This window comes from Oncorhynchus clarkii, chromosome 29 (assembly GCF_045791955.1).
Source record: "Oncorhynchus clarkii lewisi isolate Uvic-CL-2024 chromosome 29, UVic_Ocla_1.0, whole genome shotgun sequence".
Classification (NCBI taxonomy): domain Eukaryota; kingdom Metazoa; phylum Chordata; class Actinopteri; order Salmoniformes; family Salmonidae; genus Oncorhynchus; species Oncorhynchus clarkii.
Window position 1 is genome coordinate 25116448 of NC_092175.1, and position 72089 is coordinate 25188536.

Sequence of the window (72089 nt, forward strand, 5' to 3'; positions counted from 1 at the left end):
TTACAGGGTGGTGGCCAGCTCTCTGTGTCGTTTCCTAGTGAAACACAACACTCCATATCTCAACAGGATTTTACTGATATTATCTAAAGAAAAAAGGGAGATGGAGGAGGATGTACATATAATGAACAAAAATATAAATGTATAATGCTACAATTTCAAGATTTTACTGAGTTACAGTTCATATAAGGGAATCAGTCAATTTAAATGAATTAGGCCCTAATCAAATTAATTAGGCCCTAATCTATAGATTTCACATGACTGGGCAGGGGCGCAGCCATGGGTTGGCCTGGGAGCATAGGCCCACCCACTGGGAGCCAGGTCCAGCAAATCAGAGTTTTTCCCCACAAAAGGTCTTTATTACAGACAGAAATACTCCTCAGTTTCTTCAGCTGTCCAGGTGGCTGGTCTCGAATGATCCCGTAGGTGAAACAGCCGGATGTCTGGCGTGGTTACACGTGGTCTACGGTTTTTAGTTCGTTTGGACGTACAGCAAAAGCCTCTAGAACGATATTGGAGGCAGCTTATGGTAGATAAATTAACATTCAACTCTCTGGCAACAGCTCTGGTGGAGATTCCTGCAGTCAGCATACCAATTGCACGGTCCTTCAAAACTTGAGACATCTGTGCCATTGTGTTGTGTGACAAAACTGCACATTTTAGAGTGGCCTTTTATTGTCCCCAGCACAAGGTGCACCTGTGAAATTATCATGCTGTTTAATCTGCTTCTTGATATGTCAAACCTGACAGGAGGATGGATTATATTTGCAAATGAGAAACAGGGACATAACCTAATTTGTGCACAACTGTCACGCCCTGACCTTAGATCCTTTTAATTCTCTATTTTGGTTAGGTCAGGATGTGACTAGGGTGGGCAATCTAGTTTTCATATTTCTTTGTTTGGCCTGGTATGGTTCCCAATCAGAGGCAGCTGTCTATCGTTGTCTCTGATTGGGGATCATACTTAGGCAGCATTTTTCCCACCTTAGTTTGTGGGATCTTGATTTTGTATTGTTGCTGTGTAGCCTGCAGAACTGTACTGTCGTTTTGTATTTTGTTGTTCATTTTAATAAAAGGAAGATGTTCGCCTACAACGCTGCACCTTGGCCTCCTCATTCTAACGAACGTAACAACAACATTTGAGAGAAATAACCTTTTTGTGAGTTTGGAATATTTTGGGGATCTTTTATTTCAGCTCATGAAACATGGGACCAACACTTTACATGTTGTGATTATATTTTTGTTCAGTGTATTATGAAGGTGGAATGATGTCTAGGCATGCCATCCCACTTGTATGCATACATTATTACAAAGGAAGTAGAACTGAATTCTAGGATAATTCCTATTTGTATCCCCCCCTTCATTGATTACCATTAATTACTGTTCTGCCTCATGTCCCACTTGTTAGAGAAGAATTGGAGTGAGGGTGAATTTTTCTTGGATGCTGCTCAACAGCCACTGACTCAGCCGATTCAGGAAGCCGTACTGACTGTTTATCCGAGTCAACCACTTCGCCACATACCAGGCTGAGTATCAAAAGGTTCAGTGCAATTGTGTTACGATCAAGTTACACTTCACTTTAGAGTCTGACTCTCAGTATCTGTGTCATTTGTATTGTCAGAGTGTACGAGTATTGCATAACTTCACCATATTGACACACATATCAGTAATTTCTACTGAACATGAACTTCATATAGGCTACAAACAAACAGAGACACACAGGTCCCCAGCCTTCCCGAACACACAAAGCAGAGCCTCGCCTCATACTCATTTTCACCACTAGAGGACAGTATTCTTCATTAGGCACTGAACCAGAAAATACACTGAGTACACCAAACATTAGGAATTCTTGATACCAGTCACGGTTGGTGCCATTGAAGATGATGGAAGATGATAAAAAATGAGCAGGTCCTTATTTCTATTACAGCATATTGGATGACTGTCATTCATATTCCATTCAACCAAATCAATCTAACATCAAGAGGTTTAGGCTACTACATGATACTTTAATTTTCCCTATACCCATCATGAGGTTGCTACAAACTAGCCTATTAATGAAAGGTTACAACGTAGGTGCAAAGGTCGAGAGAAATTTGAGTAATCAAGGTGACAGACATTGACACATTCAATATTGTCTTGCACGCTCTTGCATGCGTCTAGCTGAATTAGGGTGTAATCTTTACTCCAACAGTTACAAACGAGAGTTTCTATTAGACAATATCAGGTATGTTTATTCCTGTTTCATTCCATTTGCTTCCATTTAAGAATTGTTTTTCAACAGAATCGACGGAATGAATACACCCCTGATCACATGCAAACACAGTTCACTTTCCTAGCAGCCACATAAAAAAAGCATGATTCCTTTGATCATTGTATTCCTTCTCGCATCTACGCGCTCACCTTCGCTCACCTTTTCCCTTCGCTAGTGGACAACACATCAGCTTTCTGTGACCAGTCAAAAAAAACTTTCCAAGCCAAACCTTCATATCATAACTGCTTACTGCTTACACACCGCCTACATCGTTGTCACCGTGTTAATATCATAGTGAACATAGCTACTAGAATTAGCGTGTTAGTAAACCCACTACAATCATGCAGTACCGCAAGCAGTTCAGCAGTTACACCGGCAGGCCCGATGACAATACATTTAAAAAACAAAAGCTTATCTTGACTTGAAAGTGTTCCAATGTTGGATAGACATAACCAGCTACCTAACATACAAGCCCTCTCTGTTTGACCCTGGTTTTTGAGTTGGCTAAACTAGCTAGCTGCATTCACTAGCTAAGTAAGTGAAAGTGAAAGTGAAAAAGAATACAACAAAATATCTCTCTCTCTCTTGCTTCTCCTTTATTTGGGAAGAAATTCATTTGTTCAAAGCTGTTGAACTACTGCCTTTCTCTTTGAGTCAACTTCTCACCATATTTTATACACTGCAGTGCTAGCTAGTTGTACCTTATGCTTTCAGTGTTAGATTCATTCTCTGATCTTTTGATTGGGTGGACAACATGGCAGTTCATGCTGCAAGAGCTCTGATAGGTTGGAGGATGTCCTCTGGAAGTTGTCATAACTATTGTGTAAGTCTATGGAAGGGTGTGAGAACCATGAGCCTCCTAGGTTTTGTATTGAAGTCAATGTACGCAGAGGAGGACAGAAACTAGCTGTCTTCTGGCTACACCATGGTGCTACCCTATAGAATTCTGTTGAGGATACTGTAGACCTACATTGCAAAACAATGTGTATTTGGTGACGTGAATATGTTTAGTATAGTTTATATAAAATGGATAACTTTAAGTGTTTCCCTATTTTATTTTTATGAAATTCACTGAAGAGAATGGTCCACCCCTTCCTCCTCTGAGGAGCCTCCACTGCTTCATACACATGGGAAACTGTTGAGCATGAAAAACCCAACAGTGTTGCAGTTCTTGACACTCAAAGCGCTGTGCCTGGCACCTACTACCATAACCTGTTCAAAGGCACTTCAATATTTTGTCTTACCCATTCACCCTCTGAATGGCACACATACACATTCCACATACAAAATCCAGCTCCGACCGCAAGGCACTACAGAGGGTAGTGCGTATGGCCCAGTACATCACTGGGGCTTAGCTGCCTGCCATTCAGGACCTTTACACCAGACGGTGTCAGAGGAAGGCCCTAAAAATGTTCAAAGACCCCAGCCACTCTCTACTACCTCATGGCAAGCGGTACCAGAGTGCCAAGTCTAGGACAAAAAGGCTTCTCAACAGTTTTTACCCCCAAGCCATAAGACTCCTGAACAGGTAATCAAATGGCTGTCTGGACTATTTGCTTTGTGTGCCACCCCCAACCTCTCTTTTACGCTACTGCTACTCCCTGTTTATCTTATATGCATAGTCACTTTAATTATACATTCATGTACATATGTACATACTACCTCAATTGGGCCGACCAACCAGTGCTCCCGCACATTGGCTAACCAGGCTATCCACCCACCAACCATCACCCGCCAACCCCTCTTTATGCTACTGCTACTCTCTGTCCATCATATATGCATAGTCACTTTAACCATATCTACATGTACATACTACCTCAATCAACCTGACTAACCGGTGTCTGTACGTAGGCTCGCTACTTTTATAGCCTCGCTACTGTTTATAGCCTCGCTACTTTTATAGCCTCGCTACTGTTTATAGCCTTGCTACTGTTTTTCACTGTCTTTTTACTGTTGTTTTTATTTCTTTACCTACCTATTGTTCACCTAACACCTTTTTTTGCACTATTGGTTAGAGCCTGTAAGTAAGCATTTCACTGTAAGGTGATTTGATTTGATGTCTCAATTGTCTCAAGGTGTCAAAATCCTTCTTTAACCGGTCTCCTCCCTTTCATCTGCACTGATTTAAGTGGATTTATCAGTCTACATGAATAAGGGATCTTAGCTTTCACCTGGTCAGTCTATGGGGTGGCAGGTAGCCTAGTGGTTTGAATCCCTGAGCTGACAAAGTAAAAAATGTTGTTCTGCCCCTGAGAAAGGCAGTTAACCCACTGTTCCCCAGGCGCTGAAGACGTGGATGTCGATTAAGGCAGCCCCCCGCACCTCTCTGATTCAGAGGGGTTGGGTTAAATGCGGAATACACATTTCAGTTGAATACATTCAGTTGGACAACTGACTTTCTATGTCATAGAAAGAGCAGGTGTTGTTCACCAGTGGTTGGTGAGACCTCTACAGTATATCTGTGCTGTGCCTACAGAAAGCCAGAGGCCACTAAAAGGGGTTTCACTGATTGATAATTTGAACCTAATCAATTTAGTAACAGGATGTGTGTGAGTGTGCGTGCGTGCGTGCGAAAGAGAGAGGGGGGTGGTTACTTTCCAGTTGAGGAGCTTAAAAAGATATCCAAAATCATGTTAGAAGCAACAACACAGTGTTGTCAGTGTTGACTCCATGCACTTACATAAAGACAGCGATATGAGAAACAACAAGAGAGGGACAATGTCCAGGAAGAGAAAGAGGTTCCAGTCAGCAGAACCAGGCCTGTGGCCTCTCTAGGGACATTCAGGGAGAGACATGAGGAGCTCCATTGCAGGTGCACACTCTGCTAAACATTTGGTGTTGTGTATGCCTGACCAGTTCCAAATGAAGGCTCTGGAATATGACAACTGACTGAGTGTTATAGGCTGAGGTATGAGGACTGGCTAGCAGCCATATCACCCTGCCTCTACCTGTTGGCTTTTATCTGAAGCAAAGCAGGAATGGGCTCTGGCTGGTACCTGGGTAGGAGCTGAAAGGGGTGTCTCTCCAATGCATTCCCCAAATTTCCTTCTGACCACAATAGTTGTTTAGGAAAATACCAAAACTATGACAATAGTGAGATGATGCATTTAAGTTTGTGTGTGTTTCTAAACTGAACAAAAACTATAAACGCTACAACTGTTGATCCAATGTTTCATGAGCTGAAATAAAAGATCCCAAACATTTTCCATATGCACACAACGTTTATTTCTCTCAAATGCTGTGCACAAATTGGTTTACATCCCTGTTAGTGAACATTTCTCCTTTGCCAAGATAATCCATCCACCTGACAGGTGTGGCATATCAAAAAGTTGATTAAACAGCATGATCATTACACAGGTTCACCTTGTGCTGGGGACAATAAAAGACCACTCAAAAAGGTGCAGTTTTGTCACACAACGCCACAATGCCAAAGATGTCTCAAGTTTTGAGGGAGCATGCAATTGGCATGCTGACTGCAGGAATTGAAGGAAATGAACCACATATCATTGAGTGGTTCATTTCTCTACCATAAGCCGCCTCCTACATAATTGTAGAGAATTTGGCAGTATGTCCAACCGGCCTCACAACCGCAGACCACGTGTAACCACGCCAGCCTAGGACCTCCACATGCAGCTTTTTCACCTGCAGGATTGTATGAGACCAGCCACCTGATGAAACTGAGGAGTATTTCTGTCTGAAATAAAGCCCTTTTGTGGGGAAAAACTAATTCTGATTGGTTGGGCCTGGCTCCCAAGTTGGTGGGCCTATGCCCTTCCAGACTCACCCATGGCCACACCCCTGCAGCTTCATGTGAAATCCATTGATTATTGGCCATTGAATTTAATTCAATTGACAGATTTTCTTATATGAACTGTAACTCTGTAAAATCGTTGAAATTGTCGCATGTTGCGTTTATATTTTTGTTCAGTGTAGTTGATCAATCACAAAAAGAATCCTTAGCAACAATTCAGCTTGATTCAGGGAATTTTATTGACAAATTATTTTTTACATTTTCCAATGAGGGGAAAAAACATCAAATGAAATCAAAAGGATGTGTATGACAATAACTATTGTTACCATAGCAGTCTGAGGGGAACCATTTCTACACATTCCTTTTCCTTTTCACATTGGGCCTTGCAAGGTGTCTTTCTAACATAATCTTCATTAAATCCCTGTAGTTCCATCTCATCATAGCTACACCTCATTCTCTGTCTGTTCAGACTCCAATGTCACAACAATACAGACAATAAAACTAATTGAGAAAAAAAACACCCCAAAAACATGCCATGGACTAGCCTCTCAATGTCTGATCACAGGCAGACAGTGAGACCAAAATAACCACAATGGAGGCTTGGGAACAGAGGTGAGGCACGTGGTTACTCAGAACAGTTGAGTTTCAAGGTGGACCTCAGTTCCTTTTGGCAGTTGTGTAGAGGGAGATACAAATAAGATACTGTATACAAGAGGTTGATCTCAGCAAGGTCCAATGGTGGAGCTGGTACAAACAGCACATTGCGTCAACTTTGAAATACTGCTGTCCATCTTGGAGCACTGTGACATAGGTCGCCGTGACAGTCAGAGCATGCTTAAGTTTGGACATGGGGTTGTGCCTCTCAAACAATTCTGCATCTGGACTCCCTTCCAGCTCCTGCTATCAGTGGGGTGAAACATCAGGGTTTATCTCTCTCCAGCTGGACTAACAACCCACATGAGCTTGTTCTTAAGTGTATGCATGTATGTTGTACAGGTGTGTAAAGGTGGGAAGTTGACCTGTCACAGTTGTGCAGGCATATCAGAGGTCTACCCAGTGAACCAGGCCTAAATAACTAGGCCCATGATATGTTGTAGAGAACTCAAAACAGACAAACAAGAGAATGACACGCAACAGAACAAACACACCACCCCAGTGTGGCTACCCAACTTCCACCCACAAAACAACTGTGTGTCAGTTTACATTTAATAGGAGGAATATATCCATAATTTCCCAGTCATTCATGTCAGTTTTGAAAATGGTTTAAAATGCATTTGAAATGACAGACATTTTTATAATGATTAACAACTGGATACATGTGTAATATGATATTTTCCATCAAGGTGTAGATATATTCCTGATACCATAGGTCTTGTAGACATCTCATCTGGCAGGCCAAGCAGATTCCCTCCAGTGCACAGCGTCAGGTGGTTGTGGGTTTGAGATGGCCACTATGGTAACACCCTTCATAATCAAAACCCAGGCTTCATTATCAATACACCACTGGTGGTAAAATACATTTATAGGAAATTACCATAACTATAGTCAAATGTGTTTCTACTTCTGAACAAAATGATTACTTTCAAAGGCATGCTCACATCTTCAGGTTAGCTTCTTTCTTTCTGAATTTGGTTGGACCTGTTCAGGGTTTGAGAGTTTCACCCAACCACCGTTGTAGGTGGCACGATCTTGGGCTACTTCTATCTTCAAAATCTGTAGGGCAGACAGCTCTCTCTCGTACAACCAGGCAATTACAGAGTGCTGGAGCTAGTGTGTAGAAGAGTTAGGTTTGGTTTTACGCTTTGCCGCTTCCCAAAATACCCACCCAAACAGGAGCAAAGGGGAATATGGCCTTACTCTGGAAGCAGTCAGAAAATGACTGATAGAAAGGGGGGCAGGGGGTAAAATAAGAGAAAGGGCAACGCATCTGTCCTGAGAACAGCACATCTCAGGTCTGCGCAGGATACAGGAAGAGGAAATGCTTTGACAGGTGGGAAAAAGCACAGAGAGAGAGAGAGAAAGAGGGGTAAGGGAGAGAAGGAAAGTTTGAGGAGAGATGGGCATTCTTTGCAAAACAGCAACATTTCCCCCCCAAAAAAATTACAGCCATTCCTCAGGCACTTCTTCAGTTTCCCGCTCAGAAAGAGCTTGTAGGGGGCGTGGTCAACCTCTTCCCAATGTACACCCTGAAGGGGGAGAGAGGGAGAGGGCAGTTACACCCTGAGTCATTAACTAGTAGGTTGATAAGTGACAGATGGAGTGTGTCCCTGTCATGTAATTTATAATGTATGCTGTCATAAAGTGTTTGTTAAGGGTGTGGTGCAGGTGTATATCCATGTCAGCAGCAGCTGTTTTACCAGCCAGACACAGACATAAACAGGGTTGGAGCATTGCAGCTTCCCACTGTCTGCTGCCGCCACACACCCTCTGCTGGTCTATACAGAAAACTGCATGGAAGTGTTTGTGTGTGTGTGTGTGTGTGTGTGTGTGTGTGTGTGTGTGAGCAGGTATGAGTTCATAATATATTGTTTCATAGTTTTCTGTACATGCAGTTCTGTTCTATGGGTATCTGATTTCCAGTAAACAAAACAGTCCTCTCAATTTTCCTAACCACATTCTATATTGGATCGGATTGGGGTTTTCTAATTTTATGTTAACTGTAACAAAAGGAAATGAAAAGCTGTTCATGAGATTATATTTGGGAATTGCTGTGTTTGTCTACATTCATCTATGAATAGAGTGTTTACTTGGCCAGTTAACGGCTAAATAATGGAAAATGTTATTCTGCAGGCAGACCCATTGATGGGTTGAAACAAACATTCCATAAATGTCATCACTCGGCTTTTTCACTACCATAAAAAAAAGTGACATCACATTTATCACAGAAATGATTGCCTAGCTGAGGTTGATGGCCAAATAGTGTCCTATGTTTTCTCTTACCCCAGCCCCAGAACCAGGATGTGTGACAGTAACAGCGAGGGGATGAATACTTTGAGGAACTCTGAAGAGAAGACGCCTCCTTTCTTCATCGCCCTTGTATTTCTCATGCTGAGTGTATCTGAACGCCGGGGGTGGCGGAAATGGAACTCCCTACAGGCAACAACACATTATAGTTACCATACAGTAACGTCAACATCAAGTTTACCATTCACTCTTCAACGAAAAACCAAAGTTGTCCATAACAGTATAATTCATCTTCTCTTCATCATGTCAAAATGTTCAGTCTAAGTAGTATAATGCAAACACACTAGGATTTACCAAGGAGTCCAGATACACTAAGACTTGTATGTTTTAGGAGCAATGGGCTGTGTACATCACTCACTTAGGGGGAATGTTCTCGGGCCGACTGGACCAGTCTGCTACCCAGTCGGAGTCCTTCATGAGGATATCCATGTCCCTCTCCTTCTCCAGGGCATCCTCCTCTGACTGCACAGGAACACACGCAGAGCATTAGGACACTGATTTAAGTCAAATCAACAAGCCCATCCAACTCATCCTAGGTTGAGCCACTAAGACTATATGGCTGATCACCCATACAATACAGACCTTACAATAAACCCTGTGTGTGAGGCTGCCATGGTTACAGGCACATAGAGTCAAGTCTCCATTCATCAACAGACAAGAGTGTGGCTTTTCCATGTCAGCCACTGACAGTGTGTGTGTGTGTGTGTGTGTGTGTGTAACTGCAATGGAACCTGAAGCTGTGGCTACTGCCATGCCCATGGAGTCAAACCCACCGGGTCGGGGTTTCATGCCGCCATCACCATAGTAACAAATGCTATAGTTGTCATTCACATGGATACAGAGAGTGAGGGAAGCAGCAGGTTATATTGCCATGGAAACAGACAAGTGACGTAGGCAGCTCAGGCAGACTGAGCAATAACTCTTACTTGGCTGTCTCTCCTGCTGCTCACGTCCACATCAAATATGATCTGTCCATCATGATCATCCTCCTGGGGACTATGAGGCCGGGGAGGACTGTAGGGAGGATCAAACAACAAAATAACAAACTGTTACAGCCAATCACTGCACTCCAAGTCTTTTCTCCCTTGGTGAATGAGAATGTAGGCAATAATCAGGTCGAAGTTTTTGTTCAAATTCCCAATATATTAATAGAGAGATTTTATCTCTAATGGCTAAATGTGCATGCAGATCTTGCCTCTATTAGGATCTCACTTTGCCTCTCAGCCTGCAACCTCAAAGTGGATGGATGAGTCTGGATGAGTCTGTCTATCTGTAAGCTTCTGCAGTAAGCTGTTGTAGAAACACACCTGGTAAACATTGTCAGGTGACTCATTGACAGCTGACTGACACCGGGTGATCAGATAAGCCTGGGTTTATAGCAGGCAGCCTCATGGTTCAGAAATGGAAAGCACACAGTATGAGTGGATTTAAGTTTGGTGGGGAACATCACCCTGTGCACACACAGCTGATGAGGATGTTGTTTCCTATTGTAAATCGATTGTATTTACATCGCCATCACAGCACACTTTATACTATATGAATTCAGATATTAAATCACATTAATTTTGGGCTAGTACGTGACCTCACCAGGGAAATCAAAAGATTTTTAACCCTCCTGCTGTGTTCCGGTCGAATTGGACCGATTTACAAGTTCTCTCTGAAAAATATAGTTAATTTAATCTGATTGTCATAAGGTTCCATGACTTTGTCCACACAGGGCATCTGAATACACAAAATACTTTTGATGACTTTCATAACATTTTGAGTGTTTTATTTAACTTTTGTACACCTGTGTTGTTCCCGCACACACACACCTCATTCCCCTTCTTGGTTTCCATGGCAACCCCCAAGGGAACCTTTCCCCAATATAATCTTTCCCCCACAGGCACCACACCACACCATTGTTTCAATAATATATAGAACTTTTCTCCAGCTCTGGTATATAAAGCTTTTTTGAGGCCTTGCTCACAATTCATTCTGTGGCAGCACAATGACCAAACGATATACTGTATGTGAGGCTCTTGATCATATCTTTGATCATGACACTGGTGAGGAGAAGAGAGTCCTTGTTAAACTTTGACACAAAGTAGTCTGTGATAAATAGCACAATATGTTTCATTTGAGTATTTGTTATAGTCAAAATAATCCATACATGATGCTTTTTTTAACTCAAAAACTAGTTGTATGAGCTCAGGTCAATGAGGCCTACAGGCCATAAATAGCAAATAGAAGTTCAAAACGTGTAATGTTCACAAGAACTTAAGTTGATAAAAAGATCTAACACAACATTAGGTGATAATTTATGTATTATTATGGATTTATTAATTTTGGACCGGGAACACAGAATTAATTAACATGAAAGGACCTCAACAGGGGGGGTAATTATCTACCTAGTTTTCCAAGGCCAAGATTCAAACTGTACTCTGCCCCCTACCTGTCACAGGAAGAGTTGCTGCGGCTGGACTCATGCTGAGCGTCCAGTAGAATTCTCTCCATGTCTCCATTATGGATAGAGGATGAGGAGGGCACGTGCTCCAGTCCCCCCACCATGGACTCCACCTCCTCCTCCACCTGAGGCAGGGGGAGCAGCTCCAGAGCCTGGCCTACGGCAGAGGCAGACTGGGACAACCTCGCTGCAGTTGTGGCCGCAGCTCTGTTCATCTCCAACTCCACCCAGGACCCTGAGGACAAGCACACATGGGACACATGATGTTGGTTCCATTCCGAAGTAAGGGGAGAATAAGTAAATGTATCCCCATTGAGCTCTAGAGAGCAACTTTGGTATGTTTTTGTATCTCATTGTTGATGTTATTACTATGGTTTCTGTTAGAGCAGACCTTGGGACATTGTGCCTGTGTGCTGAACAAAAAATTATAAGAAAAACATTGGTTTTTTTCTGATAAAAAAAAAAAAACATTCAAAAGACAATGTAGACAAGGGAAGATGAAGGGGATAAAGATCAAACAACATTTTATTTGTCACGTTTTATAAACAACAGGTGAAAATGCTGACTTACTAACAATGAAATGCTTACTATCCCTTCCCAACAAGGTAGAGAGAAAAATAGAACAATTAAAATAAAAAAAACTATGACACAAAGAATAAATACACAATGAGTAACTAATAACTTGACTATATACACGGGGTACCAGTACAGAGTTGATGTGCAGGGGTACGAGGTAATTGAGGTGGATATGTACATGAAGGTAGGGGTACAGTGACTAGGCAACAGGATAGATAATAAACAGTAGCAGCAGCGTGTGTGATGGGTCAAAAGAGTTAGCGCAAAAAGGATCAATGCAGTCTGGGCAGCTATATACAGTACGCTCTACCCTCTGTAGCACCTTGCGGTCGGATGCCAAGCAGTTGCCATACCAAGCGGTGAAGCAGCCAATCAAGATGCTCTCAATTGTGCAGCTATAAAACTTTGAAGCTCTGATGGCCCATGCCAAATATTTTCAGTCTCCTGAAGGGGAAGAGGTGTTGTCGTAACTTCTTTACTATTGTGTTGGTGTGTTTGGAGCATGATAATTCCTTAGGGATGTGGACACAGAGGCATTTGAAGCACTCGACCTGCTCCACTACAGTCCTGTCGATGTGGATGGGGGTGTGCTCGGCCCTCCGTTTCCTGTAGTCCACGATCAGCTCCTTTGTCTTGCTGACATTCAGATAGAGTTTTTTGTCCTGGCACCACACCACCTCACTGACCTCCTCCTTATTGGCTGCCTCATTGTCATCGGTGATCAGCATACCACCGTCGTGTTGTCAGCAAACTTAATGATGGTGTTGGGGTCGTGTGCGGCCACTCAGTTGTGGGTAAACAGGGAGTACAGGAGGAAACTACACACACACCCGAGTTGAGGGTCAGTGTGGGGGGTGTGTTGTTGCCTACTCTCACCACCTGGGGGCGGCTGTCAGGAAGTCCAGGATCCAGTTGCCAAGAGAGGTTGGAGGGCACTGTGTTGAACGCTGAGCTAGACAGACAGAAAGTCTGGCAGAAACACACAACCAAGGAAGTTTAACTCTCCCTAAGCCGGTCTTGTGTCTATTTACTGCATGGTGAAAGGGCAGTAAATACCTCTGTGTGATGTCAGTTTTTACAGTCCCTGTTGTGATATACAAGATCATACTCCTACATGAGCACAGGCAGGGAGGGACTGGCTACAGGGGAGAGTGCCAATAACAGCTTTGATACAAACTCTTCAGAGTAACACTGACACAAGTTTTGATTTGGCAATTTGAAATACATAAAGAAGCCACATCAGGCAACCAATACATGTACCACAATTGCCGAAGATTATACACACAACAAGTCTGTCACGACTTCTGCCGAAGTCGTTGCCTCTCCTTGTTCGGGCGGTGCTCGGCGTTCGACGTCACCGGTCTTCTAGCCATCATTAATCCATTTTTCATTTTCCATTGGTTTTGTCTTGTCTTCCCACACACCTGTTTTCAATCCCATTCATTACCTGTTGTGTATTTAACCATCTGTTTCCCCTCATGTCTTTGTCAGAGATTGTTTATTGTCAGTGTAGTGTTTTTTGTATAGGTGCGCGACGGGTCTTCGAACCAATATTTGTTTATATTCATTTTTCTTATTAGTGTAATGGAGCATGTTACTTGGACATATATTAAAAGACTCCATTTTACACTTCGTTTGACTCTCCTGCGCCTGACTTCCCTGCCACCTATACACATATCTCTGACAAAGTCAAAGACTTGTTTTCATTGTGGTCCTCTATTGCAGAAGTTCGCAAACTTTTGCACCCGGGCTCCCCTTCCAGCATTGGGGAACATCCCGCGCCCCCCCTGAGCGTGCGCGCGCCACATCTATTTCTATGGGCACAGACACTATTCATGACACAAACTGGTTTTGCAGGTTTAAAGCTTATTTCCTGCAATTCTACACATTTTGCAGAGAAAATGTTGCAGTTTTAAAGATAATTTTCATGCAGTTCTATACATTTTGACATGTCTAATGTGTATTCATGTAATATTTGGATAACTCAAACATAGCAAAAAACATTAGCTGACATGAGCTAGTTGATTTGGACATTTCTGACAAGTTATAAATAGCTCTCTAAGGTCTGCATCTGACTAACATGACAAGAGGAACTGATGATGCAATACCCAATTTCAAAATTGCACCTTGTGCATCTACTATTACAACTTTCAAGAGTATGTTGAAAGCCGGACTGAGAGAATTCCAAGAGTGTACAAAGCTGTCAAAGGCAAAGGGTGGCTAATTTGATTTGTTTAAGACTTTGATTACTACATGATACTATATGGGTTATTTCATAGTTTTGATGTCTTTCCTTGTATTCTACAATGTAGATAATAGTACAAATAAAGAAAAACTCTGGAATGAGTAGGTGTGTTCAAACTTTGGCGGGAAACCACTGCTATATTGGTAGGCAGGTTGCTGCAGGGCAAGAGACATCCACATACTGTCACTGGAGAGACATCCAGTATCTCAATTGAATTCAAATGGCTTTATTGGCATGGGAAACATATGTTTACATTGCCAATGCAAGTGAAATAGATAACAAACAAAAGTGAAATAAACAATAAAAAATGAACAGTAAATATTACACACAAACGTTTAAAAGGAATAGAGACATATCAAATCTCTCATTTTCCATCACACATCCTGCCAGAAACGAGGAAGCTAGAGCTCACAAGCAGAACACATGATCTCATAGCCGAGAGAGTAAACAATCTGGTCATGTGACAGTTAGTATCACTGGGTTGTCACTAGTTACCACAGCCACAAAGTCATAAACTCCACCTATTTCTACAATTTCTCTTATTAAAATGTTATTATAAACCTAACCTTAATCACACTGCTAACCGTACACCTAATCCTAACCTTAAAACAAAACAAAAATGATCTAGACATATGATCTAGCCATTTTTTTCAACCTTGTGGCTATGGTAACTAGCACAAACTGTTTTCGCTGGCCAGGCATTGGATAATAGCAGTCCCCATCCCCCTGCCCCAAGCCCGACTCAGCACCCAGGTTCATCCCAAGGATGACACAGTGGCATGAGCCGAGCCACTATCTACAGCTATTGTCTATGCTCCATCGCCTAAACAAGGTTACCATGGCGCCGGTAGTGAGCCGAACGTTCTGGCTGCTCCTCTCTCTGTTGTGTAGCCATTATCAGCTGTTGTAGGAGGTCACAGAGAAGCTCAGGAAGCCTAGTGTTATGAGCTGACCACCATCCACAACCCCTTGTCAAGCTGGCTTGAACCCCACAGGAACAAAGCCCACCAAAACCCCATGAAGCTCCTGGAGACCTGGCTTACTTGGTGTGGGGGATCCATGAAACAGCATAAAAACTTGGTAGACACCCTGAAAAGATTCAAACAAATGAGGTAGAGAAACATAGATCCTGGTTCGTTCTAACCATAAAATATATAGCCTAACCAATGGCGCCAAAGACTCACAAAAGAAGAGTAAAGTCAACTGAATGTCTAGTGTGTGGATGGGAGTGAGATGGGCAATTCCACAGTAACAGAGTGATGCTGAGACTGATTTTTCACTTTAAAATGTGTCAAACAAAAACCAATGATTGCAAAGTTAAACAAACCATACAACTCTATGCACAAGGACTACTTTTAACAAACTACTCTTTACAAAAACACATTTACTTGAAGAACAGTGCAGATGCAGGGATAGGTACCAACGTTTTTTATCCGACAATGACACTTCAGTATACAGGAAGCTTTACTCAATTCTGAGAATTACACAGCAAAAATGAGTGTCCACTTATTTATAGGCAGAGTGAGTAAGCTGTCTCTAGCAATAATAAACCTGTTCCCCCTCTGACCCTCACAGAAGCTAGCACGTAACTGACACGAGATGTACTCTCAAACTTCAGAATGAAAAGCTTCTGATCCCCAGCCTCACCACCCCCACTTTCATACTCCACCCCTCCTGGCCCTGGTGTGTCCTGTAAAACGTTCTCCACTGTGTCCATAAATAAATCAGCGCGCCAAGTCAACGAGCCCCCCTGGTTCAGGGCTTGGTAATGCTCCACCACATCCAAACCCAGACCCATCCAAACCCAGGTTAACACAGAGCTGACTGTGTGATTACTCCAGAGGCATGGTATGTGTGACACTCTGATAAACACGTCCCTCAGTCCATTCCAGTCTGATCACATAGTCCATCAATATGTGCTAACAAGACAAATCCATATAGACACACTCATAACGACAAACACAGTTGAGTAGAAGACTCTGAGAAAGGAAGATCACAATGCAATGTTAAGATTAAATTGTGTTAAATGTATGTTTGGGGCTGATATAGTGAATACATCTGTAATAAAGCATATGGTATATGACATAGATCATTATAGACTGATCACATTGTATTATTATTTTCCATTAGGTATCAGGCTGTATACAAATTGACCAGACTCTCGAGTGCAGCAATCCCACATTGACAGGTGTGTTGAGGTAGGTGTAGCAGACACCTACCTCAGGTTTACATATAAATTCACACTCGCCGATTAACTGATCATGGCTAGAAGGGATGCAGCTAATGTCAAATTGACGTCAAAAGTCGCATGTTCCGAGTCGCGTCGGGGAGATTTTTTTCGCATTTAAACTAACCATAACCCCTTTCCTAATTAACCTAACCTGCTACGAAAAGTCACTTCTGTTTGTCATTAGCTGGATCCCATCTAGTCAAAACCAGATTAAATAGCCCAGTAGGCTATGTGTATTGATTACATCGACGACAAGTAACGTTAGCTATTACACTGTTACACAATGCAAAATTAGTTGATTATACATACAAAAAATGATGTAATATTTCAAAGTAGATTTCGTTAGGTTTTAGGAATGTTTTTTCCTCAGCCCTTGGGTATATGAACTATTACAACATTTTTAAATTCCGAACATTTGGCCAAACCCAATATTTGATTTTTCAGACTTCTTTATTCTTATTCTTCTATCGCGTCTTGTTGCATAGAGATTTATAGAAGCCTCTAGTGGCCAGAATTCTATTTTAGCATGGGCAGCGCCATTGAGGGCATCCGCCATTTGAAAGTAGTCATAGTAGTCCACCACTGGGTGGAGGTTCCTGCGGGTTGTGGCCTCAATGGCGCTGCCCATGAGGTCATAGAAATTATAACGGCATAGATAAAGAAGAGTCCTCCATTTATCTCTATGTCTTATTGCCATGAAAATCGCCCCGCCTATTCAGCACCACGTGCATCAACGATTGGTTTACTGATGGTCAATCATACAGTTTACACCGCCTCTTAAAATCCTATTGGTCCATGATACTGTCAATACAGAAATAGCACACCGTTCACGATGTTAGCCCTCCAACAACCCTTTTCCATGTCTACATAGAAAATCAACCCAAAGCTCAGTAGATTGTTTTCTCTCTCAAAAACAGATAGTAAAGTATCAAAATACACAGTTTCAAATGATCTGACAAGTTTTCTAATAAACAATTAGAATGACAATGATATATAACCAAGCATTTCGAAGACACCTACCATTTAGTCCGTTGTTCTCTGATACAGCAGCAGCTTCGGACATCTTGCCTGTGTGCATGGTGGCTTGCATAAGACTGTCAATGGAACACGTGCACTTCCTCCACACACTCGGACGTGCGCGCAATCGCGTACCAAAACTGACCCGGGTCCCCTTTAATTTATTGTAGAGTAGCCACACAGTCACAGTATTTGTGTTTTGTTAGCTGATCTGGAACCAGTAGGTGGAACAGCAATATTCTTGGAACTCTGTGATGACGCCAGATAAGCCAGTTGTTGATAACGAAGGCAGTCGAGCAGGGTAGACAAACATTATGTAACTGCTGGAAATGGTTCACCACCTTGTGAGAAAATATCGGGGAAAAATGATCAAATGGCGTTCACTACTTTCACAATTACTGGCATCTGTATATTTCTGAGAACTGAAATACCTTTTTAACTGGAGAATGTGCACATATGCATGTACCCAAGGTGCACAAAAACAAGTCCTTGTATAAGAATGTCATGTACCTGGGGAATAGTCCATATTCATATTTCCATGTGGGGGGTTATCAACAGAGGGATGTCATCCTCAGACTATGGCAGGAATACAGTCTATTCTGAAGCAGAATGTAATGACCAGGGCGTGACACATGAGTAAAAAAAAAAGAAAAAGTATTTACTTTATTCCTGTCATTGTAGATTTACAACAGTTGGATTGTATTTGTAATTATTGTCAAACATCATGATTTCAACCTTCAAATTTCACTGGTGTAGACACAGGCTTGACGAGCAAAATCATGGTAATGGATACTCAGATTCAGGATTTTCCTTGAACCTAGCCACTGTTATGGTGGCAGTTCTTCATGAAATGCCGGCTTAAAACGCTACACACATCTATAACGTTTCAATATGTCATTTGCGTTATACTAATAGAGTACAATGATACAGATCACGTATGATACCTATAGCACTTCTTTGACAACAGAAAACCGTCAACAGGAAAAAAAGAAAGAAAAAAACTCAACAAGACACAGCAAGAACTCTGGTTCCCAGACTCAGTCAATTCTCTCCCAAGCCTTAGCCTGCTAGTCCACTCACAGCAATAAGTCCTCACTGGGCCAGACAGATTGGTTGTGCATCTAGTAGTGTGTGCAGAAAGGACCAGTCACACTACATACATACAACATGCTGTCAGTACATGTTTTAAAGTGTTCCTCTGAGGTGCAGCAGTCCACCACCAGCAGCAACAGCTTTGAGAGACAGCGAGGCTCTTTAATAAGTGTGAGTTTGTTTCCTATGCATGAATTGTTTGTGCGTGCACAAGTGAAGAAATGTGATATGATGAAGGCCGAAACATTAATCTTTTAACCTTGCTTAAATAAAACAAATCATTTAACGGTGAGCAAGCATTGCGCCTTTTCCTTTCCAACTATGAAGACGAAAAAAAATAAAAACTCCAGTTCTTGCAATTGAATTAAAAACAAAAAACAAACAGCTTGGCAGTTGACTAATAAAAAAACATGACTATGGCACCAGACAATGAGAGGAGTTGAACAGGGATAGGGATGGTTCTAGGTGTGTTTTGATTTTTCTAACCATCAGCAAAAAAAAAACAAAAAAAAGTGTGCTTGTCAGACATACATATAAAATGGTGCTCTTTACCCATGTTGCCCTGGGGCTGGGCTGGGCTGGGTGGGGCGATACTTGGCGGGCGGCACACAGATTGGCACAACATCACCGAAACAATAACAAGTTGAGCGACGTGTCACTGTGCCACAGAGGCTGATGGTGGGCAAGAATGAGGTTTCAGTTTTCCACACCTGGAAACATGGCATAGTCTGTTTTGTCCAATGACAGGTTTTGTTGTTGTTGACTGCGACGTTGTTGTCACTCAATCACTGTCCTGGACTAAAATTAGAGGCTGAAGGTAGTGGATGTCATGTCTGCCTTCACGGACACATCTAGTTCACTTTGTCCTGAAATATGTAGAGGTTGTTGGTGGTTGCCACAGCGATGATGTTGTCCTGGGGGTGCCAGGCAGTGTGGAGGATTTTCTTGTTGAAGTCCAGGCTGTCTACACTGATCTCGTCCTTCTTCCGCTTCCCGCCGGCACACACCTTGCGGGGCTTCAGGACCTGCCGTGGCTTACTGCTCTCCCGGGACGCCTCCAGGGTCACATCCCGCCGCTGGCCCCGGTCAAACATCCGGAAGAAGTTGTTGTACGAGCCTGTCATCACCACACTGTAGAGGGAAATAAGGGAGAGGATTAAAACAAGAAATGAAGAACCTATGGCTTGTTATTGTCATTTATGAATACAATGAGAACTTGGCAATGCTAACCTGTCGTTTCCATTCCAGCAGCACTCAAACTTGTCAAAGATGCAGTCGTTCTCATAGAGCGAGCACAGCTTACTCCTGAGGTACTCGTGAACCTGCCATGGAGGGAGACAGACAGGTCAAAGGTCTTCAACATAGAGTCACATACCCGAACCTCAGCTCAGAGTTCACAACAGGGATCAACTCTGGGTATTTAGGAGGGTCATTTTAATTCAAATGATTGAAATGGCTTACAACACCATTAAATAAGTTCAAAGTAAAACTCATTGTTTGGGTTCTAATTTTTTCAAGGTGCAATAGTGCAGCAGTCCGGCAAGAACATAATCTTAGAGAACCCTCTAGTGGACATTGTCTGAACCGGCATAAAGAAAATGAGGTGGGTCAGTCCTTGATAAAAAAACCTACCCGCCGATAAAAATAAATAATTATTCTACCATATATAATAATATACCGGGTGTCAACCCACTCTGCCCACAGTGGGTGAAAACACGCTTTTGGTGATTAAATTTCCCTTCCTTATGTTATAAAATGCATTTTTACCAAGACAAATATGATTATTCATGTTCTGAATTGTTCAGTGGGGTCTCGCTCTAACATTTCATTAACAGTGTATCCATAGTTGGATTTTGTAACCTAATACATTCCATAAAAAGCACAGAGCTCTGCTGACAGAGCGGTGCAGATTTCTCGAAGCAACTTGAGGATTTGACATGTTTCAGTGCTCCGTTGACATTTCACAGAGATAAGCTTGTTTTTGTGAGAAATCTTCACATTAATATGAAAAGCGTATACTAACATATGAAAATGCTACATGTCACGTCTCAAAATCAATATCCATATTACCTCGATATTGTTTTATGTCATGCGGATTCGAGAACAAAGATGAGTTCAATGGGAGCCTGTCTGGTAGCTTAATTCTTGCTCAGCATCCATGCAGTGCAATTTTCCTTATTTTTGACTGGGTTATTATAGAGAGGTGAGGTTTGGACCATTGGTTTTCTTAGAGAATTATCTACACAATTAACATATTTTACCCACTGGTCAAAATATGTGTTTTTTTATTGACACCCTATAATATGCCATTTAGCAGACAGATTTATTCAAAGCGACTTACAGTCATGCATGCACACAAACTACCAAGTCTGTTGACTTTCCCCAACCTCAAACCCCCACACACACACTCCCTCTGCCAGTCCCACCTGGTACGCCCTACACTCCCTCTACCAGTCTCACCTGGAACGTCTCCACAGGCCTGGTCTCCATGTTCAGGTCCCAGATCTTGACAGACAGGTAGTCTCTGGTCATCATGTAGCGTCCGTTGTGGCTGAACTTGACATCCGAGATGGATGAAATGATCTCAGAGAAGAAGGAGCGGTTACTGGGGTCCTCTGGCTCCTCGAACACTGGAGGGGGAGATGAGGTAACATTCATTTATAAACTGCTATTAGCGATAAGTGCATGTTGCTGTGCTAGCTAGCCTTTTCCAAGATATTCCCACATCTGTCCTTAGCAGCGATGTGAATTCATTCAAGCCAGTGGTCAAATGTGTAAGCCCCTAATATAGAGGTTGATGCTGAAGCCTCTAAGTGACTGGTGATCATAGGTACTCACGTTTGGAGTGCTTGTCACATAGCGCTGATGCCCTCATGTCACAGAGGCGGATGGAGCCCTTACTGCTGCTGTAGACAAAGGTGTTGCACTGGTTAGGATGGAACTCAGCTGCTGTGATCACCTCTGTCAGCTCCTCCATGTTGACTGGCTTTATATCCACAATGTCTTGGAGGGGCTAGAGTCAAGGGGGACTAACAACTACTGAGAAGGTATTCAGGATAAACTGGTGGTACACCACACACACACACACACTATAATTAACAGCTGGTTGAGGATACTAAAGCTGCGGTCAGTGATCTCCTGGTGCCAGAGGTTGATGCGCAGGTCGTCTGCAGATAGATATGTCTCATGGTCACTGTTAATTGAGATGGAGTTGATGTGGTAGGTGTGGGCGTTGGCAAACACCCTTCGAGGGCTCGCCTCCACCATAAGGTCCATAGGTCTAAACACGGGCACCTGCAAGGGCACAGAGGGAAGAGTTAGCGGGTGAGGGCCTATGAGTTTGGGCAACACCCACACAGTGACAACAAGTGTCTCTCTATACTATAGCCCCTGGCATGTAATCAACTAGCTAAGCAGGTACCCGAAGTGCAGTGACAGTGTTGGGGTCGATGCAGCGTCCATCCTCCTCTTTCAGGTTGTAACCCTCCAGTCGCTTGTCTCGTTCACTGATCTTCCACAACTTTATAGTTTTGTCTGCCAATCAGAACAGACAAGTATATAAATATATTTAACAGCCAAACAAAGCTCGTACAAAAGTTCACCAGAGAGTGAACTGGCTGTTTGTAGGTGAAGGTAACTGACTAACCGTTAGTGGACAACAGGAACTGAGCTGCGTTCTTCTGGGGCAGCCAGCGGATTTTATTGATCTTCTCCTCAATCTCCAAACTTTTCAAGTAGTCAAACTCGGGCTCATGGCTCTGGAAAGTGCTGTAAACATTGTACTCACTGCGGCACTGTGGCTGACTCTTATTCTGTTAGGAGGAGGAAAAGAGGATATGGAGTAAGGGATGGAGAAAGGCAGAGGAAAGGCTGGAAAATGTTTGCTTTTGTCTTCCTCATCACCTCCTTTTCATTCAAACATAACTGGAATTAATAATGCAGATTTTGAATTCAAACTAAACTTCCAAACAGGCAGCCAGCCATACCTCTATTTCCTGCTGAAAGATGACGACCCTGCCGCCCTTGTCTCCTGTGGCTAGCAGCTCTCCTGAGTGGTTGAACTCCACAGTAGATATGATGTCGGCTGAACAACATCAGGAAAACAAGAAATTAGGCCACAATCATTTTCTATCCAACACTTAAGGAATTTCAGGTCATTGTATCCATGCAAGGGCAGGTAGCATGTCAGCATTACAGGCATTGGATTAGTTAGGGAGTCTGTCTGATGTCTAGGAGCTAGAGTCTTAGGCCTGGATGAGTTGAGGCAGGCCATAGTATTCTACTGAGGATGTGAACGCATCCAAAGCAAACACACAATGATCGGTAACCTAGTTTCTACAGGCCGCAGCACACATTACACCAACAGCAGTATGGAGGCTTTTTAGACAGAGGCTGACACACACGCTTTGTTGCCTATTGGAGCAGAAAGACAATGCCGAGAAAGGTTGCAGCAGGAGGCCATTGTCTGGGCTGAACACCCTGGGGCCGAGGTATGTGGGTGAGTGTTTGTATCGCGTGTAAGGATGGGGAGGCTGAATGCCACGTTGTCAATACACTGACTGACACCCCCCCCCCCCCCACCCCCCATTTACCACACATACATATGCCTAGTGCCAGTCTACAGAGTAACACACACACTAAATCCTTAAGAGATTGACCTACGACCATGAGCAGTGCACACAGTGAATCAGTTCACCTTCTGTGCAGGTTTAGACTGATCTAAGATCCAGACCTACCACTTCAGCCCAGAGGCGGACGCCATGGCGGCGGAGCGTGACACCCACACTGCTCAAATCACAGACAAATGCACCTTTATTAGCCCAATAATGTTGTTGGCAGAATACTGGCTCAGTAGGAATGGTAGACTATAGACTTACGGACACCTGGTAATCTGATGCTCTTCAGCAGCCAACCAGAAATATGTTTCATTCTACAAATCAGGGCTCTCTCTAGGATTGGGTGGTGGTGATGTAGCCCTGAGGTTGGGTACGGGGGAGGTCGAGCATTTAGCATTTTTCAAAAACACACAACTGCGACTTTCTAAAACCTAGAGTCTTATATTATATCAAACACTGTAGCCAACACCGTAGTAGAGTGTTTGATCCTAACTTAAATTAAGGTGGTCTCAATGACACATTTTTCTAGGTTAAATTTAGGGGGTATTCAAAATACAAGTAGGGCTGTGACATACCAGTACTGCAATATTTTTTCTCATGGCAAAAATGAAAACATATGGCTATATCAAGAGGTCAGATCAAGAACTGATTATTATAGGCCTACTAATCTAACAGCCTGACATGACTTTCTCTGAAGAGCGATATTAGTGTAACAGCTCTCTGCCGTGTCTGTTTTCTACCACGTAGCAACACACACACTGAACTATCACAACAACACGCACTTCCTTGCTAGTCAATGCGCTTCCTCCTACTATGGTTGCGGGGATCAAAGCATGTGCCGGCAAAAAACTAAATGCTGTAGCTAACTACCTTCGTCATAATGCTGCCTCACCTAAGGTGATGAGCACATAACTACAAAATAGTGGTTGACTAACACATACAATGTTGGAAAATGTTTATTGCTAAAAGTTCGTTGTCCATTTTCGCTACCATTTTCCTCACACATCATTGGTGTCAACGGGGACGAAGTGGAGGGCTGCCATCCAGCATGGGGGAGGAAAATAATACTATGACTACTGGGGGTGGGCCCAAGGAAGGCCAGAGCAGAGTTAAGAGTTTATTTCTCCTCGCCAAAGTCCTCTGATTGGCTCAGTTCCAACTTCAGACTGTTGTCAAAAAACAAAAATGTGCCAAGTCGAAGCCTATTATTTGCGTATTTTTCGCAATAGGACCTCAAATTACAGTCATGGTACGTAAAACATGTGCAGGTTGGCAGATCTGAGGATTTGCAGGAGATGATATAATTGCTTGGCAACTCGGCATACAGTGCACCTTTGTTGGATGTTCAGACAAACTGTCAGCATGAAAGCAGCAAGCAAGCCACTGTCAGAAATCAACTTCGCAGCCACTCTTGCACATAGTGTTAGACTGTTTGCAAGGATAGCAGTGTGATATTTAGGGAGATTAGGAGACATGGGTGACCACAAGGGAATGCAAGATAAGTAGATGAGCGTGTCTCATTGACTAGGATTTATCCAGCACAATAGTTTACAATAAATTACTAATGATTAACAACTACTAGGACTCCATGATGATTCTGCAACAAGTACTGCCATTGGTCATAGCAACAGTGGTACTGCACAATGTGAGTAAGGGCTCTTACCTTCGGCCACGTCATCATCAATGGCACCCTTCACCTGTGAGAAGCACCACTGCACGTCATTGCTCCCACCTCCAGTTCCTGAAATGGCAGAATGACAGTTACGGATCAAGATATCGCATGACGGTTTACGTTACAAATCTGACAGGAAGAGGAGTTTAGAAGAGAGGGGGGAGCCTGTATCCTGACCATTGCAGTGAGAAAATGTGTAGACAGTCTCAGAAGGTCATTCTGTGTCTGTCTTGGTCTGATCTCGTGCAATAAGCCAATTTGTCTTTAATAACATACTTCATGGACAGACAATACAGTAGAAATTAACAGCAATGGCCTAGGACTGTACTTCCACAGCCTATTGACAATACAACTCGCAGGCACTGAGGCACAGCTCAAGATCAACAGCAGTTAATGTCAAAAGGTCCAACATACACTAGGTCAAAGCAGGGGGAATACTACAGTACGATATTTCTATAATACAGCGCATTTGGAAAGTATTCAAACCCCTTGACCTTTTTCCAATTGTTACATTAGCCTTAAATCTTTTCCCCCCTCAATCTACACACAATACCCCATAATGACAAACAGACCCTTTGCTATGAGCTTTGAAATTGAGCTCAGGTGCATCCTGTTTCCATTGATCATCCTTGAGATGTTTCTACAACTTGATTGAAGTCCACCTGTGGTAAATTCAATTTATTGGACAGGATTTGGAAAGGCACACATCTGCCTAAGGTCCCAGTTGACAGTGCATGTCAGAGCAAAAACCAAGCCATGAGGTCGAAGGAATTGTCCGTAGAGCTCCGAGACAGGATTGTGTCGAGGCACAGATCTGGGGAAAGGTACCAAAACTTCTGCAGTATAGAAGGTCCCCAAGAACACAGTGGCCTCCATTTTTCTTAAATGGAAGAAGTTTGGAACCACCAACTCTTCCTAGAGCTGGCTGCTCAGCCAAACTGAGCAATCGGGGGAGAAGTGGCCAGACGGAAGCCACTCCTCAGTAACAGACACATAACAGCCCGCTTGGGAGTTTGCCAATAGGCACCTAAAAAAACTCAAGACCATGAGAAACCAGATTCTCTGGTCTGATGAAATCAAGATTGAACTCTTTGGGCTAAATGCCAAGGGTCACATTGAGAGGAAACCTGGCACCATCCCTACAGTGAAGCATGGTGGTGGCAGAATAACGCTGTGGGGATGTTTTTCAGCAGCAGGGACTGGGAGACTAGTAATGATCGAGGGAAAGATGAATGGAGCAAAAGTACTGAGAGATCCTTGATGAAAACCTGCTCCATAGTGCTCAGGACTTTAGACTGGGGCGAAGGTTTACCTTACAACAGGACAACAACCCTAAGCACACAGCCAAGACAATGCAGGAGTGACTTCGGGACAAGTCTCTGAATGTCCTTGAGTTGCCCAGTCAGTGCCAGGACTTGAACCCGATTTAACATCTCCGGAGAGACCTGAAAATAGCTGTGCAGCGACCCACCCCATCCAACCTGACAGAGCTTGAGAGGATCTGCAGAGAAGAATGGGAGTAACCCAAATACAGTGCCAAGCTTGTAGCAACATACCCAAGAAGACTCGATGCTGTAATTGCTGCCAAAGGTGTTTCAACAAAGTACTGAGTAAAGGGTCTGAATACTTATGTAAATGTGATATTGCAGTTAGTATTTAGTTGTAATATTTTTTTCTTTCTTTGAAAAACCTGTTTTTGTCATTATGGGGTATTGTGTGTAGATTGATGAGGATTTAAAAAAAAAAAATTTTAGAATACTGCTGTAACGTAACAAAATGTGGAAAAAGTCAAGGGTCTGAATACTTTCCGAATGCACTGTAGATCAGAAATATAAAACTTTCCCCAAAAAGATGTGCACAGCCAGCCTCAAATTTGTCAATATCAAAATCTCTCTCTCTTGCTGGGTTAATACAGGTACAGTATAACTAGTCCTGACAGGTACTTGATTGAAAACTGCCATTACACAATGAAACAGGTTGAGTTGTACATTTCCACGTGATCATTTATTTCATTGCACAATGAAACTTGTGAGATTTGTCCATACAAATATAAGTTTGGGGTGTAGATTGGTTAGGTGTGTGATAACTGCAGGAGGAACGGTTATGACAATGAGGTTCTCAATGCAGAGGGGGAAGCCTAATGTCCTATCGATAAAAGGCAATGGGATTGGTTTATTTTCTGAAATTAGGTTGTCATCTGCCTCTGCAGAAAATTGTGATACAAGCACCATAGAGCCATTTGGCAACAAGTAATAACTTATTCCATCTAGGGCTGGGCAAAATGGCCTAGAAATCAAATCTAGATTATTCCAAATGTATGGGCAAAAAACAAAAAAAAAGCTTTGTTGTACAATTAAAAAGGTCAAATACACTGCATTTCAAACATTCAGCAATAATCTAATGAATTGAGCTTGTGAAATTAGGGTAAATATAAACTTTTTTGCAGTAATCATTGATCTGGCACTCATGTCTGTCCATGAAAATGCCCTTTTTGTTACAAATTTATCCAGAACCATGCATTATGCATTTTCACTAATAATTACTAACCTCTTGTAGCACGCATTATTGAAAATCACAGGTTTCAAACAACTTCAAGCACAATCCAACATGCTAGTGAATAGCCAGATAATGTTTTTTCAAGTTGCCACCTACTTGCTATTTAAAAAAAGGCATAACAGTTGAATTGTTATGAACACACCCTTCTGTCCATCTGAAAAGGATGTTAGCCTTTCCACTTTGTTCCGATTTTGAAATCAAGGAGCTTACTTTATTTTGCAGAATGAGAACAAGTTGCCAATTCCTTATAAAATAGTGTTGGGTGCTCATTGCATTTATAAAACAGACTAGACAGTATAAGTCTTTGGCTAAAATGATGCTAGCGCTACATGGTAACGCAATGCAACACGCAATCAATTGAGCATTCATTTTCCAGAATCAATGTTCAATGATCCTACTAAAACAGGAGTGTCTTCTCTGAGAGCAAATTACGTAGTTAGAACATAAAAAGGTATTGGTAGAAGGGTCAACTTCCTCTAATTCAGTAAAATAATTTCTCAGTGTGCTTTGATGTTAATATGACTGATTCTGTTGGACCAAACCTCAAAAGCAAATAGCGAGTTAGAAGAAATCTCTCAACTTCGTTGGTGTGAGTGGCAGGGGCTTGGTGTCTGTGTGTGTAAACAGAGAGGAAGAGGCAAAGCGAGAGGTTTCACTATTGCCAAAATCTGCCCAAAATATTTTGGACCTAAGCTTGTCGCCAGCCTTCCAGCCTTTGGGACGACGACGACGATTGTTAGGGCAGGGACATGAGTATCTCGTCATTATATTCAGATCTCCGGTGTAAATGGGAAGGTGCACACAGCACAGATGGAGCGAAGGAGATGAGACCAAAAAGACAACAGAGGACATAATCGCTCATAAAAACAAAAAATACAAAACCTTGATTCTTGTGATACAGGTATTTTGAATATTGCGCAAAACATGAACCCGAATGAATTCGATATAAATCGACCAGTCCTAATTCCATCATTAGAGAGGCATTGCAAAGGCATATTTAGCTGGCTAACTTACAATACATGCTGGAAGGCAGACAGGCCTATATTTAGAGCGCTGCCTACTTTGTCACACTGAATAGGGAAGTCGATTGAATGGGCTGCTGCACAGTCACTATGGGGAGTTCTTTCTAGAGTGCCCAGTTAAATTGTGCATAAGAGGATTGATTTACAGTGGGGCAAAAAAAGTATTTAGTCAGCCACCAATTGTGCAAGTTCTCCCACTTAAAAATATGAGAGAGGCCTGTAATTTTCATCATAGGTACACTTCAACTATGACAGACAAAATTAGATTTTTTTTCTCTCCAGAAAATCACGTTGTAGGATTTTTAATGAATTTATTTGCAAATTATGGTGGAAAATAAGTATTTGGTCAATAACAAAAGTTTCTCAATACTTTGTTATATACCCTTTGTTGGCAATGACAGAGGTTAAAATGTTTTCTGTAAGTCTTCACAAGGATTTCACACACGGTTGCTGGTATTTTGGCCCATTCCTCCATGCAGATCTCCTCTAGAGCAGTGATGTTTTGGGGCTGTTGCTGGGCAACACAGACTTTCAACTCCCTCCAAAGATTTTCTATGGGGTTGAGATCTGGAGACTGGCTAGGCCACTCCAGGACCTTGAAATGCTTCTTACGAAGCCACTCCTTTGTTGCCCGGGCGGTGTGTTTGGGATCATTGTCATGCTGAAAGACCCAGCCACGTTTCATCTTCAATGCCCTTGCAGATGGAAGGAGGTTTTCACTCAAAATCTCACGATACATGGCCCCATTCATTCTTTCCTTTACACGGATCAGTCGTCCTGGTCCCTTTGCAGAAAAACAGCCCCAAAGCATGATGTTTCCACCCCCATGCTTCACAGTAGGTATGGTGTTCTTTGGATGCAACTCAGCATTCTTTGTCCTCCATACACGATGAGTTGAGTTTTTACCAAAAAGTTATATTTTGGTTTCATCTGACCATATGACATTCTCCCAATCTTCTTCTGGATCATCCAAATGCTCTCTAGCAAACTTCAGATGGGCCTGGGCATGTACTGGCTTAATCAGGTTGGCACTGCAGGATTTGAGTCCCTGGCGGCGTAGTGTGTTACTGATGGTAGGCTTTGTTCGTTTGGTCCCAGCTCTCTGCAGGTCATTCACTAGGTCCCCCCGTGTGGTTCTGGGATTTTTGCTCACCGTTCTTGTGATCAGTTTGACCCCACGGGGTGAGATCTTACGTGGAGCCCCAGATCGAGGGAGGTTATCAGTGGTCTTGTATGTCTTCCATTTCCTAATAATTGCTCCAACAGTTGATTTCTTCAAACCAAGCTGCTTACCTATTGCAGATTCAGTCTTCCCAGCCTGGTGCAGGTCTACAATTTTGTTTCTGGTGTCCTTTGACAGCTCTTTGGTCTTGGCCATTGTGGAATTTGGAGTGTGACTGTTTGAGGTTGTGGACAGGTGTCTTTTATACTGATAATAAGTTCAAACAGGTGCCATTAATACAGGTAACGAGTGGAGGACAGAGGAGCCTCTTAAAGAAGAAGTTACAGGTCTGTGAGAGCCAGACATCTTTCTTGTTTGTAGGTGACCAAATACTTATTTTCCACCATAATTTGCAAATAAATTCATTAAAAATCCTACAATGTGATTTTGTGGATTTTTCCCCCTCATTTTGTCTGTCATAGTTGAAGTGTACCTATGATGAAAATTACAGGCCTCATCTTTTTAAGTGGGAGACCTTGCACAATTGGTGGCTGACTAAATACTTTTTTGCCTCACTGTATTTATTTATTTTTTATTTATTTTTATTTTATTTCTAAAATGGTTAAACTAGTGAGAAATATGTGACTGCAAAAATCTGTGAATTTGCTTAATTTACCATCCTAAATTAAAACTGAATTATTGTGGCATATCTAATTAATGTACGTTGCTCTACTTTCCATGATGTGGACTGTGCGTATTACTACATCACACACGTGGATGCTTTGACCAGATCGAATTACACATCCTTTTTACCTCAGATTGGTGACGATGACAAGATCAGTTGCTTAAAACAGATCAACATATTTTGTTTTGTACTATTGATTTTGTCATAGGCTGCTGGGCCACCAGCCAATACACTGATTTGACAGTCAAACTACGACTTAAATGCAGACAACCGTTGTCATGGTTGATATCCTATGGCGGGTCGTGATTTGTTGAGGTTAACAGAAAAAGTGATTGGTTCCGTTTTCCGTGATGGCAGCCTCCCAAAATCAACATCTGCCATTTCATAATATAGAAATGAGCCTTCTACAAGTTCTCATCTAACCAACCATATATAGGTTATTCCAAGTTTCCATGTGGCCTTAGAATAGTGTTATTTTAAAACTGCACTACACCCCAAACGTTTGCTGCCGGTTCTATTGATTTCACCCTGATATCCAAGGAACCGATTAACAAAACAAATGTGTTGCGTTACAGTTACCGTGTTGGCAACACCTCAAAATGTAGCTAGCTCTCTTCTAGAAATTGTCCATCAACCAGTGATGTACACAGTATTCCCAGATTGTTTTTGTTTTTTTGTCGTGTTGATTTTAACAGGATGTGCAACCTCAATTTATTTCAACATGATAATTGAGTGATTGAAAAAAAAAAGTGTTGTGGTGATCTTTCTGTTTTGGTGAACCTGTATCATTCCAAAACGTAGCCAACTGTGTTCTGCAGGTTGTCATCAAACCAGTGAGGTAAAAATATTTTGAGTTGGTTTTTGAGTTGTGGTAGTTTCAACAGCGCATGACTGAAACATTGTTGCATTTAAACTTTAGACCACCGGTTAGTCTGAGGAACATAATAAAAATATACAGTTGAAGTCGGAAGTTCAAACACCTTAGCCAAATACATTTAAACTCAGGTTCACAATTCCTGACATTTAATCCTAGTAAAAAAAAATCAGTTTTAGGTCAGTTAGGATTACTACTTTATTTTAAGAATGCGAAATATCAGAATAATAGTGGAAAGAATCATTTATTTCAGCTTTTATATATTTCATCACATTCCAAGTGGGTAGGAAGTTTACATACACTCAATTAGTATTTGGTATTTCCACAAATTTCCCGCAATAAGTTGGTTGAATTTTGAAACCATTCCTCCTGACAGAGCTGGTGTAACTGAGTCAGATTTGTAGGGCTCCTTGCACACCCACGCCTTTTCAATTCTGCCCACACATTTTCTGTGATTGAGGTCAGGGCTTTGTGATGGCCACTCCAATAGCTTGACATTGTTGTCCTTAACTACTTGACGCACCCACCCCGTTAGCGGGATCATTTTCATCAACATCCGCTGAATTGCAGAGCGCCAAATTCAAATTACTAAAAATATAAAATTTTCATGAAATCACAAGTGCAATATAGCAAAACACACCTTAGCTTGTTGTTAATCCACCTGGGTGTCAGATTTCAATAAAGCTTCTCGGCGAAAGCTATCCAAGCGTTTATGTAAGCACATCTCTCTCAGTAGACAAAATATTACAAACAGCTAGCAGCCAAGTAGATTGGTCACGAATTTCAGAAAAGCAATAAATTAAATCGCTTACCTTTGATGATCTTCGGATGTTTGCGCTCACGAGACTCCCAGTTACACAATAAATGTTAATTTTGTTCCATAAAGATTATTTTTATATCCAAAATACCTCAATTTGTTTGACGCGTTATGTTCAGAAATCCACAGGCTCTAGCGGTCACGACATCGCAGACGAAAATTCCAAATAGTATCCGTAAAGTGCGTAGAAAGATGTCAAATGTTTTTTTATAATCAATCCTCAGGTTGTTTTTACAATATATAATCGATCATATGTCAACTGGAATGTAGCTTCTTCCAAAGGAGAGAGAGAAAATGGCCGTTGCGCATGAAAAACTCTGCTGGCACCCAGCCATCAACTGACGCGATGGGTTCTTTCTCGCTCATTTTTCAAAATAAAAGCCTGAAACTATGTCTAAAGACTGTTCACAGCTTGAGGAAGCCATAGGAAAAAGGAATCTGGTTGATATCCCTTTAAATGGAGGCAAGGCATCCAATGGAACAGAGAGCTTTCAGGAAAAACAGCACTTCCTTGTTGGATTTTCCTCAGGTTTTCACCTGCAATATCAGTTCTGTTATACTCACAGACAATATTTTGACAGTTTTGGAAACTTGAGTGTTTTCTATCCCAATTATATGCATATTCTAGTTTCTGGGCCTGAGAAATAGGCAGTTTCAAATGGGTACGGTTTTTAGCCTAAAACAAAAATACTGCCCCCTACACTCAAGAAGTTAAGCCATTTTGCCACAACTTTGGAAGTATGCTTGGGGTCATTGTCCATTTGGAAGACCCATTTGCAACCAAGCTTTAACTTCCTGACTGATGTCTTGAGATGCTTCAATATATCCACATAGTTTCCCCCTCCCTCATGATACCATCTATTTAGTGAAGTGCACCAGTCCCTCCTGCAGCAAAGCATCCCCACAACATGATGCTGCCACTCCCGTGCTTCACGGTTGGGATGGTGTACTTCGGCTTGCAAGCATCCCCTTTTTTCCTCCAAACAGAACGATTGTCATTATGGCCAAACAGTTCTATTTTTGTTTCATTAGACCAGAGGACATTTCTCCAAAAAGTACGATCTTAGTCCCCATGTTTAGTTGCAAACCATAGTCTGCCTTTTTTATGGCGGTTTTGGAGCAGTGGCTTCTTCCTTGCTGAGCGGCCTTTCAGGTTATGTCGATATAGGACTCGTTTTACTGTATAGACACTTTTGTACCTGTTTCCTCCAGCATCTTCACAAGGTCCGTTGCTGTTGTTCTGGGATTGATTTGCACTTTTCGCACCAAAGTACATTCATCTCAAGGACACAGATCGCGTCACCTTCCTGAGCGATATGACGGCTATGTGGTCCCATGGTGTTTATACTTGCGTACTATTGTTTGTACAGATGAACATGGTACTTTCAGGCGTTTGGAAATTACTCCAAAGATGAACCGGACTTATGGAGTTCTACAAAAAAAATTCTGAGGCCTTGGCTGATTTCTTTTGATTTTCCCATGATTTCAAGCAAAAAGGCACAGTTTGAAGGTAGGCCTGAAATGCATCCACAGGTACACCTCTAATTGACTCAAATCAAGTTAATTAGCCCAAAGCCATGAAATAATTTTCTGGAATTTTCCAAGCTGTTTAAAGGCACAGTCAACTTAGTGTATGTAAACTTCTGACCCACTGGAATTGTGATACAGTGAATAATAAGTGAAATAATCTGTCTGTAAACAATTGTTGGAAAAATTACTTGTCATGCACAAAGTAGATGTCCTAACAGACTTGCCAAAACTATAGTTTGTTAACAAGAAATTTGTGGAGTGGTTGAAAAACTATTTTTAATGACTCTGGACATGAAGTAGTTGTGCTTTTGTATTGTTATGACTCCATGGGGCCTACTAGAGTGAATGGGCTGCTTATTCTTTAACATTATATGATGCTGTGTGTGACTTCTGCAGCCTGTCTATCAGTCGTGTCTATGTGTTTGACCAAAATTAGCTCTCCTTCAGTGCCATAGAGTGCACAGGTATTAAGGTCACTGTTCTTTCAGGACCATTAGTCTGTCACCTTTGATGTGACATAGTTGTCCCTTTTGGTGATGGTGTTATAGTGGTGTTGGCTATCATGAGTTGTGTAAACAGTGCATTATTTTATGCTGTGTGTCACGTTGTGTCTATGCCGGTTCGGTCTTTGTGTGTGCGGCAGCCCGAAGCACGGCCAGGCCTGTTAGATTCATTCAAAAATTATTGCTCCTCCTTCAATAGAACTAGAATGGTCCAACTACAGTAGATATGTAGGGCGCATTAAGTTAAGCTATGTTTTTAGTTATTTTCTTGATTTTTTTTGTCCCTCTGAAGGCCTAGGTTCTATAGTCACAGTTCACCACTGCAGAAATCACCAAAATGGGTTTGCCCAGCCTACACTAAATCTCATGCATAATCTGAGTCATAGCTAGATGCATTCTGCATTAGATTGACTTCAGCCAGGTATTTATCATCACACCTAGCAATCCACCTGAGGGAAATGGCAGTTATATTGTGTTGATAATCTTCATTTTCAAGCACACGTAAATATTAAATCAAATCCCATATCCAGTTGAATTACATCCAGCTGTAAAACTCAACTGTGACTCATGGCTTAATCCATGATGGCGGTGGGGCATTAAAGGTGGACATCGTACAGGTATGAGCAAGCTGCTGTTCAGAAGAGGCAAGTCATCATTCACTAATCTTTCACATCATGACTCCCGCTCAACTCGCCAGTCAGTCTGCGGCGACTGGCGAACCTGCTAAATGTGTTAAGATAATAGCCTTCCATTGCAAGACATCATATAGAAATGGTGGTTCGAGAACGTGAACGTGCTATCCCACAATGCAGGACAGAGGAAACTCACAAATGCCACCGGTGTCTCTCTCAAAGTTTAGGTTAGCTTGCTGCGCACAGGCCTAGCAAGCTACCAGTAGCTAGTTAGCTAACGTGATAGTACTATCACATTATGGATAATTTAGCAAGCTAGCTAGCTTGACTAACAATAATTGGTCGCATGGCTAACTCACCTCATCTTAGACAGTTAGCTACCATAGCCACAATGGTAACGGAAAGTATAGTCTTTGGTATAACTGTGGCTAGCAACAGTATAATACTAACTGTTAGCTTGAAATGACAGCGATGCATATTAGCTAGTTATGATGTGTGAGAGGAACGTGGAGCTAGGACCCCAGTGATGATGATTGGTTCAGGGCCAGTGATATGTCATGAGTTACCTTACTTAGTTAACGTTAGTTAGCTTTAGCAGTTAGTTAAGTTAGCTAGACTTGCAGTTACCTCTAAACACAGTATTGTTTATATATAACGTCATTACCGCCGGTATATTTCCTAGCTAACGTTAGCAGCTAGCTAGATAGATATATATATATTGCAATGCTATATTTAGACTTCTCTAGCTAGCTACAGTTCCGTTATTACCACCGGTAGCTAGCTATGTGTCTTATCAGTTAGTTAGCTAGCTACCATTACCTGCCATGGCGAGTGGGATTCTAGCCGCGCGCTCGATTCCCGGGCTTGTATGTCCGGGTATGGACTCGTGCAAGCGGTATTTCTCAAATGATGGCGCTATATAGTGGGACAGACGTTGCGGGCCACCCTCCTGCTTGACTTTCTTTCCTCCCTCTCCCGGCTTGTTCAATCACTCGCGCACCCTCCCGGACAAGTCCTTCCAACACCAGCCATTCGCAGACAGTTCAAAATGGCGCTACCGCGTCTGGTCTTTTTCCACTACGGTCCATGCTATCTGGGATCCTTGGGACGTCCCAACTCTGACGTTTACTCTTCTTCTTCTTTGTACGGGGCTTTCGGGTAGACTAGACGCTATGCCGTTCACAGTTTGGAAAGTGCATAGCACATTTGTTCACGAGATAAGGAAAAGGATATTGCACCGCCATCTAACCCGATACACCACTATCCTCACCACCCCCTCCCACTACTTTGGCCCAAACATAACCTACTCCAGGCCATAGGGCTGGGAGGCTGCAACCCCTTCTCTCAAACCCCCCTGTAGTTATTCTGCACTAAAATCTCTGATAACCAAAAACTTCTCTGCGGCTGCTACTACCTGGAAACTTCAACCTGTCTCACTAGCACAGGACATTTCTGATCCCCAGCAACATGACCACCCACACAATTGAAACACTCCTCTTTTTCAACTGAAACTACACATTATTTTGTGTATGCCCTCCTCCACACTTCTCACACCTCAGAATCTACCTCCTACATACTCCTGCAACATAATAATAATTTATTACATTTCTATAGCGCTTTTCATGGAATCTCAAACTGCTTGACGAGCAAAAAAAACAAACAAGCAATATATCATGAAAGGTCAGCCAGTAGAGGCCAATCATTTGAAAGCTGCATCCTCTGCAGATATAGAGGATCAGTTCATGGCTTGAACCATCAGCGGATGGTAGACAATGGTGATGATCTTGTTGAGGGCAAGACTGGGAACCAGACCGAGTCTTATAGCCACTGGACTTCTCCTCTTCCTCTCTGTATAACACCCACTTGGGTGATGCCTCAGCAGCTCTGGGCACCAGAAGACTCACCACACCAGTCATCTTCATTATGAACCCTCTGCCTCAGCACTGCTGTATTTCTGTATCTCCCATTCCTATCACGCTTCAGACGACTCCTCAAATTATGTTCTCAAAAGATCTTGAATTGGAAGCCAGGTGAAACAAAGAAGATGGTACTGTGTCCAGATGCATTGTTCAGACAAAAGCTAGCTAGCCAAGCCAAAAAGTGTTAACCTGTCAGTCAGTCTGAAAATCTGTGGCTCAAAAAACGCCAGATATATGCAATAAATACTTGATGTTATCAAATACAAAAGAGCTGATTTAAAAAACAACAATTATAAAGTAAAAAAACAAAACATGTACACATTTACAGGAGCTCTGTGCTAAGGCTGCTACTAGGGCGCCATGGTGACTATAACGTGACCATAAACATGTTATCAGGCTACTGCTTTCGTCCTGAGTCTTGAAACGAGCAGCTGAGCAGCATACACACAAAACATCTAAACAAGTCCATCTAACGTTACACTATTGAAGTTGTAAATGTTCTAGGGTCTTCTTCTTGTGAATTTCCCGGCGGATTAGACGCTTTTCGTGTATTGCTGCCTTTCTCAGTTGGGGATGTGCATTCCACATTGTAACAAAACAAAACATTTAAGGGAAAGGGGAAATGGGAAAAACTTAAGTTGCACCGCCATCTAAACCTGCACCTAAACACTATCCCCCAAAACCCACCACCCCATCCCATTACTTGACCCTAAACGATCCTACACCAGGCCATAGGCTGGTGGATAGAACCCTTTTTCTCAAAACTTCCTGTAGATCTTCTGCACTTAAATCTCTCACACTCAAATCTTTCCCTCCCGATGCAACTACCACATCTATCGTCTGTGATTTCCGCTCCATCAGTGCACTACGTTGATCACCGTGGCTATAAACGCAAGAAATCTAACCTTACTAAAACAGCCTCTCTGGGTCTCACTCCTGAAGAGTCTACTCAATGAGGGGCTCCCAGTCAACTCACTCACCCTTTGGCTATCTTTTATACTCTTCACCGCCTCACCACTCTGGCAATCTCAACCTGTCTCTCTCTCACAGGGCACTTCGGATCCCAGCTACATGGGCACCCCCACAGTTGACACACAGTGCTTTCTTTATTCCACCTGTACACTCTCTATGACTATGCCCTCCTGCAAATTGCTCACATTGTGGGATCTCCCTTTTACATACTGCTGCAACATGTCCGAATCCTTGGCACCTAAAGCACCGAAGCAGGTTCGGAACATAGGCCCTCACAGAATAGCAAATATAACCTAACCTGACCATATCAGAAGAAACTCTGTGTCAAAGCTCAAGACAGACAGAGCATTTGTTAACCACTCAACACAGAATAGCCGAATGTGCACACTTCATTTGAAATCGTTTGGAGAATAACCTTTCTATTTTATTAAAGCTATGTTCAACTGTATTCTTCATACTATAAAATAAGAAAAAATAATGCCACAGAATTCTAAGCACATCTTGTCTGCTAAATTAACTAATATAGCCCACAGCCATATGCCATAGCCATATCAGGGCCTAACATAAGGACAAGTCAGAGTATGCTATTCTGTTATTCTGAAAAAGACTGTCTAAAATAAATAATGGATTTATTTTGATGGTGTAGGCTATATTAATTAACTTATTATACTTTTTAAAAACGTAGATGTTCCAAAGGTCTGCATCAGTGGCTTGTAGGCTATGCATGGAAGCCAGGAGATGCTAAACATGTTTATGTTAATTAACTGTCAATTACCATGAGACCGGCAGTTATTTGCTTGACAAAATGTCATAACCGCCACAGCCCTACTCCTACTGGTCCAAAATCATCTCTGGTAGAAATCTCAGGGCATACATTGAAAGTCTCCCCTACACCCGCCACTGCAGGTAGGCCCACTTCAACCTGGACTGGCTCAACCTCAGAGCGCTCACCACTGCTGTCGGACTTCCTTTCTCAAGGGAACACGAAGACCTATAAGTCATATTACTTGGTTTGTAATCCTTGTTAAGTATCTTGCTAGCTGGATCGAATTTTCCGTTAGCTAGCCAGATAAATGTTGAGCAACATTAGCCAACTTAACTGATCAAATAACTGAGTTTATGGTGTGAAAATTAGCTGGCTAATAAAGTCAGACAGCTAACGTTAGCTAGCTAACGTTACAACATCAGATGAGCTAACGCTAGTAACCTAACCAATTCTCTATAGTATTAACTGGTATATGACTCCTTGACGTTACCTCAAAGTTATAACGTGTTAGTTGCTGACTGGACCCTGGCAATCTGTGTGAAATGTTAACTAGCTAACAAACTATCTGTGAACTAATGTTTTCCCTCTACAGTATGTGGTTAATTTTCTGAATGAGAGAATTAGGTGAAAATGATACAGTGGATTCAGGGATCAAGTGTAGCTGGAGCTGGGCCTGGCTTAAGCTGGATGCCACTATATCGGTGAAAGGAACACCACACACTTTTTCAATATAGTGGATAAAAAGGGTGTATTCTCTGCCTGAAAAATATAAATTATGCCAACAAAGAGTATCATGCTCTGCTGACACATTGTAGAACAGATGTCCACAGGCAGAAAGTGTACAATGTAGTAATGTGCAGTGTAGCCCGAAGATATTGCCTTTGTTTTATTGAACTTGACAGTAACATCTGTGTGTGAGTGAGGGGGGATTATTACATTGTTTACTCAGTGAATGTTATTTTTGCACAGATGTAGCCTTGTGCACTTGATCGATGTCTACTATAGTGGCCACTATAATAGAGCAAAAAATAGAATGCCTGTTTGTTTCATTCCATTTTTACTTTAAGACAACAAATAACATTGGATTGCTTTCTTTAATGTATTTAGCTGTGAGTTAGGTTTACATTAACCACTTTATTTTACACACAGAGACTGATCATGTAGATCATATTCTTTGTTGTTTAATTAGTAAAAACCTGCATTTCCCCCTAGCAGGGATTTTTTTTACATTTTCACCTTTTTGGGCCCTCACCAGTTTGCATCCCTGCATATTCATCATCTCCAGCACCACCACAACATCAACATGTGAAAATGGCACCTTTCTATGTTTGAGGAAAAAAACAAGAGGAAGATAAGTGTTTCCAGTGACATTGGTGTGCATCGTGTGATTTTAACCAATTATGAGTAGGCATTGACTGCTAATTGTCTACTAATTGGTTGATTATGTCATTGGAAATGCTTCTATCTTTTTTTACTACAAAACATAGAAACACTCCATTTTCACATATGTTGATGTTGGGTGGTGCTGGAGATGATGAATATGAAGTTGAGCAATTTAGAATTGTCCCTTTAAATGGTTATGTTAGGTAAGCGTTATGCTTAAAGTTAGAGTAGGGGTTAAAGTTAGAGTTTAGGGTAGCGATGTCCCAAGGTTTTCCGATAGCACTAAAGTAACGTCGGGAGAGTGATTGGTGTGGAGTCAGGCGCAGAGAGCAGAAGTTTCACGGGAAAAAACGCTTTAATGTCCTCAGTAAACAGGAACAGGTACAAAAATGGGTGAAGCCAAAACACAGGCGCAACACAACCCAAAGACCACTGTTATATAAACCGGACAGCGAAAACCCCAAATCAACAATATACCACCTACGTACAATAACAACAAGCCCGCACAACCACAAGCGGGCTAAACGAACTTAAATAACACCCATCCCAAAACCCCAACAAGGAACAGGTGAAAACAATTAGACAAAAACAAACGAAAAGGAAAAGGGGATCGGTGGCAGCTAGTAGACCGGCGACGACAACCGCCGAGCGCCACCCGAACAGGAAGGGGAGCCACCTTCGGTGATATTCGTGACAACTAACCCTTCCACCATAGCCACAAAGTCAGATTATACAGTACCAAAATCATATTCCAAAACCAAAAAGTCAAAATTGGCTACAAAATCAAGTATGGGTAACTGCAAACATGGAGTGTCAAATCACATTTGATTTTATTTGACCCGTTTGAGTGTGTCTGAAAGTGGGCGTTGCAAAAGAAGTGGGTGGATCAACGGCGATGGATGTAACATCAGCGCTTCAATATTGGTTAGACCGGCCACAGCCAGGTGCACCACGGGTCAGTTTAATGTTTACATAGCAGGTGAAGAGAACTACTGTTAGATTAGACTAGATTAGAGTTTAGTTGTCACATGTACAGGGTTGCAGATGTAATTACAGGGTACAATGAAATTCTTGAGCTCAAAGAGATCCAACAATGCAGGACAAAGCCAAATAAACAATATAGTGTTGGTCCCATGTATCATGAGCTGAAATAAAAGATCCCAGAAATGTTCTATATGCACAAAATGCTTATTTCTTTAAAATGCTAAAATTTGTTTACATCCCTATTAGTGAGCATTTCTCATTTGCCAAGACAATCCACCCACCCATTTCAAGAAGCTGATTAAACAGCATGATCATTACACAGGTGCATCTTATGCTGGGGCCAATAAAAGGCCACTCTAAAATGTGCAGTTTTGTCACACAACAACACAATGCCACAGATGTCTTAAGTTTTGAGGGTGCAATTGGCATGGTGACTTCAGGAATGTCCACCAAAACTGTTGCCAGAGAATTGAATGTTAATTTCTCTACCATAAGCAACCTCCTACGTTGTTTTAGAGAATTTGGCAGTACGTCCAACAGGGCACACAACTGCAGACCATGTGAATGGTGTCGTGTGGGCAAGCGGTTTGCTGAAGTTAACGATATCAACAGAGTACCCCATGGTGTCGGTGGGGTTATGGTTTGGGCAGAAATATACTACGGACAATGAACACAATTGCATTTTATCGAATGGCAATTTGAATGCACAAAAATAGAGTGACAAGATCCAGAGGCCCATTGGGAGGCCCATTTCTTTTAAGGTATCTGTGACAGATGCATATCTGTATTCCCAGTCACGTGAAATGAATAAATTAGAGCCTAATCAATTTACTTCAAATGACTGATTTCCTCATATGTATCTCAATAAAATCTTAGAAATTGTTGCATGTTGTGTTTTTTTGTTTTGTTCAGTATATAATAAAAATAGATAATAACAATACAAATAATAATACATACATACTGTACACTACTGTGGACACCTGCTCATCGAATATCTAATTCCAAAATCATGGGCATTAATATGGAGTTGGTTCCCCCTTTACTGCTATCACAGCCTCCACTCTTCTGAGAAGGCTTTCCACTAGATGTTGGGTTATTGCTGCAGTGACTTGCTTCCATTCAGCCACAAGAGCCTTAGTGAGGTCGTGCACTTCCACAAAAATCTCGACAAACCGTTCTGTATGGACCTCGCTTTATCCATGGGGGCATTGTCATGTTGAAACAGGAAAGTGCCTTCCCCAAACAGTTGTCACAAAGTTGGAAGCACAGAATCGTCTAGAATGTCATTGTATGCTGTAACGTTAAGATTCCCCTTTAATGGAGCTATTGGGATTAGCCCTAATCATTGAAAAACAGCCCCAGATAATTTTTCCTCCTCCAGCAAACTTTACAGTTGGCACTATGTATTGGGGCAGGTAGCGTTCTCCTGGCATTTGTCAAACCCATATTCCTCTGTCGGACTGCCAGATGGTGAAGCGTGATTCATCACTCAAGGGAACACGTTTCCACTGCTTCAGAGTCCAATGACAGCGAGCTTTACACCACTCCAGCCAACGCTTGGAATTGCGCATGATGTTCTTAGGCTTGTGTGTGGCTGCTCGGCCATGGAAACATATTTCATGAAGCTCCCGACGAACAGTTATTGTGCTGATGTTGCTTCAAGAGGCAGCCATCACGCACCACGCCGTCAGAGTGCCTACCTCCTCCGGGTAGGCCGTCAGCCTACTACTGTTGTGTGGTCAGCGAACTTGATGATGGACTTGGAACTGTGAAAGGCCACGCAGTCATGGGGAAGACAATGAGTACAGGAGGGAACTGAGGATGCACCTGTGGTGAGAATCAGTGTCGATGAGGTAATGTTTCCTACCTTCACCACCTGGGGGCGGCCCATCAGGAAGTCCAGGACACAGTTGCATAGGGAGGAGTTCAGTCCCAGGGCTGTGAGCTTTGTGCTGAGCTTAGAGGGCACTAAGGTATTAATGGCTAAGATGTTGTTGATGAACAGTATCTTCACATATGCATTCCTTTTGTCCAGGTGGGTGAGGGCAGTGTGCAGTGCAATGGCGATTGCTTCATCTGTGAATCTGTCAGGGCTGTAAGCGAATTGTATAGGGTCTAGTGTATCGGGAGGGAGGAGGTGATGTGGGCTTTGACCTGGGTAGGTTACTTTCTAAATGTAATCCATTACAGTTAATAGTTACCTGTCCAAAATTGTAATCAGTAACGTAACTTTTGGATTACCCAAACTCAGTAACGTAATCTGATTACATTCTGTTAATCTTAGATTACTTTCCCCTTAAAAGAAGACAAAAATGCATGTTACCAATATAACAACATCTATTGCAGGATAAATCAATGTAAACGTTTACATAGCTGGCCATATATGGATGTTACATTTTACTTTATGGGTTGGTTATGTAGGCTTCTTCTAACCTATTGGTTTCTACTACATATAATAATACAATTAAATTATATCTTTGCATTAAAAGTCTGTCAGAATTCCAGTCATTCCAATTAATCTTATGCTCCTTTATCTTCAAGAATAAGACTTGGAAATATGGAAATATGGATTAGCCAATTTTTTTTACCTGAGCATGACCCCAAACTAAGGATTTATTAGCCATGATATGTTTATGATTTTGTTGTCTTAGAGGACTGATTGGGCTCATTGATTTGAGTTGAAAAATAAATGCTGCGATTATGAAAAATGGAATGCCATATTCTGCATTTGCTATAGCCCTATTGTTGACCATTTTGTTGGTGACACTTTGATATCTTCATAATATGCAGCTGTTTAAAGGGCAAATCCACAGATGAAACAATAACAAAACGGACACCCCACATCTGGTTTGGTAAAAGCTGAGGGATGGGCCTGGAGAAATGTAACCACTCTCAGATTAATAGAGCTATGGATGCAAGGACTGACCATCCATTATATAACAATTATTGTTTTAACCATGTTACATTTACAATGTTTACAAACATTGGAGTAAAACAAGCTTATATTTTGGGTTCTCGTGGAGTATGACAGTTGAACTAAACTCATGGCATTTATTTATTTGTAAGATATATTCTTCAAGAATCAATGTATATACATGTATATACATATATATACATAATTTCTAAGACCAAAAAATGGATGTAGCAACTACAGATTGCCCCTTTAAGTCTATCAAAAGTTTGAGCATGTATCCATTAGGCCTATGGATTTTTTTTTTATCAGCATGAATTATATTGAGCAATAAAAGTCCCACTTTTATTCCGTAGGTTGGGATCCACACTGTAAAGCTGTTGCAAGAGTGCATTTTCCACTGGCTGTCCACCGATTTCAAAAACAATGATTGATAGGCAGCTTAAACTTCTTGAATTCAACCATTATTGGGTTCAAATACACATTTAGATTTGAAAACAGCCATCCACAACAACCACAATCTGTAAGGCGCAAGTAGCTAAATGAGAGAACAGCAGTGTGATTCACATCAATGCGCTATGTAGATATCACTGCTGTCATCCTTACCTCCAAGCGTTTATTCAAGTTGAATGATCTTTGGATGCCCACAGCAGTCGCACCATTGGAAGAAATAGATTGGACTGTAGCCTAGAAAAGCCTATTCCTGCTCTTTTCTCGCGATCAATCAAACACATTTGGTGTGTCATCATAGTGGTCTTTGATTTGTGGTCAGACTCGCTCAGGTGGAACAAATTTAAACTTGCACCTTTTTTCAATGTTGATTTGAATGTCATTGAGAAAACAGAGAAGTGTTAAATATTATTTTTCCTTTCCGAATTTAAAAGTAATCCTTGAAGTAATCATCTACTTTTCCAAAAGTATCTGTAATTCAATTACAATATTTTTGATGGTAACGTAACGGATTACAGTTAACGTTTTTTTGTAATCCCTTATATGTTAAGGATTACATGTAATCCCTTAGATGTTAAGGATTACATGTAATCCGTTACGCCTCATGATGATGGAAGTGAGTGCTACGGGTCGGTAGTCATTCAGTTCAGTCACTTTCCCTTCTGGGGCACCTGGATGATAGGTGGACATCTTGAAGCAGGAGGGGGGTAGCGGCCTGACCTAGAGAGCGATTGAAAATGTCAGAAAACTCAATAGCCAGCTGGTCTGCAAATGCTCTGAGGGAGAGGCTAGGGATGCCATCTGGGCCTGTAGCCTTGCGAGGGTTAACACGTTTGAATGATTTACAGATGTTTTCAGTGGAGACCGTAAGTACGTAACCCTCATCCTCATGGGTTCTCCTCGTCTGCTCAGAGTCATTATTGTGCTCGAAGCATGAGAATAAAGTTTTTTAGGTAATCTGGTAGGGCGGAGTTTCGTGTCCTTGACGTGGCTGGATTTCTTTTTGTAATCCGTGATCGTTAGGAGCTCCTGCCACGCCTCGTGTCTGACCCACTGAACTGCTCCTCCACATTGTCTCTATACATGTTTTGCCATCTTGATGAATCTGTATAGGTCGTATTTGTTTGTTTAACCATACTATTGTCCCCGGTCACCTTGCCATGTCTATAAGCAGCATCTCTCTACTTCTACAAGGCTGCCATCCATCCACGTTTTTTGATTCGGGAAAGTTTTGATAGACACTAATCGGTATCACATCATCTATGCATTTTTTTATGAATCCGTTGACTGAGTCGGTGTATTCATTGATGTTATCCCCAGAGGCGACCCGGAATGTAGCAGGTTAAGAGAATTAACTTAGCATGTTAGGATAATTAATGCGGCAGGTTTGGAGAATGAGGTTAAGGTTAGGAAAAGGGTTAGGTTTCGGCTTAGCTAAAATGGGTAGCAGGTTAGGATAATTAACATGGCAAGTTAGGATAAGAAGTTTAAGGTTAGGAAAAGAGTTAGCTAAAATGCTACAGTTGTCAAAAATCGAGTCGTATTGCAGCCCAATCAGCCATGCAAAACAGTCTTGTGTGGCTACAAATCTCCCCAATTATCTGATTCTCTTTCCATACACCCACTTCCCTTGTACCTCCCGCTTCTGTTGACACGCCCACTTTCAGACACACTCCATGTATGTATTTACTCATGAAAAAAAACGTTGGTCTTAATTTAAGGTTAGGTTTACGCTTAAAGTTAACAATGTGTTTAGGGTTAAGGCTAGGTTTAAAATACAATTTTAAGAAGAGAAATTGTGGAAATGGGCAGGATTTATGACCTTGTGGCTATAGAAGCTAGTGACTACAGGGTGGAAGTGGTGAGGCGAGAGGCTTTACCCTGCCCACAATCTGTCCATGAAAATAAGCCCACGAAGTGAGGAATTTTTGTATGGAGGTCAATGAGAGAGCGTGCATTTGTGTCAACAAAATTGCTAATTTGCTAGATCGAATAGAAGTGTCATAGTGGTTAGCTTGTTACGAATGCACTGATATAAGTGGATGCATGTGGCATCTCGGCAACTTTGAAAAATAGTTGCCATGGACGTTGCCATTGAGGGCTTTTTAAAGTAGTCAATTGGGTGGGGATTCCAATGAGTTGGGAGCAATCAGCCAATGAAGAACAAGAAAATGGACCACTTTAAAATGGAGATAGCCTCAATGGCACTGCCCATGCTGTCACAGATGCTATAATGGCACTGATATACAAAGATGGGTCCTATATCTATCTCTATGCCCTCTGTCACGGTCGTCCTCCTCTTCATCTGAAGAGGAGAGGCGAGATGGATCGGAAGACCAAAATGCGGCGTGGTAAGTGTCCATGGTAAATCTTTAATCAAGAAAATACTGACACTGCATACAAAACAATAAACAAATGACGATCGTGAAGCTAACAAAATAGACCTGTGCTGACACAAGCCACTGACATAGACAATCACCCACAAACAAACAGTGCAACCCAGGCTACCTAAGTATGATTCTCAATCAGAGACAACTAATGACACCTGCCTCTGATTGAGAACCATAATAGGCCGAAACAAAGAAATGCCCCAAAACATAGAAAAACAAACAGACTGCCCACCCAACTCACGCCCTGACCATACTAAATAAATACAAAACAAAGGGAATAAAGGTCAGAACGTGACAGTACCCCCCCCCAAAGGTGCGGACTCCGGCCGCAAAACCTTGACCTATAGGGGAGGGTCTGGGTGGGCGTCTGTCCGCGGTGGCGGCTCTGGCGCGGGACGCGGACCCCACTTCACCATTGTCTTAGTCCGCCTTATTGTCCGCCTCCATGGCTTTCTCACCATGACCACCCCTCTCAATGACCCCACTGGACAGAGGGGCTGCTCGGGACAGAGGGGCCGCTCGGGACAGAGGTGGGGCAGCTGCTCGGGACAGAGGGACAGCTGCTCGGGACAGAGGGGCAGCTGCTCGGGACAGAGGGGGGGCAGCTGCTTGGGACAGAGGGGGGGCAGCTGCTCGGGACAGAGGGGCTCCGGCAGCTGCTCGGGACAGAGGGGCTCCGGCAGCTGCTCGGGACAGAGGGGCAGCTGCTTGGGACAGAGGGGCAGCTGCTCGGGACAGAGGGGCTCCGGCAGCGGCGCCGGACAGGCGGGGGGCTCCGGCAGCGGCACCGGACAGGCGGGAGGCTCCGGCAGCGGCGCCGGACAGCCGGGAGGCTCCGGCAGCGGCGCCGGACAGGCGGGAGGCTCCGGCAGCGGCGCCAGACAGGCGGGAGGCTCCGGCAGCGGCGCCGGGCAGGCGGGAGGCTCCGGCAGCGGCGCCGGGCAGGCGGGAGGCTTCGGCAGCGGCGCCGGACAGACAGGACCACCTGCAGGAAGGAGACAGAGAGACAGCCTGGTGCGTGGGGCTGCCACAGGAACCACCAGGCTGGAGAGACCTTCAGGAGGCTTGGGGTTAGGAGGAGGCACCTGAAGGACCGGGCTGTGGGGGAGCACTGGAGCTCTGGTGCGCAACCTTGGCACCACTTCCCCAGGCTGGATAACCACTCTAGCCCGGACCCTCCAGAGTGCAGGCACAGGTTGAACCGGGCTGTGGGTAAGCACGGGAGATCTAGTGCTTACTACACGCACCTCTCCCTTAGGCTCCATTCCCACAGTCGCCCGGTACGAGCGGAGCGCAGGCAGAGGATGCACTGCACCCTCCCAGCGCCCCGGAGACACAGCATGCAGAGCCGGCGCAGGATACCCTGGACCAAAACTGCGTACCGGCGACCAGACCCGCTGAGCAGGCACCATACGCCCTGGCTCGATGCCCGCACTTGCATGACACTCTCGGGGGGCTGTCCTATAGCGCACCGGGCTATGGACACGTACTGGCGACACCGTGCGCTTAACCGCATAACACGGTGCCTGACCAGTAACGCGCTGCTTATAATAAGCACGAGGAGTGAGCGCAGGTCTGCTACCTGGCTTAGCTCCACCCCTCGTCTGCCCCCCCCCCAAAAAATGTTGGGGCTGTCTCTCGTACCTGTCGCACTGCCGTGCTGACTCCTCATATCGCCGCCGCTCAGCTTTCGCTGCCTCCAGCTCTGCTTTGGGGCGGCGATATTCCCAGCCTGTGCCCAGGGTCCCTCTCCGTTCAGTATCTCCTCCCATGTCCAGGAGTCCTGTGATACCGGCCGCTGTTGTTGCTGCTGTTGCTGCTGTCGTCGCTGTTTTCTACCACGCCGCTTGGTCCTTGGTTGGTGGGTGATTCTGTCACGGTCGTCCTCCTCTTCATCTGAAGAGGAGAGGCGAGATGGATCGGAAGACCAAAATGCGGCGTGGTAAGTGTCCATGGTAAATCTTTAATCAAGAAAATACTGACACTGCATACAAAACAATAAACAAATGACGACCGTGAAGCTAACAAAATAGACCTGTGCTGACACAAGCCACTGACATAGACAATCACCCACAAACAAACAGTGCAACCCAGGCTACCTAAGTATGATTCTCAATCAGAGACAACTAATGACACCTGCCTCTGATTGAGAACCATACTAGGCCGAAACAAAGAAATGCCCCAAAACATAGAAAAACAAACAGACTGCCCACCCAACTCACGCCCTGACCGTACTAAATAAATACAAAACAAAGGGAATAAAGGTCAGAACGTGACACCCTCTCAGTGGCTGGAATGGTCCCACCTTATCTTGCCTCCTCCAGCCTGCCTTCCATCTTTCAGGGCATGTATTTTCATTGTTAAAGTGGTCACTTGACTGTCTTGTCACTCTAATTGATAATCTTTAGTGACGACCTGTCTGGTCCCACATGACTTCTTCTTCTTCAGTGGGTTTTTTCTGCGGTTGGCATCCAATGTCATTGCTGCATTGGATGCAGTGGGCCACAGACAGTGAGGAACTACCGTAAAACTTCAATTAATAGGCCAGGCATTTATTTGCTTCAATCACTGAACACAGTACCCAGGCGTCTTATTTCCTTAATGCACACAGTTTATGCTCCACATGTTGAAAAGACTACCACACTATTTATTGTGACCAGTATAAACATTATAATAACAAATCCATCGCAGATCAGACTTGCAAAGACTAGGCTGCCTATCATACACCTTTGATTTCGCACTTCAGAGCTGTATCCATCTGACAGGAAACAGTCCACCTTTATCAATGGTTCATTTTCTTCCCCTAATGTGTTAAACTGTGGAATACCTCAGGGCAGCTGCCTTGGGCCACTTCTTTATTTAACATATACCAACGACCTTCCATATGCCTTGGTTGAAACTCAATCTACTATATACAACTACAAATACTTAGGTGTCTGGTTAGACTGTAAACTCTCCTTCCAGACCCATATCAAACATCTCCAATCCAAAGTTAAATCTAGAATTGGCTTCCTATTTCACAACAAAGCATCCTTCACTCATGCTGCCAAACATACCCTTGTAAAACTGACCATCCTACCAATCCTCGACTTTGGCGATGTCATTTACAAAATAGCCTCCAATACCCTACTCAACAAATTGGATGCAGTCTATCACAGTGCAATCCGTTTTGTCACCAAAGCCCCATATACTACCCACCATTGCGACCTGTACGCTCTCGTTGGCTGGCCCTCGCTTCATACTCGTCGCCAAACCCACTGGCTCCATGTCATCTACAAGACCCTGCTAGGTAAAGTCCCCCCTTATCTCAGCTCGCTGGTCACCATTGCATCTCCCACCTGTAGCACACGCTCCAACAGGTATATCTCTCTAGTCACCCCCAAAACCAATTCTTTCTTTGGCCGCCTCTCCTTCCAGTTCTCTGCTGCCAATGACTGGAACGAACTACAAAAATCTCTGAAACTGGAAACACTTATCTCCCTCACTAGCTTTAAGCACCAACTGTCAGAGCAGCTCACAGATTACTGCACCTGTACATAGCCCACCTATAATTTAGCCCAAACAACTACCTCTTTCCCTACTGTATTTTATTTATTTATTTATTTTGCTCCTTTGCACCCCCATTATTTTTATTTCTACTTTGCACTTTCTCCCATTGCAAATCTACCATTCCAGTGTTTTACTTGCTATATTGTATCTACTTTGCCACCATGGCCTTTTTGCCTTTACCTCCCTTATCTCACCTCATTTGCTCACATTGTATATAGACTTGTTTATACTGTATTATTGACTGTATGTTTGTTTTACTCCATGTGTAACTCTGTGTCGTTGTATGTGTCGAACTGCTTTGCTTTATCTTGGCCAGGTCGCAATTGTAAATGAGAACTTGTTCTCAACTTGCCTACCTGGTTAAATAAAGGTGAAATAAAAATAAAATAAATAAATATTTGCAGATGATACTACAATTTATGCAGCAAGACAATCGGTTCAACAGGTACAGCAGGTTTTACAAGGAGATTTGTAGAATATCAGGAGGTGGGTTTGCCAAAACAACCTTGTTTTAAACACCAAGAAAACCAAAGTTATGTTGGTCTGTTCAACTAGGAAAAGGCCATACAATTAAGTATGGGAGGAGAACAAATTGAAGAAGTGGCAGAAACCAAACTATTGGGAGTGCAGCTAGATAACTGCTTATCATGGTCGTCTCAAATAACTAATCTATGTAAAAAAATATATATATATTAAAACAGCATGCATAATCAGAAGGATAGCAAAATATTTACCAGGAAAAATTATTCAGCAAATAACACAAGCATTAATTGAGAGTCAGGTGAACTACTGTTCGGTGGTCTGGGGAAATGCATCATCAAGTGAAGTTAGGAGGCTGCAGAATGCACAGAATAAAGCAGCAAGGATTGTTTTAAGGTGGAGATATGGTTCTTCTGTTGCAGTCATGTGCAGTGTTCTTGGTTGGTCATCAATCGACAAGATAATTGAAAAAAACATGCTTATTTTATTTTATACTCTACATCATTTAAAACGGCCAAGTTGGTAAATACTAGGAATAGATTGTCCACCATCTATGCGTTATCCAGACAGAATAGAGAAATAGGCAAAAGAACATTTTGATTTAGAGCAATACAGAAATTGAATAAATTAACTGAGCAAACTAGAAACCTTTCAATGTATAAATTTAAACATTATTTTAAAACAATTTAAATATAGTATATAGAAATGTTGTGGGACTATAGTAGATGAAGAATCAATATTTTTTAGATTGAGTATTTATTGGGTCATTATGCTAGTATATTATGTATTTTGTAATAGTGTGTTATATGTGAAAGTGTGTTTGTATTATAAATTGTATTTTAGTGTTTAAGGACTCTTGGAAGATTAGTCCAAATGGGGACGAAAAGAGATCAAATCCATGGTAACCTCGTAAATAATTCATTTAGACCCAGCATTCATTTGAAACAGACCGTTGAGGTATAATAAGAACTGGAGTGTCCAAGATATACGCCCGTTGTTTTCAAAATAATCTACTGATTTTGACATATGCCAATTCATGGACCGTCTATATCCGGTTTGAATCTGGTTTATGTTGACCAACATCACATATGCGCTAGCACTTACTGCACACAAGGAGCACCAAAAACATGGCAGACATTGGTTGAATATAAAATGTTAATATCTTTGGCTGTGTGTGATGATTTTTATTAGATTTTTTATAATTCAATGCATGTTTTGTGCACAAAGGTGATGACTAAAGTGTCTTATTAGGAATTTTTGAAATCAGATTTATTTGTATGGCATTGTAAGGAAATTGTCTTTCTGTGCCGGGTGTCAGTTAAACTGCAGTACGGAAGAAGAACTGTAGGAGCAGTCGAAACTGTGCTTCTGCCCTAAGTGTCTCTATTCCACTGCTCCTGTTGACTTTTGCCTCTGCCTTGTTCATTGACACTTCAACATCCACCATAGCCACGGGAAGTAGGGGTTCTGCAGCAAACCCTGATAAATCCCAATGAAAAAAATGTTAAAATTAAATATTTTTTCTTCTTCACCAAATTAGTGCACTAGGCCTTTATTCCTGTATGAGCGGAGAAAAATACTTGTCAGCAGAGCTGGGAGAAAAGTGTACTGATGGTGTTCTGAGTGATGGTTTACGACACCTGTGGTGTATGTGTAGCAATGGCGGATTAACATTAAAACTCGTTATCTATGATTGATGGTGCTGGTTGTCCTTGCTCGCTGTAACTAACAAAGCAATACATGGTACCAGGAGTGGAAGTTGTGTTTTTTCTGTGAATGTTGGAGTTTATGGAAGTGCAATGGATGTAATCAAGCCACCAGAGGCTTTGAGCCTGGATGGGAATGTGGATGCGAATTGGAAAACATTTCGGCAGCGGTTGTTGCTGTATATGTCTGCCATTGGAGTTACAAAGGAGTCGGGTGAATGTAAAGTTGCTCTCTTACTATAGCGGGAACACAGGCGATCGATATATTCAATACCTTCACGTTTGCAAATGAGGATAAAGACCAGTTTGCGGAGTTGCTGGATCAGTTTGATGCATATTGTTCACCTAAGAAGAACGAGACATGTGAACGTTATGTGTGAACGTCTTATTTACTGATTTGAGATTCAATCACACGTTTTGTGCTTTTTGTGGACCTAACCTCATCTCTGCTTCGAGATCAGATTGTGTTTGGTATAAATGATTCCAGAGTTAGATTGCCACAGGACAGTGAGTTACAGTGAGATGGCACAATTGCCTGTTAAAACCTTTAGCTCCACACCGGCAAACACTGCTATGGAGGTGGAAAGCGCATCAATGGATTTTGTAGATTAGGACACAAGGGGGCGCTATGAGCAAAGGAGCCACAAACAATATGACTTTGATCAAAGGATTCACAAACAATATGATTGTGACAGGTGGGGCACCACACCAGGCACCAGACCAGGAAGTGTCCTGCCTTTGGGAAATGTTACTACAAGTGCAAGTGAGAAAATATATTTTTTAAAATGTGTTTTACAAAGGACAAGTATGGGAGACAAAATGTTCACACCATTGAAATGGAGAATGAACAAAGTGATTTGTTTGTGTACACTGTGGATTGCGTGGAGGATGGGCAAGAACCATCACAGGTCCTTACTGTAGTTAGTGACCATTGGGTTGTACAATGGTACAATTTTGACCTTAAAGCTGGATTCAGGAGCTAAAGTCAACCTAATCAATATGAGGAATTGTCATGAGTTAAAGCACAAACCAGTCGTCATGCAAAAGGTTGTGGCTCTCAAAGCGTACAATGCCCAAGTAATTGAGACTAAAGGTTTGTGTCGATTAACTGTAAAGGGGAAAACAAGAAGCCACACACTTATGTTTGTGATTGTACCAGAGGGGCATGATTCTCTTTTTAGGGATACAGCATGTGAGTCGTTGGGCCTGGTTAAGCGAGTGTACACCATTAATGACTTTGACTGGCTGCACAGTGTTCAACGGGTGACAAGTAATCAAAATGGTGAGGAGATTGCTCAAAGATATTCAGATGTGTTCACAGGATTTGGAGCATTTACCTCTCCTTCACTCGATTACCCTCACAGAGAATGTCAAGCCAGTGATTCATGCACCGCGCAGCGTTCCGGTACCACTACGGAAGGATCTAAAGGAGGAGTTGGGAGGAATGGTGAAACTCAATGTGCTCGTGAAAACAGAGGAGACAACAGACTGGGTCAATTCCATAGTGTGTGTCCGGAAAAGGAACGGAGATCTTAAAGTCTGTATGGACCCCAAGGACCTTAATAAATGTATCAAAAGGGAGCAGTTTCAGATTCCTAAGAGGGAGGAGATAGTGTGCGAAATGGCTGGCGCACATTATTTCTCCAAGTTGGATGCTTCAAATGGATTCTGGTAGGTGAGGTCGGATGCAGCCAGCACCAAACTGTGTACTGTCAATACCCCCTTTGGAATATATTCCTTTAAGAGGTTACCTTTTGGCATAAGCTGCCCCTGAGCTCTTTCACAAGGCCATGGAAAGTGTCATTGAGGGGTTAGAGAGGGAGTTTGTGTGTATGTGGATGATTTTGTGTTCTGGGGGTCCATTATTCAGGAACACAATGAGCGGATGGAAAAGACTACAGAGGGTTCAGAAGCATGGTTTGAAGCTAAATCATATAGGAAAGGCATTCAGCGGGTTTTGGGTATGGTCAAGTTTGTACCAAATCTGTCAGCTAGAACAGTGAAATTAAGGACACTCCTTCAGGACAAGACTGAGTTCTCGTGGAACAGAGAACATGAAAGAGAGTGGAACAATATAAATAATTTTTTTGCTGAAGCCAGTGCAAAAACATTTCAAACCTGAGAGGCCTACTAAGGTGTCCAACGGACTCCTCCAAAGATGGCATTGGAGCAGTGCTGCTTCAGGAGCATCAAGGTGTGTGGAAGCCTGTGGCCGATGTGACCGATGCTGAGAAGCGTTATGCTCAAATAGAAAAGGAGTGCCTAGGGTTGGTCGTTGGTTGTGACAAGTTTCACTGTTACATTTGTCACCGAAGGTGACTCTAGAAACAGACCATAAACCCCTTATTCCAATCTCTCTAAATCTGAATGACATGCCTCTTCATCTTCAAAGGATGATGATGAAGTTGCAACACTATGATTTTGTTCTAAACTATGGGCCTGTGTCAACTTTAGTGGTAGCAGATGCCCTCTCAAGGGCTCCACCAGCAGTGGCCCAAATCAGCCTGTCAGGAGTCTATGGAGGAGGAGGAGGTTGCCCTGCATGTGGATATGGTCATGGAGTCACTTCCTGTTTCTGAGCAGCAACTAAGAAAAATAGCTGAAGAGACCACAACGGATCCCATTCTTTGCAAGGTGATTCATAATCTGGAAAATGGCTGGCAAAAAGGCTCTTGTAAGCAGTACTTCCCACTAAGCGCAGAGCTGTCAATGGTGTGCTGTTGAAGAACAATAGAATGGTGATACCGACTTCAGTGCAACAGGAGATGTTACAGAGAGTACATGAAGGACATCTGGGGGCTGAGAAATGTAAGAGAAGGGCTAGAGAGTCCCTTTAATGGTCAAATATAAATGCTGACATTGAGCAAATGGTGGGAAATTGTGACACATGTCTCAAATGTCATTATAGACAGCCCAAGGAGCCCATGGTTATGGGAGAGGTACCCGCCTCATCCTGGGAGAAGGTTGGAGTCGACTTGTTTCACTGCAATGGTAAGGACTATTTGTTGACTATCGACTACTTGTCAAATTTCCCTGAAATTGCACTCTTGTCCAGCACAACAGCAAAGACGGTCATTTTGCACTTGAAATGTTTTGCTAGGCATGGGATTCCCTTAGTGGTGGCTTCTGATAATGCATGTCAGTTTGAGATGTTTGCAGAGCATTATGAGTTGAGACATATAACCTCTACTACGCTGTATCCTATAAGTAACGGAAAGGCTGAAAAGGTGTGCAAATCTTGAAGAGACTCTTAAAAAAGGCAGCAAACAGTGGGACTGATCCATACTTGGCTTTATTGTCTTACAGAGCAGCTCCCTTGGAATGTGGCCGGTCACCTGCAGAACTCTTAATGGCCCCAATAGAGAAAACCTTTTGAGAACACAGGAGACGTTTGAGGACGATCAGGACACCAGCATACTGCCACTGGAAACACAGAAAAAAGAAACGAGAACAAGTGGGGATGTGACTAGGAGTAGGACAGAAGCTTCGGACACAGTGCCTCAGACTGTGAGGTCCAGCAGGCCTCCAGAAAGATTGAATATTCAGTGGTGATGTTTAATGAACCAAAGACTGACTCATTGAGTTGTTGTGGTTTGTTCTGATATGTTCACAATTGACTATTTGGAAACAGAGATGAATTGATATTTGTGAATTGCTTTTTGATGAAATGTGTACGTTTTGTATAAAAAAAATATATATACACTACCGTTCAAAAGTTTGAGGTCTCTTAGAATTGTCCTTGTTTTTGAAAGACAATACAAATTGATCAGAAATACAGTGTAGACATTGTTAATGTTGTAAATTACTATTGTAGCTGGCCATTTTGAGCCTGTAATCGAACCCACAAATTCTGATGCTCCAGATACTCAACTAGTCTAAAGAAGGCCAATTTGATTGCTTCTTTAATCAGAACAACAGTTTTCAGCTGTGCTAAGATAATTGCAAAATGGTTTTCTAATGATCAATTAGTCTTTTTGAAATTATAAACTTGGATTAGCTGACACAACGTGCCGTTGGAACACAGGAGTGATGCTTGTTTAATGGGCCTCTGTACGCCTATGTAGATATTCCATACAAAATCAGCCAATTCCACCTACAATGGTCATTTACAACATAAACAATGTCTACACTGTATTTCTGATCAATTTGATGTTATTTTAATGGACAAAAAATGTGCTTTTCTTTCAAAAACAAGGAAAATTCTAAGTGACCCCAAACTTTTGAACAGTAGTGTGTATATATGTAAAAAAACTATTTAAAAAAAAGAAGATAATTGATGGGGTTCTGAGTGATGGTTTACAACACTCTTTTACGACACCTGTGGTGTATGTGTAGCAATGGTGGAATAACATTAAAACTCGTTAACTATGATTGATGGAACTGGTTGTCCTTGCTCACTGTAACTAACAAAGTAATACACTAGGCCTTTATTCCTGTATGAGCGGAGAAAAATACTTGTCAGCAGAGCTGGGAGGAAAGTACCCGAAAACATCTTCCCACCTCCCCACTGCTAAGGGCCTGTTTGGCCAGTACATCAGCTGCCTTGATCCCCTCCAGTCCCACATGGACTGGGATCCAAGTAAATCTTATCTGTATACCCATCTGTCTCACCCTGCCATGGGTTTGTAGTACTTCATACAGCAGGTCTTGTCTACTACGTGAGCTAGAGGACTGCAGACTCATCAATACTCTCATAACCTGCCAGGTACTGGAAGAAAGGAAAGGGGCTGCAGCTACTCCAGATGTGGAGGTATGCCTCACTTCTCACCAATTCGGAAATTAAATATTGTTTTGCAGGTCAGAAGTGTCCGCATAGCCTTTTCCCTCTTAGAATCACTGTGGTGGAGGTAGCTTGACGTTCGATAGGCCTAGGTTTGACTTTCGCATCTAGCTAATGTTCATAACTATGAATGCCAGCATGCAGAAATATCAGATCCAATGATGTGTATAAACCTGGTATAAACCCTGGAAACCATGTGTTTGATGCCATACCATTCGCTCAGTTCCAGCCATTATTATGAGCCGTCCTCCCTTCCGCCACTGATGTCAACATTAGTTCTTGCCAATATATACTCGATTACAGACATCTTAATGCATAGTCAACATAAAAGAAATCATAAAATAAAAAATATCAAAACATTTTACTCACCGGAATAAAATGGGGCCACTGTGCCTATTGGCTATGGCTCTATAATTGGGTGATGGCCTGTGCTGGGGCGCATTCATTTTGTTATAGGCTGCTGTACATAAACAAGTGCACCGGATTAGTAGAGCTGCATTTGTTTTGTAACCGGGCGGCCTCCCAGGCGTGAGTCCATACACACACGCACAAATCATTTTGTTTTGGCCACATTCTTCGCTAGCTGTAAGGTGCCTCTGACTGGAGGTAGGACTATTTAATTCCATTTTGTAGAGTGTGCTGACACATTATGTAGTGCTCCCAGCACTGACCTCCCACTAGCCAGCAATCAAAAGGTAGGTATAGTTCTCCCACCTGCTGGCTGTGGTATGTAGGCTAGGCATTCTGACAACCTTTCATCTCATTGTCAGAAGTCACAACCCGTATGTGCCTGTGTTTATGTGTTTTCCCCCTCACAGTCCCCGCCGTTCCATGAGTTGCTGTTTAATCAATTTTCTAAAGGTCATTTTGCTGTTTGCTTGAGTAACTGGAGATGGAAGGGAGTTCCATGCGATCATGGCTCTGTATAATACTGTGCGTTGCTGTCAATTCGTTTTGGACTTGTGGACCCCTGGTGACATGTCTTGTGGGGTATGTAATGGGTCTCTGAGCTGAATGTTATTTGATTATGCAGACAATTTTCATCACAGTAATATTTCTCATAACTAGAAGAGAAGCAGTTAATCTCTCATCAACCCTCAACCAGGAAGTACTGGCATGCATGTTGTTGATGTTAGTTCTGTGTGTGTAGTTAAGGGCAATCCGTGCTACTCTGTTTTGAGCCAGATGCAGCTTTGCCACTGTAGGTCTTTCTTTGCTGCACTTGACTATATTACCAGACAGTAATCAAGATGGGACAAGACCAGAGCCTGAACAACTCGTACAGTTGATTTGTGTCAAAAACGCAGAACATATTTTAATAACAAATCCCTCCCCATCTTCTCTGTGTGTGCGTGCTTGTGTGTGTGTGAGAGAGAGATTAAGTGAAAAGGCATTGAACAAGAGTGTGTATGTGGGAGGAATGAGTAAAAATAGGAGAGATTTGGTGAGAAGGAGACAGACAAAGGGAAGGTGCTGATGGAGCCACTGTGTGGGAGCATGGAGGGTGACCTCTGCTCTGAGTCCTGCCTTCAGGTTAGAGGGAGAAATAGTATTGCAGCTACAGTAATAACAATAAAAAGCTACACAATTGAACTGTTTAGGCTAATTGCAGATTTATTAAGTAGGTGGCTTGTATTGTATGAGGAAAAACAGCAATGTATAGCAAATATTCCATAAAATATGTGAATTACATCCATGTTTAGTTTGTTGCAACAATATGTTTCTGTTGCACAAGATGTCTACAGGCATTGAAACTTGATCCATGATGACAGTTATTGTATAGCTATCGAACACAAGCAGAGACATTAAATAGGGTTATTATTTGAAATGATTGCCCAATTTTTAAGTCATATTTTGGTGCAGCAGATGGCACTGTTGTCCTACTGTACTGATGCCACATCTCAGAGAGAATAGCTCAGAAACAAACAGAGAATACTGAAGATAGTAGATGGCAGTCCTCCTCCATGACACCCTTCGCCCCCACCAAACTAAAGACACCTCAGGGACTGCAGCACGGAGGGGGGATGGACTGACACTGACAGGAGAGAGGAAAGAAGGAAACTAATGTTATGCTAGAGAGGGCAGTCTTGCCCAACTATACCGCATAGGGAAAAAGAATGATAGAAATGAATGAAGCTGGGCTGGAGGGGTGAAGGGGATGAGGAGAGATGGGGAAGTTGGGTTTGGGGGTGTGTCAGAGAGGAGATGAGGCAGTGGGGCCAAGCGTGGGAACAACAGAGATTGAGGGGGTTGGAAGAGGAGAGCAATTGGGGAAGAGAGCTGGAGAGAAGAGAAGGAGAAGATGCAACATAGTGAGGCTGGTTGCGGGAGGGAATGTTGGTCTGGCACCCATGTGATCTCTTGGACAGCTTCCCTAGTCGACAGGCTTTCGATGACAGCCTTTTAATTACACTATGAGAGCCACCCGGTGGTGTGGTAGCTAATGGTGTTGTTATCCCTGCCGCTTGACTCTAACAACAGTTTAGCCAAGTATCCAACTTTGTTATTTCTCAAAAGCAGCTCAGTCGATGTGAAGATACATTGCATAAGTCCCTTACTACTTTCCCTTCCACACCCATTGTACAGGAATAACATCTATTTCAGAGCTTTAGTGTTATGCCAATGGACATTTTGTCATGTACATTAGTTTAACCCATTTTTTAGGCTCTAGTATACTTCCATATACTTCCATACATTTTAACATTTAACCGCTTCCGGGCTACCTTCAGATGAGTCTTGTGAGGCTTGTGGGCATCATGTATGTGTTCGTGAGAGTCTCATCTTTCCACAGAGGGGTCATATTATTGTGTAGCCCAAACTGTCTGGCCTCTACAGACAGAAGTTGGTGGATCTGCGGTACCAACTTAAGACTAGTCCCGTGACGCTTGTGGGAGTCGTAGAGCAAAACAGAGAGTCGTGAGAGTAAAGATTTTCCATAATGGTTTGTAGACCAAACCGTTTGGACGGTAAAGAGGTTTTCGGGAGAATACCTATTTTCGGGATGTCTCATGGCCTGACAACACTGCTGAAGATATGACACTCTTCACTGCAGATATGGAAGGCCGACATCGGTAGATACGGTTGATAGAGACGAAGCCCATGCCTTAGATTTTTATGGGGGATTTTTTTATTATGCTCATTTGATTTCCGTGGGGGCATGGACATCGACTCTAGAGGTCATAATACAGAAATTAAGACAAAGAGGAGCCAGAAAACAAAGGGATAAAAGCAATCAGAATTTGTTGTGCTTTTGCTTATTTATTTTGCTCATATGTATTACCGTTCCCCTGGCACCCATTCAATCCAAGAATGAGATTTATTGGCAGTATTGTTGCTAAATTAAGTCACAATTAACCAAATGACCCCCTTATCATGCCATTTTTCAGTCTATTTATGTATGAAGGCAATAATCAAATTTGATCATAGCATTCACTCTGGCGGATCGTCCAATGCAAAATATAATAATGGAAAACCAATGGAGTGTAGGAGATGCCCTTATTGTCTCTACTGCAGTCATATTAAAGAGAGCCCTTCTTCAGCATACTGTGGTAAAATTGAAAATGGGCCCAGGACATTCACACACAGTATATGGTTTAATGGTTTATTTAAAGCAAAACTAAAAAAGGAAAGCAAGAACAGTATGCCTATAGTAGCTGCTTTTTCATTCCCCTGTGTTTCCATAGTAATCTCATCATTCTATTTGTTGTTGGCCCAATTCCGTGGAATGTCAAAAAGGGATTACTTAAACATGAAAACAAGATGAAAGAACGCTACTAAACACATACAGTAGTGATGGAGAGAGTCTCTTCCTTCCTAGTGTGTAGTCTTTCAGCCCTCATTTCTTTTCACTAAGTGCTGTGAGTAAGGACCATTACCCAGGCTAGAGGATAATCACCTCCCCAGAGTGGTGACCCGTTTATGGCATTGGACGGGGTTAATGAAAACAGCCCACCCAGATGTACAGAACAGCATGCACAACACAATAGGCATTCTGGAAACAACCCACTTTAGATGTACTGACCATAGAAATAAATGGTACAGACACAACACACACAACACACATTCTAGAACAGGCAGCTAACCTTGTAGTCTCAAGAGCATATGAAGAGTTCAAACAGTTCACCGACATGTAGTAGATCACACAACACATAATCAGCAGTTTACTGTTAACACAGAAGCACTCTTTGTGTTCTCTCTTTACTCTTGCTTATGTACACATACTGTAAGAAGGTAAGATGAAGACATGACTGAAAAAAACATCTCATTCGAAAGGGTCTATCTACAGTATGCCCAAATGGGCATCTCAGTCTTGGTTAAGAATACTTTTTGTATGCATGATCACATAAACATGCAGGAAAAGCTAATAGAGCTTTTCCTTTGAGGATCTTTTCCCATAGTAAATCGTGATTAGAGTAATAGGCTAGTTGACTGTCAGGATCTAGGGGGTTACAGAGAATATTCTGTGGAGCGGATTTGTGGGATTAGGATCATGTATTTTTGGCTCTATAAAGTCTATGGGATTAGGCACTGTCTATGACATGCATCTCCAGTCCTTTCTGAGGCTTAGACATACCTCATCATTCAATGCTGTGAATCAGCTACAGTATATAACTTATTTCTTCATCATCTATTCTACATTTATTTCAGTGTCCAAATCTATGAGTGAGGGAGCAGCTGTCTATTGGTGTGACACAGATGAAGAGTCATATATGAATGTTTCAGCCATCTCCGAGCCCACTCTGTACCTGTCATTTGTTGAATTTTGGCCTAAGGACACCAGACAGAGAAAGAACAAGCCTTGATGGTTTCGTCCTCTGAGGGTCTTTCTGCAAATAACATCCTACCCTAGCTGCTTGTTTCTCAGGCAGCGATGTGAGAGTGTATGGAGGAGGCCTATTACATATATAATATATATAGGCTTTCCTGTAGAGATCCTATAAAGTCACTGATCCAATGTTGAAGAGCTCACTGTGGCATCATAAGCTCTGTGCTTATTCATTTGATCTCATTGACTGCAACATACCCAGAGTGTTACCCTAAAGAACGCTGGTAGAGATCATTCAAGTTGGACATTATGGTTTTAATGGTGTTTCACTTAAAACAAGATAAGGCAAATCACGTAAAAGAGGATAGCCAGTTTAGCCACATGCTACAAAATAATGTGCAACACTGGTAGAGATTCAGCACACTATTTGACTAGACTATTCCTAATAGCTTCAAATGAATCTACAGTAGTTGTATATTTTATGCATTGTTGTTTTTTTGCACTTAATGTTGTTCAGTAGATATTGCATATGTAATGCTTGTTTTCCCCACTCAAAACTGCATTTATTATAAACTGCATAATTTGTGTAAATTGAACATTGTGCCGCACATTTGTTAAATTACACAGTCGCAAGGGGCTCTTGAATTACAGATGCAGAAACTAGACTGATTACTGAAGATTTGTGTCTTGCCTTCTGGACATACATTTGAAGGCGCACAAAGTGTGTGTGTGTGTTACGTGTGTGTTTGCTTGATGGTAAACAAACACACACAATGCAGTGACCGTGGCTTCCTTATACTGTAGATATAAGAAATCAAGGCTTCTTCACAAAAGCTAATAGAAAAACCCCCAGGATGAGAAAAGGCTCAGAGCAGAAAAGGTCAGGTCCTGTGAGGGAAAATGGTGGCATTTCCCAATCTCAATTTGAGTAGAGAGAGCGATAGCAGACTTATCACTGAGAGAGGAAGTCTACCTCTGCTTCCAGGTCAAGAGGATGGCTAAGACCTGATCACTGGGTCTGAAATCCACCTCAGAATGAGTGTTACACACACACACACACGATTATGGTGCAGTTCATATAAGATTGTCAGGGACATCATCATATTGAGAGGGGGTGCCAACCGATTCAGTGGGTGAGATTGGGATGGAGAATAGAATGGAAACCCTTTGTAGACTATGAGATACTGTCAGTGTGGTAAAAAACAACAATCCATCACGAAGACACATTTGGCAGGTTGCCCCACCTAACCTCATTAACACTATAGAGCCAATCGGGTGGCACACATGCCAGCACATAAATAGCACTTGCAAAGATACTCAGCTTTTCTAACCGAGAGGGAAAATCACAATTACAACCGGATCTTCACAAGCCACAGAACTGTCTTTTCTCACAGTTTGATTTGAACACTGTGATCTTCGCCATATTGTAATCTCTGTGCTCCCTTATTGTAGTCAATGTCGACTGATCTGTGTTTTGACGCATGACTAAATCCAGCACATCACTGACTGTCTTAGCCATTATGCACATCATACAGTTGATAAGAGGTGTCATTGGTAAAGCCAGACAGGGTTGAAGAACATCCCCTCTGTGCTCATATTAGTAACCATCATCTCCCATCCAACATAAAGAGATGTCTCTTCTTAATATGGCTCATCGCCTTGCATCAAATATGACATGCTATTAGATGAGACATCAAGAATGCATCATGTCATCCTTTATACATTTTCAGCGGCGGGAATTGGATTTGTTTCATCTATTCCATGCTATCATAGACATATAGGCTATTTAGACAAACACAATGGAATTGTATTTTTCCACAGCATGCACAATCAGAGATGTTATTTTCCATCAGAGGTTTTAATTCTTTATCAGTCATAAGGGAACTATTAAGCAGGCAGAGCATAGAATTGTTTCCATTGTGTACAGTATGTTCTGTGTTTGGACAAGAAGTAATTTCCCTGTCTGCCAGTTGCCATGGCACTGAGAAGAAAAAATCGTACATTTTGGGAGTGAGGGTCTGGTTCTTTTTATACTACTTTTTGCTCTTAGCCAAACCACTCCGATTCAGATTAAGTGAAAGTGAAAATCTCTAGGCCTAATGATGAGGGCGCAGGGCATACAATTCAATGTCCACATTAATTCACAGCACCCTCAAGAGTTTCTGTTATATTATGACCACTGTTTCAGTCAACCCATGATGCGAACCAGCCCCTACTCTCCTACTCTTTTTCTTTGTCTGAAAAAGCTTTTTAGACTGAATAACTAGCCTCTCCTTCACTCTGAGCCTTTGGACAACTTGTAAAGGACTTGTCGTACTAATCCTAATGGCAAGCAATCCCCTTTTGTCTCCTTTCATATGAGAATGAAACATTGTTAATACAGTAGAGATGTCTTTCTGCCATGTTGTGGCACTTCCTAAAAACCATGTTGGAGTCTAGTCATTAGGGGTATAGTACATGCTGCTTTGAGAAGCAACCTTCAGGGTGTCTAAATAATATTGTAGTCGCCAACAGTTTTCATGGCATCTTTGTTTTTAATTATTGTTATAGGCTCCAATACTCCTTACTGGACAGTACTGGCTTACTTTCACCCCTGGTCATTATCATGGAGAAGGCTTTCACTGAGCAGGAATAAGTGACATCTTGCTAAAGCATGCTGGGAGCTGTCAGCCCTAAGGGTGTGTAACGAACAGTAGTTGGAGGCCCCTCCCATCAATACTTTACTCTACATGAAGCAACAGGCATTAAAAAGCCTACACTCCTAAGACTCCTAATTCTACAACAGTCCCAACATATTGTATCAATCAGAGCATCCCACATACTTCCTTATACTGCATGTAATGCAAATACAAAATTATGAATGGCTATGCTTGTTAATATAAATTGCAATACATCTACAAACAAGCTATAACTGTTATTTCCAGGGAGCTGTATTTCTGTTGACTTTGTAAGGGTAGAGAAGGCGAGGAAGTGACAGGGGCATTGACTGTGAGAGGAAGAGTTTCGGCCTCCCTCTGAGGAGGAGTTTATGAAAGGGGAGCTAGCAAATGGCTGTTGACAGGGCAGGAGGTATTCATCAAAGAAACAAGCTGTGAGAGCCCTGAGACCAGAGTTAGGGCTGGAATGAATCTCATTGAAACAAATCTAATCTAAGTTCAGCCACAGAAGCCATTTATAACCCTATAACATCACAACATGCATCTGCAGAGAGGAGAGAGAAAGAGAGAGAGAGAGAGAGAGAGAGAGGGGGGGGGGGAGCAGAGGGGGGAATGTCCTCCCCTCATGACCAACTGATCAATCATTTTTCTCATGCAGTAGTTACTCATTTTCGTAGTACAGCCCAATTTACCATACCGTGTATTTTATGAATAAATGAATAAATGCATACATACATAGGCATTGCCATTTGAGCGTACAATTTCATAGAGTAACACAGTACACGTTGAAGCACTCAAAGAAGAAAACACTGTAGTTTTCACTAGACTGTCATGCCTTCAATTCATGAGTGCCTGTGGGTCAGTGGAAATCCATCCATCTCCAAAGCTCTACAGACCTGACGGGTAACCTGTTTTAACCAGACACTCATACTCCCTTTAACTCTTTGACTGCAGACAAGTCGTCTCCGGGGATGTCCTGGCTAATACAAAGCAGTTTAGAGAAAGGCTCTGCCTATTATGCTGCTCTTCCCTATTGTCTTCTGACTGCTGTTCAATACACATTTATCTCTGATAATAGAGAGTGAAAACAATAAATAACAGATGTTTTGTGTGATTCATCACCTTAACCTAATTTTATTGGCTGTTGCCGTCATGGTCACTGGAGTAATAGTAAACAAACACAGAAGGAATGACCAGAAACTCACATTAAACACCCACTGGATTTCTAGAAAATAGGGGAGCAGCAGCTTGATGAAAGATATTGTTTTATTAGTTCTAAGAGTCAAGCAAGCAATATTTCATTCAAGGGATTTCAAGGAAAATTGATAGAAAATCTCTTCTAGTATATCAGTGGTTTATAAGCAGAGAAATTGGACAATGTGAATGGAGTTTTGGGCGAACTCAGGAAAATTGGCAATCATTTAAGTTTCACATTTTATTAGTCCTATGTCGTATTTAAAGACATCCTCCATAAATGTTTGAACTTTTACTGTTTAAAATCGATATCCCAAGTATAAATACAGTAAATAAAAAATACAAAGTTGTATCATCACAAACACCAGATAGGTGCAGCGACGTGTTGTTTTACAGGGTCAGCCATACCAGTACAGCACCCCTGGAGCAATTTTAGGTTAAGTGCCTTGCTCAAGGCCACATCAATTTTTCACCTTCTCGGCTCGGGTATTCGAACCAGCAAGCTTTTGGTTACTGGCTCAACACTCTAACAACTAGGCCACCTGCACACACACAAAACGGTAAAAAAATACATTTTGAGCAAAATAGTTAAAAAAAACAAAAAAAAACTGCAAACTTCAAGAAGTAGGTCATTCAATGAGTTGGTCTGATGGGATTTTTTGTGATGTCATCAGCCTCCTCCCTTGCTTGAGGAACAATAGAGGAGCAATAGAGAATGAAAGACTTACCTGGACCACCTATTGAGAATATATATGCCTTTCGTTAAGTAAATCAGGTGTTAAATTAGGTAAAAAGTAGACTGGAGTGCCACTAATGTGAGTGCTGGCCCTGAATGGTTCTCAGTGGACTTCAGAGGCTCTGACAGTGTACCTCAGGCAGCTCCATGAGGTTTCCCAGCCAAACACAGAGCTCTCTCCTCACCACGCTCCCTGAGTAATCCATGATCAAAGGTCCCAGGGAAATGGGGATGGATTCTCCGCTCTAACAACCAGACTTTTTCTGATAGGGAAAATTGAAGCCATTTTCTTTATCTTCATTCTGCAGGTTAGCTCTCAGTGGTTTGGAGAGATAGACGTTGCCATGATAGTGCAGCCTGGCACAATGTAGAACACACAGGCAGATATGACTGAACGCTTCTCAGTGCGTTTGATGTCTGTTTTCACCCCCTGCATTAATGTTCCCCCATGAACAACAAAATTAATGATAAGCAAAATGTGAAACAGCAGTCCAGTGCTCAAAATTTCCCAATGAGACCAACAGGATGTGGTCTCAAGCAATTATTTCTCCAGACTTTGAATTGAATGTCTGATTGATGGTGTGTTATTCTCCAAATAACATTTGAAATACGATCATCAACATTTTTGTCACTTTAATCAATGAAGGAGACTGATAGCTTTATTGTGTATGGGGGACTTTGAGTACAGGGACTGTGAGTTAATATTTGCTCCTGACATTTCATAGCATAATTACGATTCCTCTCATAACAGTTTCTGCCCATGTTTATAGTGGTTTAATTTCACTCCCATTGCTTTATTATACTGTCACAGTGTTGAAGAGGAATATCAATTCTGCTCTCCCCTTTTTAGTTAATATTTATGTTACTATGTTCCATCTCCTCCCTATCTGTGCTTGGTGATCCGTGCCTCTGGTGGTGACAGCAGAGTGAGATGGGAGACTAGCGGCCTGATCTGCAGTGCTGTGAAAAAGCATTTGCCCACTTTCTAATTCTCTCTGCTTTTGCATATGTTTGATACTGAATGTTATCAGATCTTCAACCAAAACCTAATATTAGATGAAGATAACCTGAGTGAACAAATAACACAACAATGACATATTAATTTCATAAAACAAAGTTCTGCAACACACAATGCTCCTGTGTGAAAACGTAATTGCCCTACTACACTCAATAACTGGTTGTGCCATTTTTAGCTGCAATGACTTCAAACCAAACGCTCCCTGTAGTTGTTGATCAGTCTCTCACGTTGCTGTGGAGGAATTTTGGCCCACTCTTCAATGCAGAGCTGCTTTAACTCTGCGACATTTGTGGGTTTTCAAGCATGAACTGCTAGTTTCAAGTCCTGCCACAACATCTCAGTTGGTATTAGGTCTGGACTTTGACTAGGCCATTTCAAAACTTCAAATTTGTTGCTTTACATTTTCTTGTAGACTTCATTGTGTGTTTTGGATCATTATCTTGCTGCATGACCCAGCTGTGCTTCAGCTTCAACTCGCTAACGGATGGCCCGACATTCTGCTGTAGAATTCTCTGATACAGAGCAGAATTCATGGTTCCTTCTATTAATGGAAGTCTTCCAGGTCCTGAGGCAGCAAAGCATCCCCAAACCATCACACTACCACCACCATGGTTGACCATTGGTATAAGGTTCTTACTGTGGAATGCAGGTTTTTGCCAGGGATAATGGGATCCATGTCGTCAAAAGTAAAGAAAATCAGAAAGGAGGCAAATACTTTTTCACAGCACTGTATATGGCATTCTACCCAGAGACAAAGGATCCGTCACACACAACACTTCGAACCCAGTCAACCACAACCACACTGAGAGAGAGGGAGGGAGGTAGGGGGGAGAGAGAAAAAGAGAGTTTGTTGAGTGTTCCCATATGACGTAAGTAAGACCCATCCACATCGACGGGTCTGTAGTGGAGCGGATCGAGAGCTTCAAGTTCCTTGGCGTCTACATCACTAAGGAATTCACATGGTCTACACACACCTGCGTATTCACGAAGAGGGCACAACATCTCATCTTCCCCCTGAGGAGGCAGAAAAGATATGGCATGGGCCCTTTTGATTCTCAAAAAGTTCCACAGCTGCACTATCGAGAGCATCACCGCTTGGTATGGAAAATACACCGCCCTCAACTGCAAAGAGCTACAGAGGGGGGTGTGGACATCCCAGTAAATCACTGTAGGGCTGAGTTCTCTACCACCCAGGACCTCTATACCATGCAGGGTCAGAGGAAGGCCCGAGAAATTGCCAAAGACCAACCACCCAAGCCATAGACCAGGGTTATTCAACTCTTACCCTACGAGGACCGCAGCCTGCTGGTTTCCTGTTCTACCTGATAATTAATTGCACATACCTGTTGTCCCAGGTCTAAATCAGTCCCTGATTAGAGGGGAACAATGAAAACATGCAGTGGAACTGGCTTCTAGGTCCAGAGTTGAGTTTGAGGGCCATAGACTGTTCACTCTGCTACCACCCGCCAAACAGTATTGGACCATCAGCTGTTGGACCAACAGACGCCGAGACAGCTTCTACCCCTAAGCCATTAGACTGCTAAATAGCCAGACTGCTAAATAGTTCAATAAATGGTAACCAGGACTATCTGCACTCACCCTATGCACTCTCACAATACCATATATACACTGTATACTGTACATACAGTACTAGTCAAAAGTTTGGGTTGTTACTTTGAACAATCTAAAATATTAAGTATATTTTTATTTGTTTAACACTTTTTTGTTACTATTCCATATGTGTTATTTTATAGTTTTGTTGCCTTCACTATTATTCTACAATGTAGAAAATAGTAAAAATAAAGATTTGATTTGAAAAACCCTTGAATGAGTAGGTGTGTCTAAACGTTTTACTGGTACTGTATACACAGTATTTATACACACGCACTAAATATTCAAACACACTCACTCACACACCACACTCACACAAAAACCTCAAATAAATTACCCACACACACACCAAACAAAAAGGGGCACAGGAAGTGATGCAGCCCAGGAGAGACTTTAGCTCAAACTAACTCCATTATCCATGTGTGTTAACCAGAAGAAGTCATCGAGTGCTCTGGCAAAACCTAGGCTCCACCATGCATCCGGAATACATTCACTTCCTGTGGGCAGCCACTAAGAAACACCAAACAGGGGGTTTAAATATATGCAGCTCAAGTCACATGACCAGGCAATTAATAGGCAATATAAAAAGCTTGTTAGGTTAAACATGCAAATGAGTCACACTTATGACACACACACTGTATATGGCATACAAACACACTTCTCCACTCATCATATGGTGCTGCTACTCTGTTCTTTATCTAATCTATTTTATCTCTCTTTCTTCAACCATATGACTAGAAAACTAGAGACAGAGGAAGTGTGGGGGACAGAGAGAGATCAGAGGATGGAAACTAGGCGGATGTCCAGATGCCCAGACTGACTGATTCATGCTCTGGAGCCTCCAAAACACAGAGAGGGTGATTGGCAGACACATCTGAGGTGTCGGGGAGAAACTGTGAGGACAGAAAGAAACAACCCAGGAAACAACCAGGATGGAGTCAAACAAATCTACAAGGCAAACAGAGTCAATAATACATCAGTCAGACAGCTTATGTTTTGTGGTTCTAGGAAACATGAAAATAAAGAAGACACAGACTAAAGAAACACGCCCAAAGGCTGCCTGGATAACAGTAAACCTTTCAAAAACAGTACCTTTCTGTTTGCCCCTCACATTAAAGAGGAAAAATAATGCAACGAAGTGAAGACCCCCACCCCACCCCTCAAAAAGGCAAAACGATGCAGGTTAAATCCATTTGAATTCAATCACTTTTTGACAGCATTCCTGATGATTTTAACAAAACTTGACACACATTTTTCCCATGGAAGAAGTGGTCAGAAAGTGATTTTTGGACCTGAATGCCAAAACATTCAGGAGATTAAGGTGCTCAAAGTTGACCCATTTTGCATACCCCACCATACCATGAGACATCCATGTCTTCATCACTGGAAAAGATCAACGGTTGAGTTTGATATCATTTAAAAGCTTTAGATCAATGTTGCAAACTATTTGATTATTTCTTTAAAGAATATGTCATTTTTAAACCATTAACAACAATTATCAAAGAATTCATAACCCCGATTTGATATTCACCTACTGTATGTTGTAGCTTAGACCTTGTTTTACATTTTTGTGTTGTGCCTGCCATTGGTTGACACATTACATGTTCTTGAATACATGGTGGGTGTAATTTCAATCATAGAAATATAATCCATAGAATGGGCCTATCCCTTCAGACCACTACAATTTAGCTGGTACATCATTGACATTTCAATTGAATTGACATTTTAACTTCTGATTGCTGCCACACAGATGTTAGCCGGTCCACCCACCATGGAATGTTAAATTAAATGGTCATGTCTATTCTATTATCTATATTTCTATGATTTCAATACGTTTCCTATGGAGGATTGACTGTAGAATTTGAAACAACAGATATTCCCCTTCAAGTCAACATTCTCTGATGTGTGGACCTCTAACCATCTTGTGGAACCATTTTAAAGTTTACATTTCAATGTATTAAAATTTTAGGACATTTATCAGCCAGAACACCTATCCTGTATTCAAGAGCATGTTGTGTTTCGACAGATGGCGGGCAAAACACAAAAACCTTAGATGTAAAATAGGATCTAAGCTACAACACTGGCGAACATGAAAAACATTGGAGTTTACAATTTTTTTTGATAATTGGTGTTAAAGGTGAAAGAAAAGGGCATAATTTCCCCCTCATAATTTATAAAATAGCTTGACAACTCTGCATGTAAGCTCTTAAATGATATCAATCTCAAACGTTTATCTTTTCCAGTGATGAAGACATGGATGTCTCATGGTATGGTGGGGTATGCAAAATGAGTTAACTTTGAACACCTTTATCTCTTGAATGTTTTGACATTCAGGTCCAAAAAGGCACTTTCTGAGCATTTCTACAATGGGCAAATATATATGGAAGGCTTCGTTCAAATCGAAAGGGGTGCTGTCAAAATTGAGTAAATATTATGGATATTAATAATTTAGGTACTTACCTGTATACAGTGGGGCAAAAAAGTATTTAGTCAGCCACCAATTGTGCAAGTTCTCCCACTTAAAAAGATGAGAGAGGCCTGTAATTTTCAACATAGGTACACTTCAACTATGACAGAGAAAATGAGAAAAAAAATAATCCAGAAAATCACATTGTAGGATTTTTAATGAATTCAATTACTTACTATTTGAAAATCTTCCTCTGGTTTGTCATCCAAAGGGTCCCAGCTATAACATGTAGTGTTGTTTTGTTAGATAAAATCCTTCTTTATATCCCAAAAAGTCAGTTTAGTTGGCGTCATCGATTTGAGTAATCCACTCATTCAACATGCAGAGAAAGGAATCCGAAAATCTACCTGTAAAATTTGTTTCAACAATTAAAAATACGTTTCTATTTACTCCTCAGATACCCTATAATGTAATCAAACTATAATATTTCTTATCGGAAAGAGGTATGTTCAATAGGAAACCAATTTTAGCAGGTGCTTCCTGTCTTCATGGCGCACGCAAACACACATTTCCAAGACTGTGACCCTGTACTAAAACTGATATTTCTTATTCGTTTTTGAAGTTACACACCTGAAACCTTGAACATAGACTGCTGACACCCTGTGGAAGCAATAGGAATTGCATCCAGGGAGCTAATTCTCAGACTGACCTTATACTTGCCATTCTAAGAGGATGGTCTCTCTCAACAACAATCATTCTGGTTGGTTTATCTT

At 42.2% G+C, this 72089-nt stretch overlaps 2 protein-coding genes across 2 annotated transcripts; both read right to left on the bottom strand.

Annotated features, from left to right (window-relative positions):
• Positions 1–6220: 6220 nt before the first annotated feature.
• Positions 6221–17844, bottom strand: LOC139388773 (BCL2 interacting protein 3 like b). Its single transcript, XM_071135688.1, has 6 exons — positions 17481–17844; positions 11398–11644; positions 9890–9977; positions 9322–9425; positions 8940–9089; positions 6221–8185 (listed from the first exon to the last, which is right to left on the bottom strand). The coding sequence occupies exons 1-6, from the start codon at positions 17548–17550 to the stop codon at positions 8137–8139; spliced, it is 708 nt and encodes a 235-aa protein (XP_070991789.1). The 5' UTR covers positions 17551–17844; the 3' UTR covers positions 6221–8136.
• A 45-nt stretch (positions 17845–17889) lies between these two features.
• LOC139388057 (serine/threonine-protein phosphatase 2A 55 kDa regulatory subunit B alpha isoform-like) lies at positions 17890–35726 on the bottom strand. The gene is made up of 10 exons (XM_071134571.1): positions 35458–35726; positions 24849–24926; positions 22556–22653; positions 22216–22381; positions 21991–22103; positions 21686–21863; positions 21408–21572; positions 21030–21199; positions 19800–19891; positions 17890–19700 (listed from the first exon to the last, which is right to left on the bottom strand). The coding sequence occupies exons 1-10, from the start codon at positions 35462–35464 to the stop codon at positions 19421–19423; spliced, it is 1347 nt and encodes a 448-aa protein (XP_070990672.1). The 5' UTR covers positions 35465–35726; the 3' UTR covers positions 17890–19420.
• Between the last annotated feature and the right edge of the window lie 36363 nt (positions 35727–72089).

What these genes read in the sequence shown, in the direction of transcription:
- LOC139388773 (XM_071135688.1), bottom strand. Translation starts at nt 17,550, where the DNA reads ATGCAAGCCACCATGCACACAGGCAAGATGTCCGAAGCTGCTGCTGTA. An exon ending in AGAGAACAACGGACTAAATG is followed by an intron (nt 11,645 to 17,480) that starts GTAGGTGTCTTC and finishes GCTTGTCCTCAG; the next exon opens with GGTCCTGGGTGGAGTTGGAG. An exon ending in CCCGAGAACATTCCCCCTAA is followed by an intron (nt 9,090 to 9,321) that starts GTGAGTGATGTA and finishes TGTTGCCTGTAG; the next exon opens with GGAGTTCCATTTCCGCCACC.
- LOC139388057 (XM_071134571.1), bottom strand. An exon ending in GGCCTGTGGAGACGTTCCAG is followed by an intron (nt 19,892 to 21,029) that starts GTGAGACTGGTA and finishes CCTCCATGGCAG; the next exon opens with GTTCACGAGTACCTCAGGAG. An exon ending in TGCTGGAATGGAAACGACAG is followed by an intron (nt 19,701 to 19,799) that starts GTTAGCATTGCC and finishes TTCCCTCTACAG; the next exon opens with TGTGGTGATGACAGGCTCGT.